The 72,089-nt window shown below is 36.4% G+C and overlaps 3 protein-coding genes and 1 pseudogene across 3 annotated transcripts; all 4 read right to left on the bottom strand.

The window, feature by feature from the left end:
* Positions 1-4,819: 4,819 nt before the first annotated feature.
* Positions 4,820-5,764, bottom strand: LOC118854054 (olfactory receptor 5D18-like). The gene has a single exon (XM_036764363.1). The coding sequence runs from the start codon at positions 5,762-5,764 to the stop codon at positions 4,820-4,822; it is 945 nt and encodes a 314-aa protein (XP_036620258.1).
* Positions 5,765-27,610: 21,846 nt separating this feature from the next.
* On the bottom strand, positions 27,611-28,547 carry LOC118852878 (annotated as a pseudogene).
* A 3,360-nt stretch (positions 28,548-31,907) lies between these two features.
* On the bottom strand, positions 31,908-32,855 carry LOC118855018 (olfactory receptor 5D18-like). Its single transcript, XM_036765155.1, has one exon. It carries the CDS (start codon positions 32,853-32,855, stop codon positions 31,908-31,910), a length of 948 nt encoding a protein of 315 aa, XP_036621050.1.
* A 33,658-nt stretch (positions 32,856-66,513) lies between these two features.
* Positions 66,514-67,452, bottom strand: LOC118854450 (olfactory receptor 4P4-like). The gene has a single exon (XM_036764809.1). The coding sequence runs from the start codon at positions 67,450-67,452 to the stop codon at positions 66,514-66,516; it is 939 nt and encodes a 312-aa protein (XP_036620704.1).
* Positions 67,453-72,089: the final 4,637 nt, after the last annotated feature.

Below are 72,089 nucleotides of genomic sequence, written 5' to 3'. Positions count from 1 at the left end.
TTACCTATCAGATTTATAGAAAAGCAAAGAATTCTTGACACAACAAGAGATAGAGAGCGTTACCAAATGCAAAATGGATAATTTTGATTAAGTTGAATTGAAATGTTTTTGTTTAAACAAAACCAATGCAACAAAGATTAGGAAGGTAGCACAAAATTGGAAGAAAATCTTTACAACCAGTTTATCTGATAAAGGCCTCATATCTAAAATATACAGGAAACTGAGTCAAATCTATAGGAATTCAAATGATTCCCCAGTTGAGTAATGGTCAAGGGATATGAACAGACAGTTTTCAGAGGAAGAAATTAAAGATATCAATAGGCATATGAAAAATTACTCGAAATCACTACTGGTTAGAGAAATGCATATCAAAACAACTCTTAGGTGCCACATCTCTCCTGTCAGATTGGCTAAAATGACAAAACGGGAAAATGTTAAATGCTGAAGAGGATGTGGGAAAATTATAACACTGTTACATTGCTGTTGGAGTTGTGAACTGATTCAGCCATTATGGAGAACAATTTGGACCTATGCCCAAAGGGCTACAAAAGTGTTCATACCCTTTAACCCAGCAACACCACTTCTAAGGTTGTATCCCAAAGAGATCACACAAGTGGGTAAAGGACCCATATGTACAAAAATATTTTTAGCGGCTCTTTTTGTAGTAGCTAAAAATTGGAAATCAAGGGGATGCCCATCAATTGGGGAATGGCTGAAGAAGTTGTGGTATATGAAGGTAATGGAATACTATTGTGCGATAAGAAATGGGGACGATACGGACTCATAGTAACATGGAAAAAACTGTGTGATATAATGCTGAGTGAGCAGAGCAGAACCAGGAGAATATTGTACACAACCACAGATATACAGATTCTGTGAGGACTAACCCTGGTAGACTTTGCTCTTCTCAGCAATACAAGGTGCAAAGACAACTCCAAAGGACTTATGATAGAGAAAGCTGTCTGCATCCAGAGAAAGAACTGTGGTGTCTTAATGCAGTTTGAGGCACACTGTTCACTCTCCTTTTTTTTTTCCTTTTTTTTTCCTTTGTTTGTTTTGTTTTTGTTTTTGTTTCTTCTTTCTCCTGATTCATTCCATTGGTCATAATTCTTCTTTACAACTTGACTATGGTGTAAATAACTTCAATGCAAAGTTATATATAGAAGATATATCGGATCCCATGCCACCTTGGGGAGGGATGGGAGGAAGTGCAGAAGAAAATCTGGAACTCAAAATTATGTACAACTGAGCATTGTAAACTAAAAATAAAAAATCTTCATTATAAAAAAAGGAAAATATATTGACATAATCTTAATGTGAGCTTAATTATATCAAAATGGATGAAAACAGTATATATTTTCTGAATGATATGTATCACAACATATATGTTTAAAATTTTCGTACATGAATCTTTGTTAGAATGACACCACTAAATAATAATAAAAATCTGACTGACAGGCCATTTCACTGCAGTAAAAATGAAATCATATTAAATGCTAATATAATATTACTGTTACAATAATATGAACATTTATCCTGACTAAATATAAAATAATCTTTTTGTCATTATCACTTGTATGAAGAAGTGTCTTGCATTTATATAGCATGTAAGAATACTTATTTGAAGTGTATCATATGCTTTTAGTCCATATTTTTATTATATGGTGATATTTAATTACCTAAATTAATAGATAAATTTATAGATTAAGGGAATCTTGCTTTATATCTACAGTATAAATATTCACCAATAAAATCTGTCTTAAATATGAAAAAGCTCTATTTGAAATTAAAAAAACCTTGCATAACAACTCTAATTTACTTTTTAGATTTACTCCACATTATCCTCCTTCATGAACTCTATGGCCTAGACAAATTGGCCTCATTAGTATTCCTTACATATATAACTTCATTTCTCATCTCAGAGCCTTTCTATATGTTGTCCTGAAATGCCATAATGAACTAACTTCCTTTTCAAGTTCACATCTGAAATCTGAAGAGCTCTAGTTTCCTTAGTCAGCTCAAGCTTCCCTCCACAAAATCACCTTTCACAAATGTAGAAGTTATGTTATGTTTATATGTGTGTATATATATACATATGTCATATATGTCTGTGTTCATATATACATTATATATAATATAATATACACATACACATATACATATGCAGATATATACAGAGAGAGAGAGAGAGAGAGAGAGAGAGAGAGAGAGAGAGAGAGAGAGAGAGACATATATGTTGTCTCCAAGATTTGTCTAATGTTGTTTCCAAGACAATAGGTAGTATCTGTGAAGTTAAGGAACGTCTCAATTTTTTGTAAACCCAATACCTACAAAAGAACCTGCTGTGTAATTGATCAGTAATAATTGATTTTTGATTATTTGATTAACTTGTGAGCCATTGAGATAAATAAAGACAGTTATCAGTGACCTTAAGCATGTTCTGTAGCATTCATTCCCAAGCCCACTTTTTTCCCCAGTATACTTTGGCATGTATTAGAGGCTCTCCTTCATGTATGTCACCCTGTAATGCCCTCTCTCCTACTTATTTATGTCATTCTCATAGTGAGGCACTCAGTTCAGATCTGACGATTGTACTCTATCAGAAAAGAATACAGAAGGATTCCTCCATTCAAATAGAGGGATGATATGCCTCTTTTAAATTATCTAATGTATAGTAAACTAATGCTCTGTGAAGTGATATCTAATAGAACTTGCAATTAGATATTCTCAATTCTTTTCTCCTTGTATGATGAAAAACATGTTAATCTTTCAATAGCTGCCTTCAAATCAAGAAACACTTTGTTTCATTAAATGGGTTTTTATTTGGATACTTTCTAAATTTATTGTTTTCTTTTTTTACCATGAAATTTAATGTTAACTGGTAATGAAAAGGTGTTGATTGCTTCAAAACTTTTCTTGTCATTGAGTCAATGTCACCCACTATATCCGAGGCCATTACCAGTCTTCTTGACTTTCATCTTGCCACTGGACTTCATTAACTCTGGGGGTGAGACTGAGGTTGACTGATTTTTGGTTCTGTCCTGGATCGACTTGCACAAAATAATGAAAATCAAAATGATGAGAAACAAGACAACATTGCATGCAGAAACAGAAATATTGTTTTAAGAACTTTGAGCAACTAAGTCATTTTATCTCTTATAAATACCCAAACTAAGTACAAAGGACATATGAAGGCAGACACTATCTACTTCCAGAGAAAGAATTGATGAAGGGAAGTATTTAAAGAATGATTTCACATAAATATATGTCTGTGTTTCTGTGTGCGTGTGTGTGTTGGTATGTATGTATTTAATGAAAGACAGCTCTAGGGTAGGGGGCAGTGTGAAAAAAAATCAAAAACTGAATTTACTTTGAACTTTAGTATATATTTAAAAGGAATAGCATATATTTGAAATTAAGTCTAATTAAATTAAATTAAATTTGGTATATATTTAAGAGGAACGACTGGACTTGTTCAGGTACATGATTGTGAGGGAAGACCACTAAGGTATAAGAAATGATGAGCTATAAGATGTTAGGAGGGTGGAACATGGAAAGAAGTACACAAAATAATGAAGAACAAAATAAACCAAACCTAAAGAACATTGCATACAGTAACTGCAATGTTGTTTTAAGAATGACTTTGAATAAATAAGCTATTTGTCCATTATAAACAAGTAAATTAAGTATAAAGAACATATGAAGAGAAACTATACTTGTACCCAGAGATAGATAGAAGTATGTATAACATGATTTTACACACACACACACACACACACACACACACACACACATATATACTTGTGTCTAATGGTAGCTGTCTCTACGTCTGTGGGGGAGAAATTAAAAGAAATTTACTTGATAATTTCTTTGTATATTTGAAAGGAATAACAAGTTGAAAGGAATAGTAATTTGAGCACAGTAGATTTGCAGTTTCATGCAAAATCTTTTCATAGTACTATGTTCTGGAAGTGCTTTATACTATGAACTAAAAAAAATAAAATAAAATAAAAGTGCTTTAAGAAAAAGAAGAGCAAGTTATACACAGAAGATTTGCAGTTCCATGTATAATCATCTTTTATTTTATTATGCTATGTTATGTAAGTGGTTCTATTATTCCATCAATGAAAAATAAAGTAAATAAAAACATAAATTGGAAACTAATTTTTGCAATAGATTTACTCATGTTGAAAGGCAGGAAAGCCAAGCATCTTTGTCTCCACACTACAAATGAATCAATCCACCAACACTTATAAAGGATTTATTATGTTATGAGAACTGTACTAAACATTTGTAAGACTAAATTTTGCTTCATAAGAATTCGATCAGCACATTGAGTTCCTTAAGGAATTGGTGACTACTATTCTCTTCCAACATTCAATATGGTCACTATTTAAGGTTTTTGTTTCTGACATATCTTAAATAACCACCTGCTCACTGTCTAGTTCATGCCTTAGATTTCTGTTTCTTTCTTTACTATGAAATAGTGGAAATGTGAGCAAATAGGAATTCAATCTTGCAGAATCAATAGAATTATTTTTACAATAAGGAGCTTTAATGAAAGTTTCTGAGGTTGCTGCTACATTAAGGCATATATTGTAATGTTTTTTTTTTTCAGGAAGTGATTTTTCTCAATCGAAATAACCTTTCTTCATTTACTTAAAAATTGTCCTGACTATTTTTTGGATGGTTGTAGAAACTGAAAGTGTGACCAACAGAAAAGGGAGTAACTGAAAAGGACTCAAAGAATTCCTTAAAAATCACAATAAATTGCATCATAATAGTTTAGCCAATAATCATAGAATCCATAGAAATGACCTTAATGAGAAATGATTTTGAGATCCATTAATTTCCTAAAGGTTTGCTTTACCTCATGGTTCCTTAGACTATATATTAAGGGATTTAGCATAGGAATCACTACAGCATAAAAAACAGATCCTACTTTGACTAAAAGCCATGAGTTTTGGGAATTAGGAATACAATAGAGAAAGAGGATGGTGCCATAGAAGATGGTTACAGCCATCAAGTGGGAGGCACAAGTGGAGAAAGCTTTAGATCTCCCACTAGCTGAATGCATTTTGAGGATTGTGACAAAAATAATAAGATAAGATGTAAGGATAATGGTGAGGGTGCAAAATGCACTGAGATTTGCAATGATAGAAAATATTAACTCAGTGAAGTGTATATCAGAGCAGGAAGCAGATAGGAAGACAGAATATTCACATACAAAGTTATTAATGATTTTGGTCTCACAAAATGACAGTACAAGAATTGAGTAAGTAAGTACAACTGAAGAAGCTGTGCCCCAGGAATATGCCACAGTCACTAGCAGGGTACAGAATTTTGGGGACACGGAAACTGTATATAGCAATGGATAGCATATAGCAACAAAGCGGTCATAGGCCATCACTGCCAACATGACACTCTCTGTCACCGCAGAGGTGACACCAAAGAAAAACTGTGTGATGCAGACTTTGATGGAGACACTTCTGTCTTCTACAACTAAGTTTTCTAGTAGTTTTGGTATAACTACAGTGGAGTAACAGAAATCCACAAAGGACAAGTGCTTGAGGAAAAAGTACATGGGGGTGTGAAGTTTGGGATTGATCTTGATGACCACAATCATGCCCACATTCCCCACCACAGCGACTGCATAGACAGTAAGGAACAGTAGAAAGAGGGGCACCTGCAGCTCTGGATAATCAGAGAATCCTAAGAGGATGAAGATGACCACACTACTTTGATTCTTGTCAGGGCTGACCATGATTCCTGTTGGAGAGAATTAGAAGTGTATCATGAGAAGTAAAACACAAAAACAAAATTGAGGAAGGGTGGAGGATGAATTAGAAAATTATTATTGTTATAATTATTATGGAGATAATAGCATTAATTTCAAAGTTAGCAATTACTCTCAAGTCTTATGTATTTGGGTTGAGAGAAAATCAAGGGGTATGGAAGAAGCCAAAATAAGAGTGAAATAGAGAATGGTCTGAATGTATGGATGACTATAAATTCAAAGAATCTTGTTTAATCTCCACTTCAATAAATGATCATTCTGGAATATATAACTCAATCAGAATGCTTAAATGAATGACAACCAATCACTGTCATGGCCACATATTTCACTTTGCTACACATCAAAATTTAAGTTCAAAGGTGGACCTTCTCCCTCCACTTTGGTATTCATTGTGTCATCTTGAACTAGTCACTTATACCCATTCAATCTAGTTCAGTTCCCTGGAACCCAACAAAAGAAGCCTCACCTTTCTTTCACATAACAACTTTTTAAAATTTGAAAATATATGTAACTCATAATCTGTAACTATTTTTCTCCTCTTTTCTTGTAAGGTCATTTTTCACAAGACAAGCTGACAGTAAAAGGCATGTCTTTCTCTAATAGCAAATTTCAGATATATTCTTTGGGACAATTTCACTAGCAAGAATCCAATGAATGATTTTTATAAAGAGCATATTTCAGTAGTTTTTCTGGTAGAGCAACTCAATTGAAATAATGTATTCATTAACATATTAATTCACATTTAGACTTAATATGCTGTAGAGGCAGGTAAGTGATGGGTTGTTAAGTATGAAAGCAGGAAGACCTGAGTTCAAATCCAGCCTCAGATACTATGTGACCTTGAGGAAATTATTTCACCTCTATTTTCCCCAGTTTCCTCATTTTTAAAATGGGGAAAATAATAGCAACTACCTCTTAAAGTTGTTGGGAAGACCAAATGGGATAATATCTTTAAAGTTCTTAAGACAGCACTAGGCATACAGTCAGTGCTATGATAATGTTAGTTATTAATTGTTTAAATGCCTTCAATCCCAACCATTTTCCTTAATGACTGTACAATCTTAAATGACCTATTTTTTTTCCTGATATTTATAAGAATGAGAATAATAACTAACACTTATATAGCACTTTCTTTATGTCAAGTACTATGCTATTTCCATTACAATTATTATCGAAATGATCCTCAAAATAACCTGAAGAAGTAGGTACTATTATTATCCGATGTTTACAGATGGAGAAACTGATATTAATAGAAGTTAAATGCTTTACCTAGAGGTACATAGCTAGTATGTGTCTTGAGGCCAGATTTGAACTCAGGTCTCCCAGACTCCAGGCCTTGATCTCTATACACTGCACTGGAAAGTATCAGGTTGGACTAGAAAATAAATTCCTTTTCCAGGACTAACACTATATATTCAATCTTTTAAAATCATTTCCAAATTTATGCACTACTATCTCATGGTTCTTCCGACTCTTTGTAAGTTGTCTGAAAAAATAATACCCAGATAAACAGGGAAGTGCCGTATTAGTTGAGTTTGAGATCCAATCATGTGAAATTGTTTCTTTATAACTTGTGACTATAATGGAAGGAAAGCCATCATGAAGTTACTGAGAAATAGAAAAAGCCTAAAATACATTGTTTTAGGGATCTGATGCATTACCTTTCCTTCCATGGAGTAAACAGAACTTCAGAATGTAGTAATTATCTTACAACCAGGAAACAACAACTGAAAAAGAGTAAACAAAAATTAATATAAATAAACAAACAAATAAACAAAGAGACAGCAAAACAAACAGACTGAGACAGAGGAGAAAGACAGAGAGAGAAGTCAAAGGTGGTGGGGGCCTAGGTCATTGAGAGTTAGACATGACTGGGACATGTGGATTAGGAAATAGGTGAGGGAGGAAGAGATGGCAGTTCCCATTTCAATTTGTATTTTTTGTATGAATAATCATCTTCTTGTGCAGATATCCACTTCCTTGACATGAATTATAAATCCACTAATGTCAATCAAGTGCTTATTACAGCTTTGGTTTTTCTACATATCAAAAGAAGATACATATCCTTGGTAAAAATAAATATTAAGAATAAGAAAGAGAACTGTCCTTGAAACCTTCAGGTCACCACACCAATTGAGTCAGTCTTCCGTTTTTACTAAACTTTAATTATTCAGAAGATCTGCCTGAGGTCAAGCCTAATTTCCTCCGTAATTTCCTCCCCACTACCCCTGGTATATACCACTCTTCTCATGATTCTCCCCTTCCCATCCACATCTCATTTCAGGATTTATTGCATCTCTCATGCTTGTGCATTCTGGTGGGACTGTAGCCTTCTAATGCAGTAATGTATCTCAATCAATCAAACCATTGCTTTATTATGAAATATTTACTTTGATTTCTGGCTTGTGTTTCTTTAGGTTTTATAATTGTATATTGCTCTGAACATTTCTGAAAAGAAAGCTTTAAAATAATTATCAGTTTTAGAATATAATCTCAATACATGCATTTCTACCTTCATGCCTTTGTACATAGCATTTTCCCCAAAGGGTAATGCCATCTTTTTTGATCCTTACTAATTAAGTCTAACCTGTCACACATAGCTTTCACCATATAAGTTTTTGCTGACAATTCTACTCCCCACCCCGCACATACATTCTTTATTCCTCTCTATTTCTATAGCCTTGATACCAATTGCCAGTGGAGTTTTAACAATAGCCACATGTTATTGGTATTGGTCTTTGTATGTGCCTATATCATCTTTCCACACATACTGAAAAGCTCTTGTGGGGAGAGACTCTGTCTGAAACCTCCTAATATTCATGAATATTAGGTTCCATGCACAAAAATGGTGACTAAAAAGTGAACAATGGTGACAGAGATGATGAGGATAACCTGAGATAAGCCCTCCCTCTCCTCCTTTTATGGGAGTTCCTTTCTGATTTATCTTTCAGGGAACTTATGAAAGGAATATTCTAAGTACCAGTCAGTATACTAGTAAAAAAGAATGCACAGGAGGAAATTAGCAGACATAAGCCCTCACCAGAATATAGACTCTCCTGGATGTTTCATTTCCTTGGGCTATAGTGTAGATGGTGTATATCATGACATAGTAATTTCATAATTAGATCCCTCCCTGATCTCTTCCTAATGATCAGCCTCAGAATTAATCCACTGATAGACATTATTACCAGAAAACCACAGTCTTTTTCATTGACTGGACAAGGAGGATGTGGGTCTCTCTATTCTACTGCAAAGCGCAAAATCCTCTTCTTTTACATGAAACCCAAGTATGGTACTTACAGAGAACATCTTACATTTGCCTCCAAGTCCTTTGGAACCCAGGACCTAGAGGCTCTCTGCTGACCCTGCATGTGTTATCTCTAAAGAAGTAATTCAAGAAAAATGCCTCTGCTATGTCACTTTCAGAGAATATAATTTTCTAGAAATTCAATTGTTCTTGCATTTAGAATTATTTCCCACCTTAACAAGTGTTAACATACACTTTACATAGAAGCACAAAATATGTAATTAGATACCAATTATGATGTAATGGAATAACTTACTCTCAGAAGTACCAGCTATGGTGGCTATCAATCCTCAGGCCTCTCAGCCCAGGACAGAAATCTGTCGGTGCTCAGTGAGACACCAGGGCAGAGCCTGCATCCCTGGGAGTAGCTACCCTTGAGGCCTCCAGCACATAGTCTAAAGGTTTGAACCTTGCCTTCTTGAACTTCTGGGAGCCATGATGACCGAGTACAACAGCTATCATCCCTCCCTTCTTCACCCAGATAATACTCTCTCAGAAGAAACCCTGAAAGAGAAGAGTCAGAAGTGGGGCATCAGTAGCCTTTCATTGATGGAAGTTGGGGAGATGGGCTCTCCTGTGGTGGCAGAAGGAGACTAGTGCAAGAAGAGAGGTGTCACAGCAGGCCCCACCTCAGCAGAACAGTGGGAGTTCCTGAAGGGGGGGGAAAGGGGAAGGGGGAGGGGGGAGCTAGCAAACATCAACACCTGGACTCCAGACACGCCTTTGTACATCCAGGGGAAGCGGCAGACACCAGCATAGATAATAGCTGAGAACATCCATGCTGTACAGCAGCCACGGCAGAAGATGAAACTTTAAGTAGCCAGATCACCCCTCCCCCACACCTCATGAAACCAGAAGCCACAGCACACAAAGCCAGGGAGCCCCAGAAGCAGAGATCCACTTTAGAAGCAAGGTGGGGAAAGACAAGAAAAAAACAGACTAGAGAGCCAAAGGCTATCGATTCCTAATATGGACACAGGGAAAATCAAAATACCGATTCAGAAGAGGACAGCATTGACACTATACCCACATCTGAAACCTCAAAAAGGTATGTGAAATGGTTTACAGCCCAAAAATTATTTCTGGAAGAACTCAAGGAGGACTTTAAAAACCAAATTAGAGAGGTAAAAGAAAAATGGAAAAAATGGAAAAAAAATCACTGATGAGATCAAATCTTTAAAAAGTAAAATTGACGAAACAGTTAAGGGGGTTCAGAATATAAGTGGAGAAAATGTCTCATTGAAAAGTAAAATAAAACATATGGAATAGGAAGTAGAGAAGCTAAATGAAGAAAACAATATATTAATAATTAGAAATGGGCAAGTAGAAGCTAATGATTCTATGAGACATCAAGAATCAGTAAAACAAAATCTAAAGAATGAAAAAAAATATTAGAAAACATGAAAATTGTACACAGTAACAGCAACATTGTGCAATGACTAACTTTGATTGACTTGTCTCCATTTAGCAATGCAAGGATCTAAGACAACTCCGAATGATTCATGATGGAAAATGCTATCCACATCTATAAAAAGAACTATGGAGTCTAAATGCAGATTTAAGCATACTATTTGCTCCCTCTCCCTCCTTTCCCCCCACCCCTTCTAATTTCTTCTTTCTCATGGTTTCTTCCATTGATTCTAATTCTTCTTTACACAGTGACCCACATGGAAATGTGTTTAATATGAATGTATATATATATATATATATATATATATATATATATATATATATATATATGGAGAGAGGCTGTATCAGATTCTGTGCCATATTGGGATGGGTGGAAGGGAGGAATGGGGAGATACCTTGGAACAAAAATCTTATGGAAGTGAATGGTGAAAATGAAAATAGATAAATTTTTAAAAATTAAAACAAAAATACGTGAATCATAAATTTTTCTACTTGTAATTTCTATCCATTGCTTTTTGTATTCCTCTCTGGGGTCAATCACTCTTCAGTGACTGCCATAGACTTTGCTTCAGGCACAATCTAAGCATGCTACATCTTTCTCAATAATTCTAGCATTTTTTATTATATACACTATCAAAAAGGAAGATCTTTATTGGAAATTTAAGAACCTTTGCATTACCCCTCAAACTTACTTTCTAGACTTACTATGAATTATTCCCCTCCATGAATGCTACGGCCTAGACAGATTTGGGCTTATTGCTATTTCTCACATATATCATTTCATTGCTCATCTCAGAGTCTTAGTATAGGTTGTCCTACAATGCCATAACAAACTCTCTTTTCAAGTTGTCATTTTAAGGGCACTATTTTCCTTAACAAGTCAGCTGAAATGCCACCTTCCCTCAATAAAATCATCTTTCACAAATCTAGAAGTTATGTTATAAATGCACTTATATTTTGACTCCAAGATGGCTCCAACGTTTTGAAGAGAACAGATAACATCAGTGAAGTCAAGGAATGTTTGAAGTTTTTGTTTGTTTGTTTTTGTAAACCTTATAGCTAACCAAGACTACAATCCAAATGATAAATAATAATTACTTGTTGGTTGTTTGCTTGACTAACTTTTAGCCATTTAGATACATAGACAGTTATCAACGACCTTAAATCTGTTCTCTAGCAATCCCAAGCCCAGTTCTTTCACCAATACACCTTTAGTATTGTGGTGATAAGGTGACTGGAGATCTTTCCCACCCATTCAATAGGGCTCAGGTGGGGCCAGTTAAGAGAAGCAGGCTCATGCCTTTGTGATGCCAATCAGTGATTAAAGATCTTTCCCATACTCTTTTGCCTATTGGGAGTGAAGCCCTGGGGCTGTTTAAAAAAAAATATACAGCCAGAAGGTAGATATTGAGAATGGAGAATTCAGAAGTCAGAAGAAAAGTTAGACTTCAGAACTGACCCCAAGGAGAATGAGTAAGAACTGTGAGTCCACAGAGCTGCAGGAGAGAGTGCTGAGGGGAGAGTGGAGACCAGAGAGCTGCAGACAAGAGGACTCAGGTGGGAGTGGACACAGGCAAGCCAACAGTTAGGATTCATGAGTGATGACTTGGCTCTTTGCTGTAATACTGTGTTTTAATCTCCTTGTTGATACATTGACATGGGCTTACAGCTTCTGGAATATAATTACTACTATATCAAATTGGAATTAGGGGTTCTGGTATTTGATTCTTTGGTACCTAAATAAATGTTATACTTCCTCTTCCTTCCACCTACAATGTTTTTCATGCTTTGTGATTCTGAACTATACAAGCATGTTCATGGTCATCCTCCAGGTCATGAATCTTGCCTTACTGGCATAAGCATGTATTAGGTGCTTTTCTTCATGTATATCACCCTGTTATGCACTCTATCCCACTAATTTATGTTAATTTCATAAGGGGAATTCAGACCTGAAGATCGTACTCTATCAAATAAAAGTACAGAAGAATTCCCCCATTCAAAGAGAGGTATGCTCTGCCTCTTTTCAATTATCTTATATATAGTAAAGTAGTGTTATGAGAAGTGATATTTAAAAGAACTTGAAATTAGATATTCTCAATTTTTTCCCCTTGCATGATGAAAAACAAATGTTAATCTTTTGAGTAGTCCATGCCTTGCTCAGCCTCAGTCCAGGGGCCGTTGTCCTTTCTTGTCTCAGGGGAATTCGGGGTTCTATTCATTTGTCTGGTCTTCTGTGTCCAGTAGTTCATACAGCAGAGACTCATCTAATATATCTCTTTGTGCAGTCATAGGCCATTATATTGTGTAATATCAAGTAAGGTGGGACTGTATTACTGTTTTGAAATGATTAATTAAGGGCATTTGATTGAGCCTTACCAGGTGCAAAGTCCCAGGCCCAAACCCCGATCTACTAGGTGCTTAAGCCTATGTGGGAGTGAACCCCTCAGGGTCCTAAGGGGAGTTGCTAAGACCAGAGCCAATAGTAGGAGCCTAAGTTCTGGTCGCTCAGATGACGCTTGATGATGGCTAAAGAGGGTATAAAAAGCTAGAATAGAGCTATTTGTGAGGGCTTTCACTCTTGGAGGCTTGTTCCAGTGGAGACTGGGCAGCTGTAGTTAAGAGCCCTCCAGGTTACAAACCAGAATGTTTGACTTTGTTAAACTCTGGTAACTATGCATTGATATTTGTATCAGACAAGTTCTGTATGCTGGTGTTTCTAATTTATATTTGCTCTTAAGTTCAGGGTGCTGGCTTTTTCCTCTGAGTTCAATGAATGATATTTGTATGCTGGATTAAAATAAGATTGTTAACCCCATAATGTTGTTTTTCTTAGTAAAGCAGATCAAAAGAACCTGTGTTGGTAGCTTTCTGTGTGCTGGTTGTTGGTCGCTCTTACACTCCTTCAGCAGCCACTAGCAGATTGTTGCAACACATTAGTATACCATAGTTTATTCATCCATTTCCAGGTCAGTGGATATATGACAAGAGCATGGAGTCTGTTCCAAATTGGGAAATTACTGAAGAAGTTCAACTACAGGGCATATTATCATCAGTATTCCCAGTGAACATTCTTATGTGTCCCAACTATGGACAAGCCTCTGGAAGTGATTGTAGGTTAGAGACACAGCTTAACATGCAACTACAACATAGTCTCTCATTATCTTTCTCAGGAAAAAAAGTTTCAGGCATACAACATTTAGCAGAAGAGTGTTCTCACTGGAGAGAGAGGCTTATTTAATGTGAGATGATTTAAAACACTCTTATATAAGAAAGACTCTGTAGGAGGGAGAGCACAGGAATTTGGTTTATATGACCACAGCTTCAAGAAGAATGCAGTTTTTAAGATGACAGAGAGAAACTCTGTGAAATAATTCCAGGGAGAAATAAAGCCCAAACAACCTCCTACAAAGTTAATTCAGAATTTATTCATCATCAGGAAATACACAGGACAGAGAACCCTTTTGAGTGTAATGACTGTTAGAAAGGACTGATTCAAACCATATCTGAACCTCAGAAAATTCATACTAAAGAGATACCTTATGAGGAGCTCATCTGACATTAAACATCAGAGAATCTACAGTGAAATTAAATGCTAAAAATCTAATGAGTGTGGAGAAACCGTTATACCTGAATACTTACTTACTTTGAATACTTACTCACTTTGAACACCAGAGAATTGACGGTGGAGAGAAACTCTGTGAAGGTAATGGATGTGGGAAAGCCTTCTTTCTATCAAATCAAAACTCATTAGATATCAGAATTTACAGTGGAGCCCCATGAATATAATTAATGTGGGAAGGTCTTCAAGAAGCGTTGAGCATGCCTGGATCAGAAAATTCAAGGTAAATTGACTTTCTGTGTAATTAATACGGGAAAACCTTCATGGAGCACATTTTGACTGCACTTAAGTCATATTTGAGAAGTATCCTATGAATGGAAAGAATGCTGGGAAATCTTCAGGTAAATCTTTGATGCCATTAAATGTCAGAGTGGAAAGAAACCCTTATGAATGTAAATAGTACGTTTAAGGCTTCAACTAGAGCTTGGACCTCATTAAGCATCAGAAAATTCAAACCTGATATTTGAACTTTTGAATGCAATCAGTATAGAAATGAGACCTACAGATTTGCGGCATCTCAAAGTTTCCAGACTAGCACTAGATTTTATAAAACTTTGAAATTAAAGACCCTGATATTCCCATGGCAAAACATTAGAACCTGCAAGTTTCTTTCTTAAATCAACTGCTCTCCCTAAGCACTCTTACTACAGTGAGCCCTGTAGAAACTGCCTTCCCTGCATAGTGTCAAGTAGATGACCTCCAACATATGAAACAACCTTTTCAAACCTCTTGAAGAAGCCATAGCCCTGTGAGCTTAGCTTTTACCTGTTGACTACCTCTCTTTTTGGACTGACCTGCCTCATTCTTTTTCCCAACAACAAGAAAAACAAAACACCAAGTTTGGACCAGTGCTCCACCCACATCCACAGAGGCTCCTCCTAGCTCAAGGCAAGGGGTTTTGCCTCAAGTATTTGATGGGATGGGGAAGGGTATCACAATATTGGGAAAACTTTTGCTTCAGTATATTTGATTATCGACTTTGTGCTATTGCTGTTTGGGTTTTGGTTAGTGCCTATCTATGTCTGCCTCTTGTGATTTTTGTGAAATGGGAAAGTTTTAGAAGATTGTTTAGATGCCTGTTGCATCAGTTTTGTGTTCAATCCTGTATTTTGGCACTGGCTTGTGCAGACCTTCCTTAATGTAGATCTAAGCCCTCATCTTTTACTAAGAAAAGATATTTTACTTTCTTGGGACGTTTTCTTAATGATCAGAAACTAGAGGGCAGAGATCGAGGAAGGAAGGAGACCTTTGAGTTTGGAAAGCTTACTGGCACTGGATTGATAACGTGGATGTATTTAATGCTGGAATTTCAGGACAATCACAGTTGAACCCACAGATGTACAGATGGGGCACACCCTAGTTTGAGAACCCTAGATTGAGTTAGTAGCTGTATGAGAGATATATACATGTATATGTGTGCGTGTGTATACCCATACACACACACACACACACACACACACATATATATATATATACACACACTTAGATATGTATATATATACGCACATATGTATACACACAAATATGTGTATACACACATACGTATATATACACACGTGTGTATGTGTATATAGATAGCTGTAGATATAGATATAGATATAGATATAGATATAGATGATATAGATATAGATATATCACCAGTCTCTCTCTGAACTTTTCATATCTGACCTGTGGGACCAGATAAAATTTACAGAGGCTAGAAACACTTGTGTGTGTTAAGTCTATATATGTGTATGTATGTGTGTATGTATATGCCTACATATGTATACACATACATATATATGACAATACAGACAGTTATAGGTTCTATAATGTGTTTGTGTGTATATGTTTGTTTATATACACGTGTGTATGCATATTTGTATGCTTGTATGTGGGTGCATACATATCCACACATATATACACATTCATGCATACAAACACATATAAACCCTGTAGACATAGCCCTGTTCATTGGTGAAAACCGTCTCTGCAGGACCAAATATGTTAACTGTCTGGGCAGTGCACCACCTTGAAAGCACAGCTCCAGGATGCGTGGACCATATTCACATGTTCTCGAGGATTGAATGCTAGATCACTACTCTCTCAAAATTTGACTTTACCTTAAAATTGCTACCTGAATTTTTAGCGCTGACCTTACTGTTCATGGAACTGTATCTATCCTGTGTTTTTTAATAGATCCTCTCTGGGTGTGCTGTCATTATCATGATGTAGGGCTTTCTAATTCTTACTTCCGGGCTACCACCCAGTGTTGGACTCCTGTGCAGCTAGAAAAGTAGAAGTCAGATAAACTCTCAAAGACATACAGCAGAAGGAGACTGCTAAGTGCTGAGTCCAGTGCACATGCTAACGCCCTGGAAGTATTTTAGACCTTCAAGCCTCTTCAAGTTATGTGCCCAAGATCTCAGTTATAAGAAGTTAGGGTAGTCCACCAAGTAGGAGTTTCAAAGACATGAGTGGGAATAACCTGGTTCAGGTTCAGGTTTCAGAGACTAATAAATCAGTACCTCCAAACTGGAAGCCAAATACAATCCTTGATGGAATTCTCTCCCTAGATTGTATTGGCCCATCACTCTTAGCTTAGCGTTGCATCTAGACAGGGCCAGACTAATATCTATGCTTGAACAACTCCCACCTTACCTAAGCATAGAAAAACCTGTGGCTGGTCAATTTGGGTATGTATTGTGGTGGCATCTGCCATTATATTTAAACCATTCTGTAAAAATACTGTGTTCCATAAGCAGAGGAAACCCCTATCATGGGAGTCTATGCTTGCTAAGTCCTCTGTAAGTAAAGCTCCCATACATCACTTGCAGTTGTTAGTAAGATTCTGTATGCTAGGCTGGCAGTCCTGATGACTTTGAGTAATGGAAGACTTGATGTTACTCAAGGTTGTGGATTGGCATTCCATGCCCCTTGCCCTCAAATGGAGACAAGAAATTGTAAGGTTGAATAAAAAGAAATAAAAAATAAAAACCTTTGTATGTAACCATGGGGTCCAGGCTAGGTAGGGTGGTTACTAGGGAGGGTTTGAGTGGACCAGAAGTCAGAGTGAAAGTGAAAATCAGATTTAGAGTCAGCAAATGGAAATATTACAAGATGGGAAATTGTAAATAGCAATTCTTCAGAGAACTGAAAAGATGCCGGGCAGTGGTGGAAATGAAATGCAGATAAATATTAGAATTGAAGAGATTAAGGAACTTTGAGGACAGAGTGTTAGAGGGCCATCAGTATGGATTCAGCAGTCACTGAGGATAAAGAGGAAGACAACCATTTGTGGATATCATTGAGCAGGATTGGCAAATATCCTGGAAATCAATAGATGATATTTTCATAGTATGAACTTGAAAAGAAGTTGCTGAGTGTAGTTTTCTGTGACTAATAGAAGTATTTGGGTTTGCTTTTTAATTGCCCTTCAGTATTTTTGAAATTTTATTTTAGCAAAATGTTTTTCTGAACATTTCTCTGAACTTAGATATTTTCATTATATTAAATGTAGGCTTTGACATCTCAGATTTGTCACATATCTTGTTTATTATTGTGATTTACTTTCCTAATATTACAAAAATAAAGTTTATTAAGCCATGCATTTAAAGATGGGAAAAAAATGTTAATCTTTCTATTGCTGCCTTCAAATCAAGAAACCCTCTTTTTCTTTACATGGATTTTGTTTGGATACTTTCTAAATTTGTTTTTTTTTCTTATAATGAAAGTTAATGGTGACTGGTATTGAAAAGGTGTTGATTGCTTTAAATTATACACACACACATATACATATTCATACATATAAACATAGTATATATACATGCTATGTAAACATACTATATATACATAATATATACATACACACATATATATACATACATACACATATACATATACATATATATGAGTGTGGTGTGTGTGTGTCTGGGTGGATGGAAAAGAAAGGATTTACTTGACATTTTTGTGGCATATTTTAAAGAAATCATAAGTTGCACACATTAGATTTGTAGTTTCATGTGTGATCATCTTATTATTGTACTATCTTATTGAGATGTTTTATACCAGAAATTAAAGAAGAAAAATTATCTATTTATCTATCTAGATTTTCACCTTCTCTTTCAATCTCATCCATCTCTTTTATGCATTTCTGGTGTCTTCAATGGATTTGAAGACTCAGTGGTCCTGTCACATACGTAGAGATTCAGGATTGGTTATCATAGATTTAGGACTTAAAGACTTATCAGCCATCTCTTTTAGTTCCTCATTTAATAGAAAAAGAGAGGTTAAATGAGTTGTCTAAAATCAAACTGATATTAAACAGGAGAGTTTTGATTCTGACATAGTTCTTCTGTTTCCATCTTTCTACTGCACTGTGTCTCTTCTTCAAAAACAATAAACTGCAGAATGGAAATATTTCTGTTTCAAATTATGGTCTAAACTAAATAGTCTATTAGAGCCCTCAGCCTATCATTCAAGTCTTTCCATAAATGCTCTCATGAACTCTTAGTTTCTATCCCAATTGTAACAGGTAGCACTACATTCAACCCAAATTGTATATTTTTAATGTACTGTCAACACAATGCATATTTTTGGCTCCACACTTCTGCTCTCACTGTATCCCTTGCCTCTGTGACCTCTTTCTGCTATTATAATTGTAGAAATATTAAATTTTCCTTAAGTATCAAGTAAATCTTCCAATTTTCAAACTATTCCTTGAACATTCTCTGTCTACCATCCACCCTCTCCTCTCAAAAGAGCTGTATCAGAACTTGTGCAAGACACATATGACTCTCAAGTTTTCAGTGCTAGTAATGATCTCTGTGTGCAAATGTCCACCTCCCTGATGTGAATTACTGGCCCCCCCTGATGTCAGTGAATATGTTTGTTACATCTTTGGTCTTTCTACATGTTGAAACAAGATGCACATCCTTGGTAAAAACAAATATTAAGACGAGAAAGAGAAATGTCCTTAAAACCTTCAGGTCACCACACCTACTGAGTCAGTCTCGTTTCACTTTTAATAAGCTTTAATTATTCAGAGGATCTACCTGAGATTAAGCCTAAATTCCCTTCTTTATAATTTCCACAGCACTACTCCTGGCATTATCCTGCTCTACTCAAGACAGTCATGATTCTTCCCTTCCCATCCAAACCGCATTTCAGATTTTATTTCATCCCTCACATTTGTCTACTCCCGTGGGATTGCAATCTTCTAATGCAGCGATGTATCTCAATCAACCAAACCATTGTTCTGTTATCAAATATTTATGTTGATTTCAGGCTTATATTTGTTTAGGTTCTATAATCACATCTTGGTCTGAACATTTTTGAAAAGGAACCTCTAAAATAAGTTTCATCTTTAGAATATAATCTCAATAATGATAGTTAAGGGTCAAAGAGAGTGATCAATGTTTTTTTAATTAAATGATGGATTTTCATGCTTGGTCTGGAACTTTCATTCTATAATTACAAGGGTTTCAGATATGTAAACCACCTCGACTGATACATCTTCAAACATCTTTTGCAATTCCTAACTTCATATAATTCCTTAGGAATAGAATTAACTCACCTTTTTGGCCCATTTTCACTCAGCTAGCATGTTTCACAGTCATAATGTCAACCCAGGTTGTCCTTATTCCTAACCTAACATTATATAGACCATATTAAGATTCTTCTCTACCATTCTTTACTAATTCCAGTATGTATATTTTTCCTTTTATCTTTTCCAGACACATAACTTGGCTTATTTCCAACATTATCTTCCAACAATTTTCTGAAGTGGAGCACAGTTGGTGCCAAATTGTTCTGCTCATTATTCTCTAAAGATAATATATGCATTCCTGCCTTCATGCCTTTGTATATGTCATTTTCCCCAAAGGGTGAGGCCTTCTCTTTTGAGCCCTACTAATTAAGTCTAGCCTTTCAAGCATAACTTTCTCAAGTTATATTTTGCTGATGATCCTACTCTCCCCCCCACACATACACACATTCTTAATAGATCTCAATTTCTGTAACCTTGATAATACCTGCCAGCAGAACCTTAGCAATAGCTGCATGGTATCATTATTGGTCTTTCTATGTACCTATGTCATCTTCCCCCATGTACTGAAGAGCTCTAATATATGTGGACATTAATTCTGTGCACCAAAATAGTGGCCAAAAAGTGAATTATGATGTAAATATGATGAAGATTATCTAAGTCCTCCCACTCCCCCTTATTTGGCAGTTCCTTTCTGATTTATCTTTCTGGCAACTTATGAAATGAATATTCTAATTTCTAGTCAATAAGTCAGGAAAAAAGGAGTGAACAGGAAGAAATTAGCAGACATATGTACTCACCAGAACAAAGACTCTCCTGGATGTTTTGGTTCCTTGATCTATACTATAGATGGTGTATCTTTTAAATTAGTAATTTCATAATTATATCCCTTCCTGTTGATTAAGTCCAGAATTAATCAGCTGATATTCATTATTACCATACAATCAGTCTTTTTCATTGACCTGACAAAGAGGATGTCATTCTCTTCATTTTACAGCAAATCTCAGAGTCTGAAACATGTCCTCTTACTTTATCAGAAGCCCAAATATGGTACTTATGCTGAAGATCTTATATTTGCCTCCAAGTCCCTTGGGACCCAGGCCCTAGAGACTGTCTACTGACCCTGCATGTGTTGTCTCTAAAGAATTCAAGAAAAAAAAAATTCCTCTGCTATGTCATTTTCAGAGAATATAATTTTCTAAAAACTAAATTGATCTCTCAGTTACAAATTTTTTCCACCTTCAGAAACATTAGCATACAATGTCCATAAAATTATAAAATGCATAATTAGGTGTACATTACCATGTAATGGAATAATTTACCCTCAGAGATTTTGAAATAAGGTTTGGCCAGGATAAACTGAATTGCTTCTTGAGAGAACTTGATAAATATTTCTTGACTTCATCTTGCACAGGATAGTTAAGACATTTTAAAAAGTGTGTTCAAGATGCAGAACTTCTCCCTTACTCTAGCACCTGGCATAACCACCTGATACATAGTATGACTCCACTTGGTGAACTGCGTTCTGTCAACCCAAGGGCAAGAATCTCTACTCTGGGGATGCTTCTTCTGAAATTACTGGACACAAGCTCTCCTAAGCTCGTAATGTCATTCCCATCACTAGACACACTTTCTACATGAAATGTCTTGCATACTTCCATCATTTCCTAGATGCTTAAGGCTAATAATAACCCTAGTGCCAAACCACTTTGATGATTAAAGAAACCTCCTCTCACTTTTACCCTCCCCAGTAGAACAATAAGCAGCTTTGTGACATTTCTAGTCACTCCACTCGGTAACAAACATTTAATAATCACCTACAATGTTGCAAGAATTTCACTTAATATTTGGGATACAAAGAGGAGTTCAGATTTTAATAAAGGACATGATAATCAAAAAAATAATGTATGTATCAAGTATATCCATAGGAAACATTTCCAGATGACATAACTTTTTTTCTTATTTTAATAATATTTTATTTTTTTCAGTATTACATGTTAAAAAGAATTTTAACATTTGTTTAAAGTTTTGAGTTAAATTCTATCCCTCTCTCCAATCCCTCCCTTCCCTAATCATGTAAAACATTTACATAGTAGTCATTTTGTTTGAGAAGATTCAAAGGGGAGAGAGAGAGAGAGAGAGAGAGAGAGAGAGAGAGAGAGAGAGAGAGAGAGAGAGAGAGAGAGAGAAAGGAAGGAAGGAAGAAAAAGAAAGAAAGAAAGAAAGAAAGAAAGAAAGAAAGAAAGAAAGAAAGAAAGAAAGAAAGAAAGAAAGAAAGAAAGAAAGAAGGAAAGAAAGAAGGAAGGAAGGAAGGAAGGAAGGAAGGAAGAAAAAATAGAATGTTTCAGTTTGTATTCAGACAGTTCAGACAATATCGGTTCTTTCTCTGGAGGCAGATAGTATGCTTCATCATGAGTCCTTTGGGATTGTCTTAGATCCTTGTATTGCCTAGAATAGCTAAGTTATTCACATTTTATCATACAATGTTGTGTTACTGTGTAGAATGTTCTCTTGTTTCTACTCATTTCACTTTGTATCAGTTCATGCAAGTCTTTCCAGGTTTTTCTATCACACTGCTTGTCAGTTCTTAGAGCACATTAATATTCCATCACAATCATATACTACAGCTTGTTGAACAATTCCCCAATTGATGGGCATCCCCTCAATTTCCAATTCTTAGCCACCACAAAAAGTGCTGCTACAAATATTTTTTGATACAACTAGTTCCTTTCCTGCCTTTTAAAATAATCTCTTTAGGATACAGAACTAGTAGTAGTATTACTGGATTAAAGGGGATGAACAATTTTTGCAGCCCTATGGGCATTGTACCCAAGTGCTCTCCAAAATTGTTGGATCATGGAGCATTAGTGTCCCAGTTTTCCCACATGCCCTCCAATGTTGGTCATTTTCCCATTTTTTCATTTTAGCCAATCTGATAAGTATGAGATGGTACTAAAAACTGGTTTTAATTACATTTCTCTAATCAATTGTCATTTAGAACATTTTTATAAGACTATAGATATATGTGATTTCTTCACAGAAAACAGCTGTTCATATCCCTTGACAATTTATCACTTGGGGAATGATTTGTATTCTTATTGATTTGACTCAGTACTCTATACCTCTGAGAAATGAGTCCTTTATCAGATACTTGCTACAAAAATTTTCCCCAGTTTTCTGCTTTTCCTTAAATTTTGTTTCCCTTGTTATTTTTTTGTGCCAATTGTTTTTTTATTTTATATAATCAAAATGTTTTATTTTGCATTTTGTAAAGCTCTCTATATATTGTTTGGTCCTAATTGTTTCCCTTATCCATAGATCTGACAGATAAACTATTCCATGCTCACCTAACTTGCTCATGGTATCACCCTTCTATTTTTAAATAAGGTATACCTCAACCAAATCTTAGGACTGCCCCAAAATTACAACAAAGTGATCTGATAATATGGATAGCTATGTGGAAAGGGAGGGATGCAGTAGTGAAGAGCTCATCACAAGATTTTCTAGAAAAGAGAGCAGGAAAAATTGAAAGGAAAAATTGGTGGAATGTGGTGTATATTCCCTGCACCTAATCAACAGCACAACGCAATGAAAATGGCACAAATTGTAAGAAACACAAGTGTAGCAGATTTCCAGGATGAAGGAATAATAGGCTACCAAAGCTAAGCCCAGCCTCTTTGCATAATCATAATTTAGCAAAAGAAACAATAATTAGTCTAAAGGAATAAAAACAAATCAGTTAAATGAGGGAACTGATTAAATTTTCTATAATTATGCCAAAATAAACAGTAAATTTCCGAGTTGAACAAAACAGCTAAGAGACTTACTGATATTTTCAGATCAGCCAATTAGAATTCTAATACCCCACTTTCTTGGGTTTCTCACAAAGGAAGCCCTACACAATAAAGCATTTATGAAATAGTTGAAACTTGCTCATTTTTTTGAATTCCATATTTTATTATTTAATACTTTTTAAAAATTTTTCAGCATTTATTTCCACAAGATTTTGAGTTACAAATTTTCTCCCCATTTCTACCCTCCCCACCACTCCAAGATGGCATGTATTCTGATTGCCCCATTCCCCAGTCAGCAATCCCTTTGGTCACCCCACTACCCTGCCCCCATCCCCTTACACTTACTTTCTTGTAGGGAAGATAGATTTCTATGCCCCATTGCCTGTATATCTTATTTCCCAGTTTCATACAAAAACAACTTTTTTGAGCATCTGTTTTCAAAACTTTGAGTTCCAAATACTCTCCCCTCTTCCCTCCCCACCCACTGTCCTTAAAAAGGTGAGCAATTCAACATAGGCCACACATATATCATTATGTAAAACACCTCCACAATACTCATGTTGTGAAAGACTAACTATATTTCCCTCTATCCTATCCTGTCCCCCTTTATTCATTTTTCTACCTTGACCCAAGCCCCTTTCTAAAGTGTTTACTTTTGATTACTTCTTCCCCCTATCTCCCCTCCCTTTCTTTGTCCCCTCTTTTTTATCCAATTCCCCCTACTTACCTGTGGGGTAAGATACCCGATGAGTGTGTATGTTATTCCCTCCTCAAGTCAAATCCAATGAGAGCAAGATGCACTCATTCCCCCTATTCTGCCCCATCTTCCTTTCCAATATAACTACTTTTTCTTGCCATTTTTATGTGAGATAATTTGCTCCATTCTATCTCTCCCTTTCTCCCTCTCTCAATATATTCCTCTCTCATCCCTTAATTTCATTTTATTTTTTTAGATATTATCCCTTCATATTCAGCTCACCCTGTGCCCTCTTTCTATATACATGTATATTCCCTTCAACTACCATAATACTGAGAAAGGAGTCATGAATTACACACATGATCTTTCCATGTAGGAATGTAAACAAAACAGTTCCACTTTAGTAATTCCCTTATGATTTTTCTTTCTTCTTTACCTTTTCATGCTTCTCTTGATTCTTGTGTTTGAAAGTCAAGTTTTTAGGGCAGCTAGGTGCCACAGTGAGTAGAGTGCTGGCCCTGGAGTCAGGAGGACCTGAGTTCAAATCCAGCCTCAGACACTTGAAACACTCCCTAGCTATGTAACCTTGGGCAAGTCACTTAACCCCAATTGCCTTGCCATCCCCCTCAAAAAAAAAAGTCAAATTTTCTATTCAGCTCTGGTCTTTTCACTGAGAAAGCTTTAAAGTCCTCTATTTTATTGAAAATCCATATTTTGCCTTGGAGAATCATACTTAGTTTTGCTGGGTATGTGATTGTTGGTTTTAATCCTAACTCCTTTGTCTTCTGGAATATCATATTCCAAGGCCTTTGATCACAGTATCAAAGCAGAAGCTGATTAGAAAATGTCTCATGTTTAGAAGGCAGTGCTTCTTATGGGGTACTTGGGGCCAGCCCTAAGATCATGTCTCTGGAAGCCTCCTCATTTTTCAGTAGGCCGCCATCCTTTGAGAATATTTTATCTTATTGCAGAATGCATTCTCTTATCAGAGCAGACAGAGGGGTGCCTGGCCCAAGAATCTTTGTCCCCCACTAGATTCCCAAGGTCCATACCTCTGACAACTCCCTCAATGTCTAGTATACTCCCTGTACTTTTCCATCCATAGCTCCCAAAGACACCAGGACCTGTAGATTACCTAACTAGTATCCCTGGCCTTCTTTCCCATGCACCTTTTCCATGTTAGTCAAGAATCATGCTCACTTTCTGTAGGGTTCCCAAAGGACCCTTGCCTGCTTTTGCTAAAGCATTACAATAAACTTTTTGCCCCTTGAATAAGAGAAGGCTTAAGTGTGTGAATTCATCCCAAGACAATCTGCCTTGGCATTCTTGGGGACCAAGCACCCCCCAAACCTTGTCACGTCTACTGATCTTTAATGGAAGGTAGAAGAATTAAAGGCAGAGGTGAGGAAGTTGTACATTTCAGAAAAGAGGGAAGCAACCAATATTATGAGAGAATATTGCATTTCTGTCGGGTAGTTTACCATTGTATTGAATTACATCAACCACTTGGTGTGTTTGAGTGTTTAGTGATCAGTATTCTTGATCATCAATGGTCACTTCTTAGAATCTTATTTTCTACCAGAATTTCTCTCCACTCCACGACATTCCCACAACTACTAGATATAGGTTAGGAAGATCTGAAGAGAGTACACCAGGGAAAACCAGATATTTCAGAATAGGAAATTAGTAGCATTAACGTATTTTGCATGTTATTTTAGGGAGATAAGCTTTAGGGTGATGGGATGGAGGCCAATCCATTCTATGAATAAAGGGTAAGGGACTTTAAGCTCATATTTTACTTTTTTAGCTTTAACATCCTTGTTTCACTTAAGCATAGATTCAAAACAGTATGAAAAATAAGATGTAACTAAGAGTTTAAACAAAGAAGAGTATACATATAAGAGCTTCTGAATGTATTTATTGTTCATTAAAGGGAATGGAACCATCGATCCCAGCAGAATATTTAAGAAACAGATGTTCCTGTTGTTCCTTATTTTTCGCTTTTCCTGTTGTTGTAGGTTTTTTTTTATAATGGGGTTGGTGATGATGATGATGATGATGATAGTGGTGTTAGTGGTGATGAGGGTAATAATAGTTTAATAAGAAATCAATTTTTGTCCATTAACATCCTGAGTGTTTCCTTCATGTCATTGTTCCTCAGACTATGTATTACTGGGTTCAATCTGGTTATGACCATTGTATACAAAACAGAGCCCATTTTGATGGTGAACCAGCATATTTCACTATGGGGTATACTGTAGAGGAAAAGGACTATTCCATAGAAGTTTCCAACAGCTGTCAGGTGAGAGGCTCAACAGGAGAAAACTTCATGCCTTGCCCTAACTGAATGCATCTTAATGACAGTTGCAAAAATAAAAACATAAGAAGTGAATATGACCACAAGGGTGGAAATAAAGGAAAAAATGCAGCCAATGCTCTGAAGAGACATATATTTACCTAAAAGACAACATGGAAGTAATTATGTACCTTTCAAGTATGTGTGTGAATATATACACATATGCATACACATGCATTTATATATTCACAAACATGAAGATATCCATACATATACACATATATATGCACATGTATATACACACATGTGCATGTGTATATCGTATATATGCATGTGTACATACATGTGCATGTGTATATACACACACATGTGTGTATATATGCATGTGTGTGTGAATGTGTGTGTGTAGTTGTTGTTCAGTCATTTCAGTAATATTCAACACTTCCCTACCACATTTGAGGTGTTGTTGGCAAAGATACTGGAGTGGTTTGCCATTTCCTTTTCTAACTTGTTTTATGAATGAGGAAACTAATGCAGAGTTAAATGACTTCTCCAGAATCACACAGATAGAAATTGTTTTTAGTCATATTTGAACTCAGAAAGAAGAGTCTTCCTGATTGCAGGGCCATCACTCTATCCACTGTGCCACCTAGCTGTCACTTATGTACACACACACACACACACATACACATACACACACACACACACTGTAATATGTAGTATAAATCAAAGATAATCACAGAAGGCACAAGTAATGAAGGAGCATGAAAAAAAAATAGTCAAAGATAGGGTGGGAGAGAGAGAGAAAGAGACTGAGAGAAATAGAGAGAGACAGAGAGGGAGACAACGACAAAAAAAGAGACAGAGAGAAAGACAGAGAGATTGACAAGTAAATAGATTGGGCAATGACTCAGTTTACCTGTTGCTTTCTCTCTGTTTCAATGGCTATGCCTGTCTCTCTGTCTCTTTCTTTCTTTTTCTGTCTCTGTCTCTGTATCTTTCTGTCTCTCTTTTTGAAAGGTAAAATTCCATTGGTTTATAGAGATTCCCTGATAGTTAAACTCTTTCTCACAATGCAAAATAGCCGTTGTCCAAACTTAGAGGGTTTCACAGATTGTGGAGTCACCAGGTAGTTAATCTTGGACTCCCCAAAGCAACAAATAATTCTAGAAAGAAAATATTTTGGTTTCCATTAGTTTACTTGTAGCTTCTTTTATATCTTTGCTCCTCAGACTTTATATTAGAGGGTTCAGCATCAGAATGAGCACTGTGTAAAACACAGAAGTCACTTTGACTATGAGCCATGAGATTTTAGAACTGGGGACACAATAGAGAAAGATAAGGGTCCCAGAGAAACTGGAGGTGACAATCAGGTGAGAGCCAAAGTGGATAAGACTTTCTTCCTCCTATTGGCCGACTGTATCTTTATGATGGAGACAAAAACTAAAGTAGAGGACATGAGGATGGTTATGAGGGTGTTGAGGACATTAAAATTAGCAAGGATGAAAAGTATCATTTCACTTAAACATCTGTCTGAACAGGAGGCAGAGAGGATGACAGAATACTCATAGAGGAAATTATTAATGATGTTAGACCCATATAAAGAAAGTCTAATGAGAGAGTAGGTAAATATGAGGAAAGAAGGTGTTCCCCATACGTATGCCCCAGTCACCAGCAGTGTACTTCGTTTCCAGGACATGGTAACCATGTAAAAAGGGGACCACAAATGGCCACAAACTGATTATAGGCGATCACTGCCAACAAGAAAGTTTCTGTCAACACACTGGTAGCAGTAAAAAAGTACTGGGTGATGCAGTTTTCAAAAGAAATCCTTCTGTCTTCCACAATTAGGTTTTCTAAGAGCTTGGGTGTAACTCCAGTGGAGTAACAGAAATCCACAAAAGATAAGTGACTGAGGAAAAAGTAGATGGGGGTGTGGAGTTTGGGGTGGATCCTGATGATCATAATCATGCCCAGATTTCCCAACACTGTGACCACATAGATCACCAGAAATGGAAGGAAGAGGGGGACTTGGAGATCTGGGTAGTCAGAAAATCCTAACAGGATGAACATGATGGCAGCACTCTGATTTCAGTCTACCATGTTTCCTGTTGAAGCAAATGGGAACATTTCAGGCTTGAAAGTTTTCGATGGCTATATACTACAATCCTAATGTTGAAAAACATCCCTCTATGAGAGATAGATAATTGATTACCTAGACTTTTGTTTAGAGACCTTCAACAAAGGGTAAATGACTAGATTCCAGAAAAACTATTTTACTTGGTTATCTGCATAAGGTGAGGTTTAAATATATATTGATTCTAAATTTTCTGAGTTGTAACTTTTACCCATTGCTTTTTGTCTTCCTTTCTGTGGCCAATCACTCTCCAGGGGCTACCATAGAATTTGCTTCAATCAAAATCTAAACTTGACAAATCTTATTCAATACTTCTAATGATTCTTTCTTATCCTTAGGATCAAAAAGCAAGAACTCCATTTGAAATTGAACAACTTTTACATTACCAATTAATCCTACTTTATGGGTTTACTATAAATTATTCCCCTTCCTGAACTTTATGGCCTAGAAAAATTGATGTTATTACTATTGCCCATGTGTATCACTTCATTGAAGCTCATCTCACTCTTTTCTATAGGTTGCCCTGCCCTGCCACAATGCACTTTCTTTTCATGTTCACATCTTCTAGTTTCCTTTAAACGGCACCTCAAATGCCACCTTCCCTCCACGAAGTCATTTTCACGTATCTAGTAATTATGTTAAACATCTATGTTGTCTAGGATTCATCTATCTTACTTTCCAATATCATTTTAAATAAAAACAAATGATGTTTTTTCTAAAACTTTTATAAATTGTAAAGTAATGTAAAATGTAATGTAATGTAAAATTATAAAATGTAAAGTAATCTATATAATTCTTATTAATCAATATATTTGGGCACATTTTGCAATTTTTCCTACACTAATAATTTACATGTGTGTGAGGAATTCTGAGTGTGTAAATTTTATTCATTGTAGTCATAAAACATATATATCACAGGCCAAACTATGTTTTTTTTTGCCTGTTATATCTTATTGTCCCTCATAAACTTAGGAATATTTTTTAAAATAGTGGAGAGATTAAAAGTTAGTCTAGTGTGAGTCTTTTTTCCCCATGAACCATCTTTGGGTTTTTATGGTTACTATTTCCTTTTCATGCTGTTAATTAGCACAATTATTTGTATTTGTGTTTGTATCGTATTAGCTATTTCTATTAAATGTTATATTCTGAAGGTATTTTATAGAGGCTACTTGATTTGTATCTATCTCTGTAAAATAACTTGCATTTATCTCCTTATTTCTACTCACACAGTCACCAACTTTGTTCAAGTCCACGTCATTTCTCATCTAATTTGCTGGAATAGACAGCTATTTTGTCATCTTTATTCTAGCCTCCCCTCAATCCAATCCATCTTCTGTGCAAGCTGCCAAAGTGATTTTCCTGAAAGCATAAGTCTGATTATGTAATCCTCCAGTTAATTCTACTCCAATTTCTCCCTTTTGCCTCTAGAATCAAATAAAAACTACTATGCCCTCCCCTCCTCTCCCTTTTCCTCTCCTCCTCTCTTCTTCTCCCCATCACATCCCTTCCTCTCTCTTTTTTTCTGTTCTTTTCCCTCCCTTCCTCATTCTTCCCTTATGTTCTCATCATTTGAATCATAAGGGATGAGAAGTATGAAGACAATGATATCATACTGAATGAAATCATTTCATTGTGGCTGGAAAGAAACATGCCAAGAAATAATATGACATCAAGAAGAAGAAATTCCTGTGAAATGGGGCAGTTTTGAAGAAAATTCTGAAATTTCCTACATTTTTAGCTGATTGTCACTTGCAAAAAAGAAGTTTATATTTGGTTTACTAAAATAATGCTGGTACTGGGAGTTAACTAAATTGCCAAATGAAATCACCTTTTTATTCTATGCCTCACTGCCTACCATAATCTCTCTGGTCACTCATGAGGAGGAACTTTGTTTTCTTTCTAGGCTACACTGCTACCATCAGGAGGAAGTCAGCTTAGAAAGTTTCCAATCCCTGAGTGGGAATGCCTCACTGTTGTACCACTCCAATAAGCAGTCACATTGATTAAGGCAGTCTTACAAATGACTTTAAAGAAGACCAAGTCATTACCAGGAGAAAGGAATTCAAAGGAATTCACACATATATACACATGTATACAGATAGACATATATGTCTACCTATCTATTTATCTATCAGAGGAAAGTTTTCATGTAAAAGACAGGATTTTAGTTCTGGTAGCCAAAACTACAGGAAAGAAATGCAGTAGTTCCATGGGGTACTTGAGGAAAAAAAATAAAATCATACTAATATAAAGGTATTTTAATTTTGTAAAAAATAGTGTGTAATTATCTCAGAGAAACAAAAGCTTTTTGAAGTCCTTGGTTTTTAAGACTATGAAGGGGTCCTGAGATAAAAGTTTTGAGAACTCCAGGAAAAAGAGAAAGAAAAATGTGATTTTTCTTTAAATAAAGGAGTTGTATTTCTAAGATTTCATTGTTCATATCAAAAGAGGAATATGAAAGGCACCTCTTTCTTTGTTACCACACTGTCAATCCACAGTATTAATTTATAAGAGTATGTTAGATTCCAATGACATGAGTACTCCTTATTCACTGCTATGGTATTTAGTCAACTATATGTCTATTTCAACACTTTCAATGTTTGATGCTCAAATGTGTGTCTCTTAGTGCTAACTACTAGCCAGTCTCCTCCTACCCACATTTCCCCTCATTTTTGATACTTTTGTCACCATACATTAGTGATAAGGGAAGGTTGCAGGAAAGAAAATAGATATACAATTCTGTGAAGTGAGTAAATTTATTTTGTCACCAAATTATAGAAGATCACTTTTGGTATGAGGCTGGATTTGCCCCATTAAGTTATGTATAAGAGTTTTGTTGGTTTTTTTTTTTGGGGGGGGGTATTTGATTGTTTTTGTTTTGTCTTTCTTTTTCTGAAGTAATCATTTTCACTTTAAACAATGTGGCTTCTTCATTTTTATATAGGCTCACAAATCTATTATGGATGCCTGTAGTAACCAAATGTTAGAAATTAGAAGAGTACTACATTACTATGAAATAATGAATATATTAAGCAAATATCCCAAATATTTCTCCCCGATTATGGCAACCAGAAGATGAATAATTAGGACCAATAATTTTAGTGAGAGAATATTTAGTTGTTCTTCTTTTATCAGTGAGCCATGTCTGACTCTTTTTCACTGCATTTAGAGTTTTCTAGGAAAAGATATTGGAGTAGTTTGCCATCTCCTTTTCCAGCTTATTTTACAATTGAGGAAACTGAGGCAAAAATGCTAAGTGACTTCTCCAGAGTCACATGGCTACTGTCTAAGAACTAAAAGCTTCCAGACTCCAGGGCCAATACTATCTAGCCACTGCCCCATCTAGCTGGCACTTCTATTAATTTCCTGATTGTTTGTTTCACATCTTTATTCCTCAAACTGTATATTAAGGGGTTCAGCATGGGGATTACAATTGTATATAACACAGTGTTTATTCTTACTAGAAGCCATGAGCTTTTGGAACTGGGCACACAGTAGAGGAAGAAGATGATTCCAAAGAAGATGGTAACACCTGTCAGGTGGGAGCCACAAGTAGAGAAGGCTTTATATCTACCACTAACTGAATGCATCTTCAGGACAGTAACAAAAATAAAAAGATAAGATGTAAGTACAATAATGAGGGTGAAAAATGTGTTAAAATTAGCAAGGATAAACAAGATTGTCTCTGTAACATGCTTATCAGAGATGGAGGCAGAAAGGATAGCAGAATACTCACAGAGAAAATTATTAATGATGTTGATCCCAGAAAATGACAATATAAGGAGAGAGTAGGTGAATACATTAGAAGAAATTATGCCCCATGTATATACTGCTGTCAGCAATAGGGCACAGCGTTTCTGGGACATGACAACTACATATAGCAAGGGATTACAAATTGCCACAAAGCGGTCGTAGGCCATCACTGCTAGTAAGAATGCCTCTGTAACCACAAAGATGGCAGCAAAAGAATATTGGGTAATGCAGGGAGCAAAGGAAATGCTTCTGTCTTCCACAAGCAAGATTTGTAACAATTTGGGTGTAACTACAGTAGCGTAACAGAAGTCTAAAAAAGACAAATGACTAAGGAATAGGTACATGGGGGTATGAAGTTTGGGGTTAATCCTGATGATCACAATCATGCCCAAGTTTCCTACTACAGTAATCATATAGGTCACCAGGAATATGAAGAATAAAGGGATCTGGAGCTCTGGGTAATCAGAGAATCCCAAAAGGATGAAGATGACATCACTCTCATTTCGGTCAGCATTCCCCATGGTTCCTACTGGAGAAAATCACAGAATGCCAGCACTTTAGTACAGTTGGAAGAGCTCTCAATGGCCACAGTCCAAAATTGAAAAATAATATTACTATAACATCAGTCTATCAGTAGACAGTCCAATAAACATTTTTAAGGTATTCCCTATATGACAGGTACTGTGCTAAGAACTGAGGACACAAAGAAAGCCAAAAGACAATGGGAAGGGAGAGACAACATGCAATCAATTATGTATAAATAAGCTATATCCAGAATAAATTGGACCACAAGAAAATCCCCAAAGAGAAGACCTTGGAATTGATTGGGATTGATGGAGACTTCCTATAGAATGTGGATTTATAGCAGGGGCTTGAAGGAAACCAGGAGTCAAAGATGACAATTTATGACCTAGTTTTTGTTTGAAGACTTGAAGGTAGGAGGGGACTCGCTTTTTCTGGAAGCATCCCATTTGTCTTGGATAGGTTAATTGGGATGAACCCAAATACATATTAAGCGCATTTTTCTCTATGTATTTCTACTTATCACTTCATGTATTCTTTTCTGGAACTAATGCCTCTCCCAAAGCTGCCATACAATTTTCCTAAAGCAGACATCTGAACTTGTGTCGCCCCAACCTCCAAAGATTCTATTGTATTTGAACACTAATTCAAAGTTCTTCTTTTGGTATTTATATTCCTAATAAGACTCTAATATAAATTAGTATTATATACAATATTCCTCTTCATGAACTCTATTGTCCAATTAAACTTGCTTCTTATTGTCCTTTGGAAGAGGAATTCCATCTCATTTCACTAATATTGCTCTGCACATGACTAAAATGCATTTATTTTATATTATTTTCTGTTACAATGTACTTGAATGCTGTCTCCCCTAATAGAAGACAAACTCATTTAATTCAAGGACTGTTTTATTTTTTTGTTTTCTTGTTTGGATCTATGTATACCTAATACCCAGCCCAGCCAGTAATGGACAGTAGTTTATCCTTGAATTAATTTTTATTGATTAATTGAATATCTTGATTTGTTTTCAAATTATCCTCCCCACTTTTGTCTATATCTCTAAAAAAAAGCATATTCGGTTATTTCACTTAGTCATCAGTAGACATAATTTTGACTTGTTTTCTTATCCAGGTCATGATATGATAGATTTTCTGTTAGTTGATAACCTTTATAAAAAATGACATCCCAAATGCATAGTCCTACTAGAGAAGAATGCAATATGGCTATGCCTGTCTTGGGCAGCTCTTTGGTGCAATAGAGAGAGGGCCAGGTAGGGCTCAGAAAGATTCATCTTCCTGAATTCAATACTGGCTTTAGACACTTAATACCTGTGTGAAACTTGGCAAGTTAATTAACCTGTTTTTCTCATGTTTCTCATCTGTAAAATGCATTCGAGAATGAAATGACAAAATACTCCAATATCTTTTCCAATAAAGCTTCAAATGGGGTCTTGAAGAATCAGACATGACTAAACCTGAATGTGCCTCCTTATAGAGGGATATAGTAACTCTCTTTATCAAGCTTGATACCAATATAATTTTACTTTTCTGAATATATATATAGTATATATAATTGTATATATACATATGTATATACACAGACATACACACACACATATATACACAATTCCCATTTCTGTATATTATATATATACACATATACATATATACATGCGCACATATATATGTGTGTGTGTATGTATACAATACAAAAGTGCATAAACACATATAAGTATATATACATATAGGCATGTCTACATATATACATACTCATATATTCACACACATATCCATATATCCATATCTATACACACATAAACACACACATAAATACACACACACATATATATGTATATGTGTGTGTACATATATATATATATATATGTACACACACACACATGTAAACACACATCCCATTAAACTTTGGGTTCAGTAAAATCTCCTGAGCTTTCTTCTTTTAGATAAACTTATACCTAGTTATGTACATTTTTTCTTATATTTGTGAAACTGATTTGTGAAATCCAAGGGTAAGTATATTTATTCTTATTAAATTCTACCCAAAAAGTTGTAGACTAAACCTGTAGCATATGAAAAATATTTTTGAATACTGACTATCTGATCTTAATATGCCATTATTTTCTAAATGCTTTATGGATAAAATATTTGTCCAAAAATTTAGTACAGTGCCTAGGACATAGCATGTAATAAATTCTTATTTATATTATCTGCAAACTTGATAATTAGACTCTCTATTTATTGTGTCCAAGTCATTGCTGAATGCATTCAACACCCTAACATGAAGCAAAGAGTATTTGGACATTGCGCGGGAGATCTCTTTTTAAATTGCTAAGAAATCACTATTAACTGCTCTTTGGGTCTTACATTCAGGCCCTTCTGAATTCACCATATTTATTATTATCTTAATCTTATCTCTCTACCTTCTACATTAAGAAGATGAACTATTTTATCAAATGTTTTGGTAAATTCTATCTAAACTTTAGGTGTTTTTTTTTTTTTAATTTACCAGTTTTGGCCCATCATTCACCAACTGTTTCTGGATTTGGAAACTCTCTTTGCCAATGCAGATAAGTAACTCTTCTGGAACTTATACTCCTGGAAAGTTTCATTGGGACAATGTGAGATTGAATGACTTATCTATGTTCATAGCTGTTATATTCTAGGAGTAGCACTTAAACCTGATTCTTTGATCCACTGTACCACATTGTATCTCAACGTTTAAGGGACCCTGTTTCAAAAAATGAAATAAAATAAAAAAACCAATAAGGTAAATTTAAAATGAATTTTTTTCTTTGAAATAATGCTGAATGCATATGATCATGAGTATAGTTTCTTTACACTTGTTAATTTTCCTTTAATATCACAGTCTATTTTATAACTGGGAACCAAAAATGAGTTCAGTGGCCTGGATTTTGCCATCATTTTCTTCCTTTTGTTGAAAATTTTGCTTTTAGGCTTTCTGTCGTACTTTAGTTTCTCACCTATTATCTCATATTTTAAAGTTTCTGTAGAATAAATTTTCAGCTGCATTCACTGATTCTTTCAGATTCTATACATATAGTTCTAGACTATGTAACTTACGTGATCAAGGCACACTAGAAATTTTTTTATCAATAGCCTTTTAGATTTATTTGGTTTCTCATAAAAAATCCAAAAACTCAGGCTTTATTGGAATACTAGAAGAATAATTATAGTTAAACACATCTCTCAGAATTCTAATCTACAGCAATTAGTGGTACTATGCTTTCTTTGATTGTCCTATTTTTCCCCAAATAAGTTTTTTATGTTGTTTTCAGCTTTGCATATAAGCTTTAACTTATCTTGAGATTCTGCATTTCTGATACTTCTCAAAAGATTCTGCTATACCTTTGCTTTAATCTTTCTACTTACTTTTTTTTTCCTTCTAATTTAAGAATTTTGATGATCTCCTTGTGCATCCACATGGCTCTTTTAATCACTTTTTTTCTCATCGCTTTTCATTTCAAAAATCATATTCTTCCTGGTCCAACATTGTCAACAGATTTTTATTGCTTGGGATACTGCCTGCTCTTCATCTGATTCATCTGAGCCTTTTGCAATCTCCTTTGCCCAAAACATATATTTCTGTCAGCCTCTTCAGTTTTCTTTTCCTTCTTTATCACAAACTATCACCATGTTAAAATTGCCCACTTTTTCCATCCCATGTTCCTTCATAAAGATAAAAAAAGATTTAGAATGTAGTTTCCCATTTTTGGTTTATCTAATTTTTAAAGAGAAATAATCATTAAGATACATGAAGGATTTGTACCTACTCCATTCTTTGGCACAGAGAGGTTCAACTGATTTTTGGATAGTTGGATTTATGCATTAATAAATTATTATATCTCTGTAAACAGCCTGTAATGTTTTCCCCAAACTCCTCATCTCTCACATCTTTTGATTGGATTCATATTTAAATCTGATAACAATATTAACTCTTCTTCCACCACTGATATCCACTTAGATATTCTCTATCATGCTCTCATGTAATTTCTTGACTTCTTTGTACTAGTATATTTCTTACACTCCAATGTTATTCCACCCTTTATTTACCTATTCTGTATTTTTGAAAAAGAATATTCCATTTCTAAGTCTCATCTGATGAAGATTAAGTGAGATCCAGGAGATCAATATCTTGTTTGCCTTATGGTCCCAAGAGGTTTACTCTAAAGAAAACAATTTACTTCAGCATAGAATCACAAATGGCAAGGTATAATCCAATATGAACAGAAATTTCTTAATCTGCAAATGCCATTGGGCAAGACACTTTGGCAAAATTTCAGGAGAGGACCCTAATTATAACTGAAGTTTGTATTTGGCATCTTCCCCATACACTTTCTTTTTTGGTATGACACATCCTCTAGGACCAATCACACTGTTTTGGAGTCCTCTTATTAATCTCCCTATCTCTTATGTCCATATATATTTAAGATCTTTTACAATGTGCCATTTTTTCCTGACTGCAGGAGAAGGTATTCTGTAATTCAGTAACACATGTTTGTGTGGATAGTTTCATAGCTTCTCTAATTAGCATTTACAATTTAAAATAAAAACCAAAACTCTGAAAAGAAAGACCAATGAATGAATCATGACTGGCAATATTTTAAATAATAGATCAATTTGAAGGAAGGAGGTAGATTTTTCCATTAAAAACACACACTCACATACAAACATATGGTAGTTCTGCCATTTCATTACCTAAGTGAACTTGGCCAAATTGGTCTGGCTCTGAAGAACATCATTCAGTTCAAATATGGATGGATTTGTAGGAAACACCAATGCATTTAGGGCACTCCATTAGTGGCCTTGTAATAAACTTAGGTATGACACAGCATTGTTCTCAAGGACTTTCCACTAAGGAAAAAAACACATAGAATATGTGTGCATGGTGGAAGGGGGTTATAGATAAGCAAGTATAAATGTACAATTCATTGCATCTTTCAGGAGTATACTGGTACATTTTTAATAACTGGCTCTCCAAAAGAAACATTATATATATACATATATATATATGTGTGTGTGTGTGTGTATGTATATATATATATATGTATGTATATGTATGTATGTATATATGACACATTTTTAGTTAAGTTTGAATTATAAAGCTTCTCCATTGCTTTTCTAAGTCTAGATTATCAAGAAAACAAACAAAAAATAAGCTTTGATTTATAACATCTAATTTCCATGGTTTAAATGTTCACACTGTAAATTTAATAAATCAGCTCTTATAAACAGATGCCAGCTAGCTCAGCACACTCATAGATAAGTGATAGCATTGAAAGTGTCAAGAAGAAATGCAGGAAAACTTAAATGAGAGACATTTAGGGAAAGGGGAATTACTTATACCTAGGGGACTTACAATGAAGGGTAGAGGATTCAAGGAAAATTAAACAGATGAAGTAAGTTTCGAAGAAATGGAGAAATAAAACATACATGACATAGGGAAACCATTTATTATTTTGGTATACGAAGAAGGAACTTTGGAATTGTATGAGGGTGTGGGACTGAAGTAAATTTAGGATTTAATGCTGAATGAGGGAGAGATATATTTTACTTTATTCAATACCCAGAGAGAGACCAATGATTCTCTTGCAATACAAAAGGATATCATTAACAGAATAGTACATTAGAAAGATTATGATAATAAAATAATTGTGATAGTGTAAATGGAAATTGCAGCTAGGTGGGCACAGTGGATAGAGTACTGGGCCTAGATTCAGGAAGACCCGAGTTCAAATTTGTCCTCAGATACTTACTGGCTGTGTGAGCATGGGCAAGCCACTTAACCCTATTTTCCTCAGTTTCCTCATCTATAAAATGAGATGGAGAAGGAAATCACAGACCACTTCAATATTATTGTGATGAAAACCCCAAATGGAGTCAAGAGGAGTCAGCCCCAATTGAAACAACTAAGCAACCACAAGAACAAATGGAAATAAGAATAAAACTTAAAGAAGACATGAGGAAAGTCAGCCCTTGCTTTTTCTTTGAAGCATTTGGGGATTATAGGTTTTGAATTTTCTATATATTGCCAGACTTTTCAATATATTGAATAATTTTACAGAATTGTTACTGTTTTGTTTCTGATATTTTTAAAATTCTTACTCATAAGAGTTTGTGCAGAAGGAGGGAGAACATTTTAGTACATACATGTCCGATAAAAATCAATTAAATTGTTTTATTTTAAATTTAAGAATACTTGAAGAACAATGTAACAGTATGAAGGCCTGTTTGGAAAAAAATACATAGATTGGAGTACTAAAAACCCATTCATAAGCTATGCCAATAGTCTAGACAAGAACAGATGCTGATATCTTTAAATAGTACCAGTTCTATGGAGAGAGACAGAGTAAGAGAGAGAGAGAGAGAGAGAGAGAGAGAGAGAGAGAGAGAGAGAGAGAGAGAGAGAGAGAGAGAGAGAGCCATGTAACCTGAATCCTCTCCAAATTCAAATTTTCCTTACATGGCTGTCTTTTCTAGATTTCTACAAAAGAAGGGATGCAATGAACAATGGGTCTCTGTAAATGAAAAAAATATGAGTGAGACAATGGAAAGGATGTAGAGCAAAATAAGGATGTGAACAATAACATGGTCAATTCAAAGAAGCAAGTCAAAAGGAACCCTTAAATGTACTGCCTCCCTCTGCTAACTCCAAAAGCAAGACTGAAAGACACCTATACAATCTTGAAATACATAATCTATAAGGACCATTTCAGCACCGACGTATCTTCTATTAGCTAAGATCCTTTGCAGGTTAATATTCTCTTATCTTTTTTCTAAGATTCCTTCTTACTTTGATGTCCTTTATTCTATTCTGTAAGATTCTTGCCACCGCTAGCATTCTATAGTTCAGATTCTCCCTCAATTGTGCCTTCTGTACTATACTCTAAGATTCATTCCAAATGTTTCACTCTGTACTTGAAAGGCAAAATTCTATTTTTGAAGTCTGTTATAATTTTGACCTCTTATATTTAGAGGTCCATTTGTGTTTCAAATTCTTAAGTTTGAATGCTCTATCAAACTCCATTATTTTGTGTTCTGTTTTCCAAGGTCTTCCCAGCTCTGATATTCTAGGTTCTTAGTCTTAGGATACCTTGCAGTGATAAAGCCAATGATTCTATTTACTTATATGATAAAAGATCAACAACAAGAAGGTAGCAATCTTTTAAAACAAACCTCCACAAAAACTCACTGTGCAGGCTTTATTATCTCTGATGTCTACAAGGGAAAACACGTAGATCAAACCGAGCCCTGCCACCAATCATTGCTCCCCTGCTATAAATTAGAAATATGAACCTATGATAGAAAATCACAGAAAGCAGTAGGTAACAGCAGTTACAGTTATGATAACTCTCCACCCATCCTGGAATATCCTCCCTCCTGACCTCCACTTAAATCCTACTCTACCTCACAGGAGTCATATTTACACATCCTGCCTTTCAGTAATGAGTTACTCTTTCCAAGCTCAAAATAACTCTCGTCTATCGCAATCTCTGAGATCTTACTTTATGTTGGTTAATATGGAATTTGATTGTTTATACAGTTTCCTACTTTCTTAAATTAAGAATAAGCCTTTGGATGATAGGTGCTATGTTCATTGACTTTGTATCTTAGAGCTCGATACAGTCATATATACCCAATAAATGCTCAATAAATTTACCCTGATGATAATTTTTTCTAAAGTTGCCTATTTCAATTTATTCCTCACTCCTTTTCCCCAGAAATTCTGTTTAGTGATAGGGGTCTTATAGATAATAAATACTCCTAAGTGACTTCAGTTATTGAGGGATGTCTTGTGTCTAGTCCCTGGTAATGAGATGAAAAAGGGAGAGAATAGCCAAATGCATTGACTTACCACAATGTGGACACCTCTGTTTGTATGCTATTATTTCTTAGAGCTGAGATGTTAGCAGTAATGGGCTTGGTAGAAAAAGTGTTTCCATGATTGCAGAACAATAACAACAGTAACAAATTTATCAGATCATGTTCAGTACAGTCGCAGAAACACACAGCCTAATCACATTGCAATTACAGTAATTTTCATAGCATGATATAATATAGGAAAAGAAAATATTTTCTATTTTCTAGCATATCCCTGAGAAGGCAAAAATGGAGGAAATAAGACACTATACCCTGTCCAGAGCCTATCTTTGGGAAAGATGTTGGTAATCTTACTTTTTTTTTTTCCTCTAAGACCCTTGGAAATGAGACTGTGGAGTGTCTCGAATGTGTATTTCCCACTGGGATACAAAACAAGGGAAGCTTGTGTCTCCTATGACACCTCAAAGAAGGAGTTCCTTGAAATCTCTGTGGAAGCTCCTATTCAGATGATAATTTTCCCTTGATCTTAATTACTTGGAAAATAACAATGTAGAATGTTACTAGGATGGTGTAATAGGTGGTAATTATACATTTTTCACTCATTAGTTAAGGTAGAAACTACCTCTGTCCACAAACATGATATGGACAACACTGGCAGTGGGAAGTAGAATCACTTTTTTGTTCCATGCTCTGACAGGGAAACTCTTAGACAACTCTTGAATGTATGATGCACACATGGGGCTCAGGAAGTCTTGGAAAAGTAGGTTCTGTTGTAATATAGGCCTAGCATGAAAGTGATGCTCAGGAGGCCCTAGTCTCATAATTCTACCCTTAGCAACATACACAGATTCTTCAGGAAATCTGTGCTGAAAGGGCCTTTTCCCAGAGTCATGAAACTTGTTCACAGGAGGTACTTCCTCCATGTGTCTATCTCCCATTACCAAGAGTGAACCACATCCTAGTTCACAAATGCATGCATATACACGAGTCAGGAATGAGACAGGCACAGCCTGCAAAAGGCCAAATCAAGTGATCAAATACATTTCAAACTAAAATAACAATAATAGCCTTTATAACTACATTTATTTCTACAGATCTGTAGAGACAGTTAACCACTGTGCTATATTTTTTCTTAGAATAAAAAAAATGAAGGCATTGACAAAATTTACCTCTAAGACATATATCTATGAGCCTATTATAGGGTATCCCTCTGCATTGTGATGTATCATCTCTATGTGATGAAGTTCTCATTTATGGAAACAGTACTTGTGAGAGATAGGGAAGCTGCCTTACATGTGGGATTTGCTCCCCATTTTTGTTTTGCTAGCATTGGGATTCAAATCATCTGTTGGAGGCAAAAAGAACAGTTTGTCGTGATTGATGAAGTCGGAGAAATTTTCTCTGCATCATGGGACAGCTAACTTAAAGAGAGAAACCATGACAGCCCCAAATTTGATTCTACAAAGACTAGGGACAGAACAATAAGAGTACCTGCCCCACCTCCAGAAGAAAAAGTTAAAAGCTAAGACAATAGAGATAAAAACATCAGAGATGAGAGCCTCTGCTCTCTGGCATCTCTGCCAGACGGGTAGCTTGTGAAAATCCCACTGGTTAGAGAAGTGGCAAAACAGAAAAAGCCAATACTCCTTGCTAAACTCTTTTTTTTCTCTTTGATGTATGTCCTCCAGGCAGCTAGGTGGTACAGTGCTAGGCCTGGAGTCATGAAGACTCCTCTTTCTAAGTTCAAATCTGGCCTCAGACACTTGTTAGCTGTTTGACTCTGGGGAAGTCACTTAACCCTGTTTTCCTCACTTTCCTCATCTGTAAAATTGGCTAAAGAAGGAAAAGAGCAAGAGTAAGAGAGAGCCTGAGACTATATATATATACATATATATATATATATATGTATATATATGTGTGTGTGTGTGTGTGTGTGTATATATATATATATATATATAGAGAGAGAGAGAGAGAGAGAGAGAGAGAGAGAGAGAACAAATGATGAGGGAAAAAACGTCATAATCACTTGGAAGGGATATTAAAGGTCATCTAGTTTAACCTTTTGTAATTCAATCATGTCTGGCTCTTCATGGCCCCACGGACCATAAGAAATCAATATTACCCGTGGGGTTTTTATGGCAAAGATCCTGGAGTGGTTTGCCATTTCCTTTTCAAATGGATTAAGATAAACAGAGGTTAAGTAACTTACCCAGAATCACACAATTAGTAAGTGTATGAGTCCAAATTTGAAATCAGGTCTTCCTATTTCCAGGTCTGACATTCTATCCATTAAATCACTTAGATGACTCCAGGTTAACGTATACCACAAAAGATGTCCTACCATGCGTCATCTGCTTGTAGATTTCTATTGAAGGTAAGTATATAACTTAAAAATGAAGATTATTCCATCTTTGGGTAACATTAAGGTAGGGAGGTTTTTCCCTCCCCCTAACTCACTTACACTGAACCCAAATGATCAGACTCCCAGGGAGAAACATCCACACGTTCCTGGTCCCCCTCTTCTGAATGGTCTTCAGCCTTACCATACTGTGATGCATTTTTTTGGCTCTCTAAAAGTTAAAACAAACAAATTTAAAAACACCCTACAGTTCTCATTTTTGTGCATTTATTTTCATCATCATCATGAAGATACAGCTGACCATAAAAGAAAATATAACTAAATATCATGAGGTGGAGCCATTTTCTTCTTTTACGCTATACTCATTCTAAAATCAAAAAGACACTGAAACACTAATATTAATACTACTACTACTACCACCACCACTACCACTACAACAACAACTACTACTACTACTACTACTACTACTACTACTACCACTACTACTACTACCACTACTACTACTACCACTACTACTACTATGGTTTCTGGAGTATTCAAGGGTGTAAGGACTTGTTGAGCCCTTTTCATGTATGACTCCAAGAAGTTTTACCATGTGCCACACCCTGGTTAACTGTCTCAGCAGATGGACTAAACCAGGTTGAGGGTGATTAATAGGAATTAAACCTTCAGTGAGCTAGTCAGGGTATCTGCCCCAAGCATGTTAAGACTTCCTCCAGTGGAATGAGTGGATGAGAACAATTTGTCCTGACCTTTATCTTGTCACTAGACTTTGATGACTCTGGAAGAAAGAGTGAGGCTTACAGCTTTATGCAGCTCTGCCTCACTTAAATCCAATTCCCTCAATGAGTCAAGATAGCAAATACGTAACAGTTTGTAGGTAGGGGTCCAAATATCACAGATTGGGGGCATGTAACAAAAAACAAGTAATGTAAAAAATCTGTAGACTTAGTTTCACCCCAAAAGGCTTCCCCCCACACTGATGGACAAGCAGTGCAGGGAACACTGGGCCAGTGGGTCAACATAACTTTCAACAGAAGGACATTAGAACCTAGAACCAGACTGCAACAACGTATGGCCCATGGGCCACTTATGGCATACCAAAGATTTCGGGGGTCTGTCACATGACCCACAGCAAACATATATCCTCAGTCTGTGTCTAGTGACTATAGAACTATCATGTGACAGCCACCCAAAATCCTTTCGTGGGCAGCAAGTGGCCAGTGCAAAGTACGTTTTACAGGCCTGACCTAGAACATCAGAGCTGGGTGGGACCTTAGAATATAGGATGTCAGAGCTGGACATAGAAGGTCACAGCTAGTATAGACTTAGCAAACAGTATGTCAGAGCTGGGAGGGACCACAGAATTGTTGTCTATAGAATATCAGAGTTGGGAGGAACTTGAAGGCCTGGGATGTTAGAGTTGGAAGAGAATGGAAAACATACAATATCAGCTCTAAAAAGGACTTATTTTACCTATAATGTTTGAGCTGGAAGAGACTTTAGACATTTTACTGTGAGAGAAGTCAGTCAGGCAATTAACATTTATTGCATGCCTACTGTGTTCCAGGCATTGGGTAAGTGCTGGAGATACAAATATGGTGGGACAAAGACAATATCTGCCCTCAAGGAGCTTGCAATCAAATGAGGAAATAAGAACACACCAAAGGAAGCTGAAAAGAGGGAGAAAGGGGAAGGTCCCGGCATGGGGACATGCAGTACAACGGAGTGCAGTTGAATTTTGTTTAAGAAGTAGATGGTCTGGGAACTCTCCTAATTTCTGCTCATTTCTTATCTCGGAGGATCTCTGTGCTCAGCCCTCTAATCAGAGGGATCTAGGGGGCAGATCATACTGATGAAGTATCATTAATAGGGCTAATATGATTTTGCAGAATACTGAGGTTCCTGGGGGCATGATAAAGAAGTATGAAAGAGGGCAGCTGGTTGAGAAATGAAAGGGCATGAGAGAATATTCATTTTGACAGTGTTATTTTACACAAGAGAAAACTGAGTCATTTTGCGTTTCATATAGGTACGTACTGAGGAGATCCAGTGCTGAGGAGATCCAGATTACTAGAGTGCTACTATTCCCAATTTACGTTAGCATTGAAATTTAAGGTTTATAAAGTGTTTGACATTACTTTCTTTTTATTTGATCCTCGCAAGAATCCTGTGGCTTCAGTACTCCAGGTGTTTCTATGGCCATGTGTCAGGTGAAGGAAATGAGGGTTCAAGAGCGAATGCCTTGCTAAAGTCTGATTTCTAGCCCAATGTTCTTTTCACCCTCCCTTATGACGAGGTTCTTTGGGACTGAGTTAATCTGATTAAATTAGAAAGAAGGTGGGCATTAATCTAATGCTTGCAAATCCATCTGTGCTTGCTTTATATTAATCACACCACCCACTGAAATTCAAAATAACCACATCTTTGTCATCGTAGGGCAGAATACAAGGCCTGTGTAAATCAGGAAATATTTTCTTTCCCTTCAGAAAGATTTTTTTTCCCCCGTGGAACTATCAACACTAATTTAGTTTTCACACATTGGCTAATTCTATTCTGCTCTTTAGATTTATTTCAAGCTCTGCTAAGGGGAATGCCCACCTGCTATCCTCCCTTTCAACTGGAAGACAATCTGCTGAGAAGAGTTGGCTTAAATCTTTCCACACCCATTCTTCATTTGGCAATAGGGAGTGCAATATAGTGATGACAGTGTAAATCCACAAGGTGGCAGTGTGACACTACAGTCTGCAACACTCTCCAAACTCTGGTTATAGAATGACAGCCAAAGATGAAAGGAAACTGTGATTATCTAATTTAACCTCATTTCCACTCTCTCTGAACCATAATTTTAGATATACTAAACAAAAAAAAACTAATCCCCAGAAGGTTGAAAAGACTTGCTTAATATAACAAAACTCCCAAAAGGAAATATGACTAGAGCCTGGGTCTCCTAAATTTAATTCAACTTAAGTTTCTTTGGAATGTAACTTAGAGTACTTCCTCCAAATAATTCTTTTTTAAAGGTTTTAAAAAGGAAAAAGAGCCACAAGACTGGAGGGGTCACAGCAGGAAGAGGTACCTATTTTTATGGATAGGGTTGGTGTTATATAAGATAAAAGGGATACTTGTCCCCACAAAATTGTGTTTCAGCTTCACTGTTGACTTAGAGCTCCTGGTGGCTGATTTTGGTGATTTTGAGAATCTAAGGCTCTTACTGTTAATTTCTTTTAGTTTAGTCCTACACAAGCCATTTATGAAGGAGGGACAAATTTATTTTTTGAATCTTTACTTCATTTTTCTATATTCTTCATTCACATATCACCATCCAGCTCAATATCCTACCAGGGGTGGGGAATCTGTGCCCTCAAGGCCACATGTAAGGCTTTAAGAGCAGCCTTTTCACTCAATTCAAACTTCACAGAACAAATAAAAAATAATAAAAGTATTTATTCCATAAAACTTAGACTCTGTCAAGAGGCCACACCCAAGGACCTAAAAGGCCACATGTGGTCTTGAGGCTGTAGGTTCCCCACCCCTGTGCCTAGACCATCCACTGTGCTATGTTGCTGTTCAGTCATCTTCCAACTGCGTCCAACTCTTCATGACTCTGCTTGTGGTTTTCTTGGCAAAGATGCTGCAATGGTTTGCCATTCCCTTCTCCAATTCATTTTACAGGTGAGTAAACTGAAGCAAATAGGTTTAAATTATTTGCCCAGGGTCAAATAGCGAATAAGTGTCTGAGGCTAGATTTAAAATCTGCATTTTCACTGAACCGTCTAGCTGCCCTGTGCTCACCTATCCCTTTGCCCAAAGATACTTTATCAGTTCTCTATAGTATATTTCATATATTTTTGTGTATACATACATATGTATGTATATGTGTTATAAAACCAAGGTAGATGTTCTCTTTAGGGAATTTAGATCTCTGTTTACCCCCAAAAGGAGGAAGATACTCAGAGAATGCAAAGACCAGTTCTTGATATCTAAATACCCCTTTTCCCCAAAGGTAAGAAAATCAGAAGGTGATACCTGTGAAATTAAAGATTTTTATTAAGCAGAGAAGAACATATGCATGGGATCGACTAGCCTAATGCTTAGCAGCTCACCAAACAAAAGAATGCAAGGAATCTAGGTAGAACAGTGGGAAATCCTAGAAAGGAACGAGTAATGGATCCTCGTTCTCAAAGGGAGGGGGAGATCCAGGAGGAATTCCAGGTGTCAGAGTTCTGGCCCACTGATACACAAATCAGAATGCATTCTTGGTGATAAGCAGTCCACAATTCAAGGCTTGAATACAGACAATGATAAAAGAGGATGTCTCCAAAAAAAACCCATAAAACAAGATGTGTCTAAAAACCGCATAACAAAAAGTTAGGGGAGTCTCTGAATATAAGGATGTCTCTTGAAGGTCCATAAACCACCAAATAGCACAAGGTCTGCTTCAAAGTTGGTATACACATTATTGGCTTCAGAGTCGCTGATTTGCTGCATGTCCAGATGGGTTTACTCTCAGTTATCACAAAGGATTGTTGTTTTGTCAAGCCACTCTGTATCTTAGCTAATGCAACCAGTCCTCATATAGCCCTTCTTAGTTACCTGGATAATTGGGGAGCTCAACCACAAATTCACTTGTTCAGTATCTATTTCTCTCCATATATCTTCGTACATACATGGGCATAGGTATATGTAGACATACCACTTATATAATGAACACTCCTCAATGCTTGTGATGCAAAGATAAAACAAATTTCATTCTCTGATCTTAAAGAGATTTGTTTGAAAAAATGTCTGTGTTGGGGAGAGTGGGAGATGATAAGAAAATCTCAGACCAAATGGTTTCTTCCAGTGGAGGTGATGAAATTGATTTTTTTTAAGAGGACATCAAAGAGAGACAATGAAGTATTGAAGTTCTCAAGAGAACTGGAAGGAAGGCTTTTTTTTGTTTGTTTCTACTTATTTTAATATTAGTTAACAGGTAGAGCCAAGAGGAAAGCAGCATTTACAACCTGGAGATACTGAAACAGATGCAGAACTGGACTTTTACCCCAAAATAACCTCTGACATTAAGTGGCATCCATGAGAGAGCATGATTTCTTGGGATCCTTGATGCTTTTTGATAACTCAGATAAGATACAGGTAACAGTGACATCTAAAGTGTCATATGTGCAAAAAAAGAGTCATAGAACATGTTTTTAAAGGATCAGTTAAAAGAATGGGTCATGGTTATCCTACTGAAAAGGAGAATGTCAGGTTAGGTGATAGCTGTCTTTCCAGTGGAAGTAGGGCTGTGACCTGGGATTCAACATGTTCTGATCTGTCAGATGTCAAAAATGGAGGGAGGAGGGAGTGGGCATATTTGAGCTACATTTGAAGAAGAACATTAGAATTCAAGCTATCCCAGAGTTGAATGGGCTAACTCAGGAGGTAGCAGTGGCATTCCTCTCACTGGATATCTTTAAACAAAGACTAAAAATCATAGATTTTATTATAGTATTCTTTCATTAATTCACTACTTTTTTGTTTGTTTTCTTTATTGGCTGGTTTAAAATGTTTACATTAGTTTTGTTGTACTAGTTGACTACTCATTTTCCTTTTGATTCTAAAATTCTTTTACTGTGAGATTCTGTGACATGTGACCAGAAAAGTTAGGTAACCAGAGCATGGCATAATAGGGAGACAACTTGAATTCTAAAATGTCATCCAAGAAATATAAAAGTTTTCAAAATCCTCAAGTGAATTGGGTATATCCTCTATGGAATATTTATGGAAGACCATGAAGAGTTATTGTTCAGAAGTTCAAGTGTGAAATAGTAGGAAGTACACTATGTGACTTTGACTAAGTCACTTATCTTCTCTGAGAACTAATTTCCTAACCAAAGGCACAAAGTGACCTTTGATTTCTATTCTGTCTCTAGTTAGATAATCCTATGGAGAAGGCAAGATTAGTGCTAATTAGTGAGCTCATGGGTCCAAGGATAAAATTGTGAAGGCCTCCTCATGTGTTCAGTGTTTATGGATAATGGCACAATATCAAATTTCATTACTCACAGGCTAGCTGTTTTTGCCACCTCATCATGGTGCCTTTTCTGTTTATTTTTGTCTATATCAACTCAAATAATTTGAAAATCTAAGTTCTTACCACCAGGAAAGCATGACCAGTGAGTATAGTACTGAATGTAGTTGGCCTGACAGAGTAAGTCACAGTCCCTTTGAGGTCTCATTTTTCTTTTTTGTTTTTCAATTATGAAATGAAGGTGTTGAACTAGATGACTTCCAACTCTAATTTTAAGAGCCTAAGCAGGGGTGGGGAACCTGTGGCCACAAGGCCACATGTGGCCCTTTGACTGAATCCAACTTCTCAGAAAAAATCCCCTTAATAAAAGGACCGATTCTGTAACACTTGGATTCATTCAAAAGTCCTCATCCAAGGAACTAGTAGGGCACATATGGGTGTGGCCACAAGTTCCCCATCCCTGGTAGAGCTTGTTAACTGTGAGACTTATATTGTCTTTCTAGCCTTCTTTTCTTTGTCTGTAAAATGGGAATTTTGCAGCATCTTATGGTATAATTGAGGAAAGAATTATATAAATAAAAAAATGCCATATAAACATGGCCTGTGTGGGAAGTAGCTTTTGTAATAACAGATATCAAATGTTTTATCCATTAGTAAAGGTTATTATGTAGAGTGGCAATCACCATGGGTCTTGAGCATGACTACATAAATACTAAAGTTCTTTCTAATTCTTTTTATAGCTCCTTCTCCTATGATTTTCACAATAATCCTAGGAGGCTAGGTACTTAAGTACAGGTGATGTTTATCAGTGTCTTATAGAGATGGAAGCTGAGGTTTTGGGGCCAAACAACTTGCCCATCATGGTACAGTTAGTAACCACCAGGGGTTGGATTAGGGCCTAGTTGTTCACAATTTTAAATACACTAAACTGAAGATCTGTCTTTGCTTCATCTTGGCTTTCCTTAATCCTCTTCATGAATAATGATATAAAGTAGGATGTTGGGTACCTAATTGTATTGCCTTTATGGAAAAAATTACACATCAAATATAAATCTGCTCTCATACTTTTCTTCTGAAACTTGAGTTTCAAACATGATTAACAGAGGCTGCTTTCATAACTACTAGCACTCAAGCCAATCGTGGTCATAAGTATGCTGGCTCTTGTAACAACTGCAAAAATTCTGAATACCAGTATATAGGGCCTAGTGACAGCTAGAGTTTTTCTCAGGTCCTTTATGGGCCTTCTACTCCTCTATCATTGTCTGTTAGAGCCTTGCTGCTCTAAGGCTTAACTCTGTGTTGGAGTCTCCTATAACATAAGTCTTGTGTCCTAGGGTACAAACAAGCCTATAGTCTGCTTGGGCATTTTGACCCTTACATAGCTGAAGTTTTCTGTGAGTAAGGTGACAACAGTGGGTCTTGACCACCAGCTGCCCTCTGGGAAGGAGAAAAGGACCATGGAGAAAAGTTCTCTTCATAATCAGATGTAATCCAGTTGACACAGGGAACTCCATGGCATGTTGGAAGTGCTTATTAATGAGAGGGAAGAACCTGTACCAACAGAAGTCAACACCTGTTTTTCACTTGACTCTAAAAAGTTGAGGAGAGCACTGACATACCAAGGTTCACATAGAACTTCAGCCACATTATGCCATACAGCCCCTTGTTCAGAACCTCAGTGGAAGAAATATTTGTTTTCAGAACATTTCATGCATTAAGCTGCTAGTTATCTATCTCAACCAGATAGAATGTAAATTCCTTGAAGAAACAGACCTTGCTTATTTTAGCATCATCTCCGTGACTGAACTAGGTCTAATTTGATAAATGGGATCTTAACTTTTTTTTTAATGAAGGCACTTTGTCTCCTCTAGTGTATAGGGACTAGTTTTTTTGAGATGACTGGAAGCTTGAGTCAACATAATGTCATAACTGTCCCTTTTCTCTTCACTTCCACTCCCCAAGGAAAAAAACTCTAAACTTGCCCAGAGCATGGGAGATAGGACTGGCGCAGTTTTAGGGGTGCAGGGACCCCAAAATGCCAAGGTTCAGGGTGAAGTTGTATGTAAAGAATTCTCACACTCAAACAGTCTTCCAGATAAGTGGCAAAAAGTTTACTACAACCCTAATATGGCAGGCAGATATCCTTATGGAACTTGCAACCTAACAGGAGTGATGCTAAAGCTTACATAGAAAAAGCTAGTGCGTTCTATGACAACTATGCTAATTAGGTGGTAACGTAGAGTTTCTGCAAACTTGGCATAGGCATCATTCACTTTTGGCATGGCCTGGGAAGGAAGAGGGGACTTTTAAGGGGTCTGTACATCTGTACGTCTCCTTCTATAACAAGATAGCCTTGGGAATTGATGTCTATAGCTTGACCTCTGGATTTTATATGGTAACTATGGGAATCAGTATATGATAGTTCTGCTGGTACAAGATAGTCCTGTTCATAAAAGGGAAATTCTACAGAGGTCAGCTTGTTCTTGGAACAGAGAGAGAAAGTTTGCCTCACTGAGGTCCACTCATGAGTTATTGCCAGAGATAAGGTCTTTGCACTGTATAGAGATATTGTCCTAGGACTGGAGTCCAAGCACAAGCACCCCATCAGAACCACTGCCCCTACCCCTCAGCATAGTAGGAAACATCTTAGTGTTGTGCTCAGTTAAAACCACTGCATTAAGAAAACAAACTGGAGAGCAATTACGAATCTTGAGGATGTTTATTTCTTTACCAAATAAAGAGTGGCTTAAAGGGAGCATGTCATCACTGCCTCCCTGAGATGTAGAAGTCTTATGTAGGAATATGCAGTTTATTCTGCTTGTGTTCCAAATAGAATCAGTGATTAGAAGCTAGAGAAAAGCAGATTTGAAGTCCTTGAGAAAGTAGAATTTATCAATTAGAGCTGCTTAAGAACAGGCTGCTGTTTGAATTCTTAAGCTGCCTATTATTGGGACCTAAGCAAAGCCCATTCATGAGGGCTATTGTACAAAAGTTTCTTATATTAGCTGGGAGGCTGGATTAGGTAATCCCTAAGGGATTTGTCTACTACTAGAAAAAATGACCTTGAGATAAGCATGCATTTTCATTGGGTGAGAGCGGATGTCGTAAATACCAGCAAAAATGGGTAAGTTGGGCATTCTTTAAATATAAGTGAGCTATTGAAATAGTAAGACTTAGACTAATTCACTTGGTTATGATTTTCTTATGCACAATATTTTTTAAAAATCTAGAAATACAGAAGCACCCATTATTTGTTAGGTACTATCCTAAACCCCTGACATAAAAAGGCAAAGTGAATTCCAAGCTTAACTTACATAAATATAGATTGCCAGCTTTGCACAGCTCCTATCATAGACATTTTCACTTGAGTATTCTAATCCAAGTAGAAATGCAGACAACCAGCTAGAAAGTATTTCAAACCTGAATTGACCGAAATGACATGAAGTGTTGTAAGATTATGAGCAAGTTTGTGGACTTTGGTAGAAACTTGAGCCATTTTTTCCTCAACTCAAAGATTTATTAACCACAACTCTGTGAGACAGATGGTTTTGAGTCTTTGATATGCCAGCTTGCTATCTGGGGGTGCCAAGACTGGAAGAGAATAAGATAACCTGAGCTTGTAGATGGTAAGACATATAGACTAAGGATTTTAGGACAGGAAGAAACTTGGCCTTTCCTCAGGCTTTTTAGTGTATCAGATGTTGTAGTACATAAAATATTTAGTATTTAAAGATTATTCATTTCACTTAAACTTCTGGAGTGTTCAGTCCTACTGAAGGTTAACCTGTTCTCCTTTGTCTTTTGTATATGATTCACTTCCATATTGGTAAAAGTCTTCCCAAACACGCCTTTACTAGGCTCTTAACATCCCTATTGGGTAGATGCTATAAACATTATCCCATTTTGTAGGCAAGAGAGTAGAGTTTCAAGGAATGAATTGACCACAGAATTTTAGAATAATTAGGTATGATGGAACTCTGAAGAACTAAAAATATAATTTTAAAAAGGGCAGCTAGGTGGCATTGTGTATAGAGCACCAGCCCTGGAGTCAGGAAGACCTGAGTTCAAATTTGACCTCAGATATGTAACACTCACTAGCTGTGTGACCCTAAGAAAGTCACTTAATCCTCACAAAAATCCTCAAAATTCTTCATATATGTATCTCAAAATTCATATGCATAGAACCTAAAGAACAATTGATTTTTAATTTTTTTATGCTATGTCATTTCAGTCCTGTTAGACTCTTCTTGACCCTATTTTGGGTTTTCTTCACAAAAATATTGGAATAATTTTCCATTTCCTTCTTCAGCTCATTGTACAGATGAGTAAATAGGCAAATAAGGTTTAATAACTTGCCCAGGGTCACACAGCTAGGAAGTATCTAAGGCCTGATTTGAATTCAGGAAGATGAATGAATCTTCCTGATTCTAGGCCCTACATTCTATCCACTATACCACCTAGCTGGCCTGATTCTCTATTTCTTTTATTAATATGTCATATTTAGATTGTACTAGCTATAAACAAAGTACAGATTCAATTTTTAGTAAAGATATAGTCATTTATTAATTTGACTAGTAATTCCATATGTAGTCTTTTAGGGCAGCTGGGTGGTATAGTGGATAGAGTGCTAGGCCTAGAGTCAAGAAGACCTGAGTTCAAATGCAGCCTCAGACACATATTACCTGTGTGACTCTGAGCAAGTCACTTAACTCTGTTTGTCTCCATTTCCTCATCTGTAAAATGGACTGGAGATGGAAATGGCAAAGCACTCTAGTGTCTTTGTCAAGAGAAACCCTAACGGTCTTGGCGATAGTTGGGAATTACTGAACAACACCAACAAAATCTAGTCTTTTATTTTGAAATCTATTAACTACTAATTATAATGATATACAGCTTTCTATCTTACTCCAATCCATGCCCAGCCTAATTCTGGGGTAGGAAGCAGGATAATATGCTGCATGAAGGTGATTACTACTGGTTCCTGATTTCAAGTGCTAATTAGGGAAATTACATGGCTAGAATGTTGTACAATCCAGTAGTCACTGATTATTGCTCTAAAGAAAAATAATCAATGTTATTTGCCATCTTTCACTTATGGCTCCAAAAAGGTTTACCATGTGCCACACACAGGTAAACTGTTTCAGCAGATGGGCTAAAACAGGTTGGGGGTGATTAACAGGAATTAAACCTGTCATTGAGTTAGGCAAGGTGTCTGCCCCAAGCATATTAAGACTTCCTCCAGTAAAATGGGTGGATGAGAACAATTTATCTTGACATTTGGTTTGCCACTGGCCTTTGATGACTCTGGAAGAGAGTGAGGCTGACAGCTTTGTGCAGCTCTGCTTACATTCAATTCACTCATGAGTCAAGATAGCAAATCCCTGACAATTTGAAGGTAGGGGTACAAACATCACAGATGGGGGGCATGTGACAAAGAACAAGTAATTCAAAAAGTTTCACAGTTGGTGTCACCCCAACTGAGCCTCCCCCAACACTGATTGGCAAGCAGTGCTGTGAACAATGGGTCACTGAATCCACATAATTTTCAGTAGCAGGACATTAGAACAGATCAGAGCTGACAGGCACCTTGGAACATAGATTGTCAGAGCTTGGAGGGATCTTTAAAACATGGAATATCAGAGCTTGGAGGGACTTAGAACATAGGATGTGAGAACTGGGATGGATCTTAAAACATAGAATGTCACAGCCCAGAAGGCTCACAGAATTGTTGCCTATAGAATGTCAGAGTTGGGAAGTACCCGAGTTGGAAGAGAACAGAAAACATAAAATGTTAGCTCTAAAAAGGACTTTTTTACCTATAATGTTTGAACTGGAAGGGACTTCAGACATTTGACTGTGAGAGTTAGAAGTCAGTCAGGCAACAAACATTGATTATATGCCTACTATGTGCTGGAGATAAAATATGAAAAAAGAAAGACAATATCAATACTCAAATAGCTTACAATCAAATGGGGAAGAAAACAACCATGCAAAAGGAAACTGCAAAGGAGGAGGAAAAGGGGAAGGTCCCAGCATGGGCACCACAGTACAAAGGATTGCAGTTGTGTGGGAATTTAATAGATGGTCTGGGAACCCTCCTTATTTCTGTCCAGGTTCTGGGAAGAACTCGGTGCTCTGCCCTCTCATCAGAGGGGGCTTGGAAGCAGATCATACTAATGAGGTATCAGTATACTAGGGCTGACATGATTTTGCAAAATGATGAGGTTCCTGAGGTCATGATAAAGTCCAAGGGAAGGCAGCTTGGTGAAAAATAAAGGGGCATTAGAGAACATTCATTTAGATACCATTATTTGATAGAGGAAGAAACTGAGTCATTTTGCATTTCATATAGTCAATTTACATTGCTATTTAAGGTTTATAAAGTGTATGTTTTTTTTTCCTTTTTTTTATTTCAGTACTCCAGGTATATCTGTGACCATTTGTCAGATGAAGAAAATGAGGTTTCAAAAGTCAAATGACTTGGTCGAGTCATCTGACTTCTATCTCAATGTTCTTTCCAGTCTCCCTCATGACAAGTTTTTTTTGGGACTGAGTTAATCTGATTAAACTAGAAAACTATGTGGGCTTTAATCTAACGCTTGAAAATCCATCTGTGCTTAATTTATCCTAAACACACCACACACTGAAACTCCAAAAAACCATATCTTTGTCTTTGTAGGGCAGAATATAAGGCATATGCATACCAGGCAATCTTACCTTTCCTTTCAGAAAGTCCCCTGCCCTGACCCGAGAAAGAACTATGCACACCAATTTAGTTTTCGCACATTGTCTAATTCTCTTCTGCTCTTTAGATTTATTTCAAGCTGTGTTCAAGTAAATGCCCACCTGCTTTACTATTTTTCAACTGGAGGACAGTCAGCTGAGAAGAGTGGGATTAAATCTCTTCACACCCACTCTTCCTTTGCCAATAATGGAGTGCAAAATAGTGATGACAGTGTTTTGTCCACGAGGTGGCGGTATGATACAACAGTCTACACACAAACGCTCCAAACTCTTATCAGAGAATGACATCTAAACATAGAGCTTTAGAGATCATCTAATTCAACCCCATTTCCCCTCTCCCTGAACCATAATTTTACATATAAAGAAACTAAGGCCCAGAAGATTGAAAGGACTCACTTAATATAACACAGTTTCAAAGAGGAAGTATTATGAGAGGAGCCCACATCTCCAAAATTCTATCTACCTTAGATTCTCTTGAATTAGCCTGAGAGCCCCTCCACATAATTATTTTTTAAAAAGCTTTAAAAACAGAAAATAGCCAGAAGATTTGAGAGGTCACAGTAGGAAGAGGTGTCCATTTTTATGAATAGGGCTGGTGTTATAGAATATAAGAAGGATTTTTTTTCTACAAAATTATATTTCAGCCTTTAACTTGACTTAGAGCTACTGGTAGCTGATTTTGATAATTTTGAGCCCTTAAAGAATCCTACTGTCAGTTTATTTTGCTTTAATCTTACACAAACCATTTATGAAGGATGAACAAATTTATAGTTTGAACCATCATCTGAGCTTTCCATACTCTTCTTTCTTTTATCACTTTCTACCTTCAATGTCCTAGACCATCTATTGAACTAACTATTGTATTGTTCAGTCAGTCTTCAGTTGTGTCTGACTCTTTGTGACCCCATTTGGGTTTTCTTGGCAGAGATACTAGAGTGGCTTGCCATTTCCTTTTCTAGCTCATTTTACAAATGAGGAAACTGAGGCATACAGGATTAAGTTACTTCCCCAGGGTCACACAGTAAGTATCTCAGGCCAGATTTGAACTCAAGAAGATGACTCTTCCTGACTCCAGGCCCAGCACTCTATTCACTGCACCACCTAGTTTTCCTGTACTAACTGTCCCTTTGCCCAAAGAGCCTTTATCAGAGGTCTTAATGTTATCTTTCATTTATTTTCCTGTACACACACATATACACATATATACATGCATACGCATACATGTGTATACATATGCAAACATGCATCACTTGGATAAAGTATATTCCTCAGTGCTTGAAATATAGAGATTAAAATGTTTCAATCTCTGACATTGAAATATCCAAATGAGGGGCAAGGGGGATAAATCAGTAAACCTCAAACTAAATATTTTCTTCAACAGTAGGTGACAAAACTGAACTGTTTTAGAGGCTAGCTAAGAGAGACAAGGAAGTATATAAATTCTTAAGAGCAGTGGAAGAGGGTTTTTTGTTTATTCCTTTGTTATTCTGATTTTTACTTATTTTTATATCGGTTAACTTGTGGAGCCAAGAGGAGCAGAACAGCTGCATCTTGGAGATGGTGAGAAACACAGCTGCATTTTTACCATAGAATACTCTTTAATAATAAGTGCCATGCATGAAAGCAAGATTGCTTAGGATCCTTGGTGCTACTTGGTTACTCAGAGCAAGTACAAGTTATGTCACAAGTACCATGTCCTAGTATAAAAAGGAACATAGAACAAGATTATCAAGAATTGAGGGAGGAGAGCCTGTATAGATCATGCCACCTTGGGTGGGGCAAGGGGGAGAGGGAAGGGAAGCAGAGAAAATTTAAAACTCAATAGCTTGTGGGATTGAATGTTGAAAACTAAAAATAAATTATTTTTTTTAAAAAAAGAAGTGATTAAAAGAATGAGTTATGTTTATCCTAATTAAAAGGAGAAACATAGGGTATGTAATAGTGTCTGAGAGTTTAGGTAAGGCTGTCACATGGGAGAAGGATTCAACATAATTTGATATTCAAGAGATGGTAGAAATGGAAGGGAAGGAAATGGGTACATTTAGGCTACACTTGATGAAAAGCATCAGAATTCAAGCCACCCCAGGTTTGAATGGCCTCACTCAGGTGGCAGTGATGGGATTCTTCTCACTGGAAATCTGCAAACAAAAACTGGTAAATGACATTAGTTTTATTGCAACATTTCTCATTCATTCATTCATTCAGATTTTTTTTTTAATTTCTTTATCTTATTTGTTCTGTTCTTGCTTCTTTTTATATGCTTGCGTTAATTCTGTTATACTAGTTTACTACTAATTTCCCTTTTGTGAAAATGACTTTGATTCTGCTATACTTTTGGCAGAAGTCCTATTACTAGAGAAAGACCCAAACAGACCAATCACCAAAGAGAACCATGAACCAAATGACCTTGCTCTTACCCCGATGCCTCTGGGTTTATCTTCTCAGTGAGCCCTGTGCCTGGAGCAACCCAGACCACGCTTAAGTAGCCTACACTGATCCTGGGATTGAAATCTGCACCAACCTTCCTCAGTCCATCCATTCCATCCATTCCATCCATTCCAAGAGTGCCCCCCTCCCCCAAAATGTTCCTTTGTTGCCCCTCTTAAAATACCGCTCTATAATCCTATACCAATGGGCCCTCTTGTACTTCAGTACTCGTAGTGTCCCAGTGCACATATCCCTGGTCCTGTTCATATGAAAGACACATTTCTGTTTGTTGTTATTGTTTTTCTTTTCTTTTTTTTTATTCCTGACTCTTTTGGTTTTCTTCATACTAAGTCTGTTAATATTTATAAGTTAATTTATTTTTAGTTTTCAATATTCACTTCCATAAGTTCTAAATTCCGTTCCCCTTCATCTCCTCCCCAAGATGGTATGTAATAGGCACTCCCTTTGAATTTCTATTAAACATATTTTCACATTAGTCATGCTGTATAGAAGAATTAGAACAAATGGGAGGAACCATGAGAAAGAAAAAAAAAACAGAAGAAAACAAACAAAAAAGGAAATAGTCTGCTTCAATCAATTCAGACTCCATATTTCCCTCTCTTGATGTGGATGGCATTTTCCATCATGAGAGTTCTGAAACTGTTTTAGATCCTTGCTTTTCTGAGAATAGCTAAGTCTATCAAAATCAGTCATTGCACAGTAGCTGTTACTATGTACAGTATTCTCCTGATTCTGCTTACTTAAGTCAGCATCAGTTCACTTCTTTCCCGGGTTTACTGAAGTCCTCCTGCTCATTATTTCTTTTTTTTTTAATAATTACTTATTTGTTTAATATTTTTAGTTTTTGGCATTTTCACAAGAGGTTGAATTACAAATTTTCTCCCAATTTCTACCCTCCCCTCCACTCCAAGATGGCATATATTCTGATTGCTCCATTCCACAGTCAACCCTCCCTTCTGTCACCCCAGTCCCCCCCACTCCCCTTTGTCTTACTTTCTTGTAGGGCAAGATAGATTTTTATGCCCCATTGCCTGTATATCTTACTTCCTAGGTCCATGGAAAAAAAACTTTTTTTGAACATCTGCTTTTAAAACTTTGAGTTCCAAATTCTCTCCCCTCTTCTCTCCCCACCCAACCTCCCAAAGGAGGCAAGCAATTCAACATAGGCTACGTGTGTATCATTGTGCAAAACCCTTCCACAATACACCTGTCCTACCCCCCTTTATCCAGTTTTCTTCCTTGACCCTGTCCCTTTTCAAAACCGTTTGCTTTTGATTACCTCCTTCCCCTATCTGCCCTCCCTTCTATCATCTCCCCATTTATCTCCTTCTTCCTTCTTTCCTGTGAGTAAGATACCCAACTGAGTGCGTATGTTATTCCCTCCTTAGGTCAAATCCTATGAGAGCAAGATTCACTCATTCCCCATCCCCTGCCCCCTCTTCCCTCCCAAAAAATTGCTTTTTCTTGCCACTTATGTGAGACAATTTACTCTGTTCTATCTCTCCCTTTCTCCCTCTCTCAATATACTCCTCTCTTATCCCTTAATTTGATTTTATTTTTTAAGGTATCATCCCTTCATATTCAACTCACCCTGTGCCCTCTGTCTATATATATATTTGTGTGTGTGTGTGTGTGTGTGTGTGTGTGTGTGTACATATGTATGTATATTCCCTTCGGCTACCCTAATACTGAGGTCTCATGAATTATACACATCATCTTTCCATGTAGGAAAGTAAACAAAATAGTTTAACTTTACTAAGTCCCTTATGATTTCTCTTTCTTGCTTACCTTCTCTTGCTTCTCTTGCTTCTTGAGTTTGAAAGTCAGATTTTCTATTCAGCTCTGGTCTTTTCACTGAGAAAGCTTGAAAGTCTTCTATTTTGTTGAAAATCCATATTTTGCCTTGGAGCATGATACTCAATTTTGCTGGGTTGGTTTTAATCCTAATTCCATTGACCTCTGGAATATCATATTCCAAGCCCTTTGATCCCTTAAGGTAGAAGCTGCTAGATCTTGAGTTATTCTGATTGTGTTTCTACAATACTCAAGTTATTTCTTTCTGGCTGCTTGTAGTATTTTCTCCTTGATCTGGGAGGTCTGGCATTTGGCAGCAATATTCCTAGGAGTTTTCTTTTTGGGATCTTTTTGAGGAAGCAATGGATGGATTCTTTCAATTTCTATTTTACCTTCTGGCTCTAGAATATCAGGGCAGTTCTCTTTGATAATTTCTTGAAAGTTGATATCTAGGCTGTTTTTTTGATCATGGCTTGCTTTCAGGTAGGCCAATAATTTTTAAATTATCTCTCCTGGATCTATTTTCCATGTCAGTGGTTTTTCCAATGAACTATTTCACATTGTCTTCCATTTTTTCATTCCTTTGCTTCTGTTTTGTAATATCTTGATTTCTCATAAAGTCACTAGCTTCCACTTTCTCCAGTCTAATTTTTAAGGTAGTATTTTCTTCAGTGGTCTTTTGGACCTACTTTTACATGTGGCTAATTCTGCCTTTCAAGGCATTCTTCTCCTCATTGGCTTTTTGGAGCTCTTTTGCCATTTGAGTTAGTCTATTTTTTAAGGTGTTGTTTTCTTCAGTATATTTTTCAGTATTTTTTTGGGTCTCCTTTAGCAAGCCATTGACTTGTTTTTCATGGTTTTCTTGCATCACTCTCATTTCTCTTCCCAATTTTTCCTCTACTTCTCTTACTTGCTTTTTCAAATCTTTTTTGAGGTCTTCCATGGCCTGAGACTAGTTCATGTTCTTCTTGGAGGCCTTTGATGTAGGCTCTTTGACTTTGTTGACATCTTTTCACTGTGTGTTTTGGTCTTCTTTGTCACCAAAGAAAGGTTTCAAAGTCTGACTGTGAATCTGAGTCTGTTTTTGCTGCCTGGTCATGTTCCAGCCAAGTACTTGACCGTTGAATTTTTTCATTGGGGTATGACTGCTTGTAGAGTAGATAGTATTTTGTCCCAAGCTTGAGGGGCTTCGCTCTTGTTTTCAGAGCTTTTTCTACACAGCAAGCTCTGCCACACTAGCTCTCCTCCTCCTACCAGAACCAACTCAGACCTCGACTCAGATCTTAAGCAGGCTCTGCACTGCAGCTCAGATCCCCCAATTAATTCCTCCCACCAGGTGGGCCTTTGGCCAGAAGCAGCTGCAGCTGTAGTTTTGTCCTCAGAGCTGCACCACCTCTGCTGCCCCACGGCAGTCGAATGGCAAACTCCTTTCACTCTATCCCAGCAGCTTTTCCCATTAACTTTCTCTGTTGTCTTTAGTGCTTGTGGTTTGGGAAATCTGGTAACTGCCACAGCTCACTGATTCAGGGCACTAGGGCTTGTTCTGCCTTCTCCCAGTCTGGTTGGTCTGGGCACAACCCACTCTGTGCTCTGCTCCTCTCTGCTCCAAGCTCCAGGCGATAGACTTTACCTAGCAACCATCCAGGCTGTCCTGGGCTGGAGCCCTGATTCCCTCTGCTATTCCGTGGTTCTGCAGCTCTAGAATTTGTTCAGAACCATTTTTATAGGTTTTTGGAGGGACCTGAGGGGGGAGCTTATGCAAGTTCCTGCTTTCCAGCCACCATCTTGTCTCTGCCCACCCTGTTCATCATTACTTATAGCACGATAGTATCCTATTACATTGATACACCAAAACTTATGAGTCTGTGACTTTCCACACTAAATTTTTGTTACTGTGTGATTTTTGTGACATATGGATGAAAAAATTAATCAGAACATGGGATAACAGGGAGACAACCTGAGGACTAAAAGGTACCCAAGGAATATTAAAAGACATCAAAATCCTCTAGTGAATTAAGTCTGTATTCTAAGGAATATTTACGGAAGGTTATGAATAGTAATTGTGCTAAATGGCAAGTGTTTTATAGTGGAAGGTGCACTGTGAGATTTTGACTAAGTCAATTAACTTCCCTGAGACCTAATCAAAGGCATACAGTAATCTCTGAGTTCCATTATGTCTCTAATTATATAATTTATGGAGGAGGAAGATTAATATCAGCAAGCTCACAGATTCAAGAATTTTGTGCTACTGAAGGATAAAATTTGAAGGCCTCCTCATCTCTTCAGTATTTACTGATATTGGAAGAATACCAAATTTTACTCACAGCCCAGCTGCTTTTCTCACATCATCATGATGATTTTATGGTTATTTTTATCCATACCAAAACTGACATAATTCAAAACTCTTAGAAGTTCTTATTTTCGTGTAAGCATGACCAGAGAGCAAACTTTATATAACTATTTTGCACTTTGTAAGCAACGGACATGAGGAACAATGGATTTTTTTTAAAAATTCTTGTTGACGTTTAGTCATTTCAATCATGTCTCAAACTTTCTGGCCTTGTTTTATTTTATTTTTTTCCAGCAACAATAAGGGAGTGGCTTGCCATTTCGCTCTCCAGCTCATTTAGACGAGGAGACTTCGGCAAGCAGGGGAAGTGAATTTCCCAGGGTCCCACAGCTGATACATTTCTGAGGCCAGATTTGAATTCAAGAAGATAAATGAGTCCTCCTGGTTCCAGGCCCACCATTCTATTATCCACTGTGCCACCTAGGTGCCCTGAATTTTTCTTTTTAGTAATATGTTCCATTTGGGTTGCACTAGATATAGACAAAATATAGATTCAGTTTATATTAAAGACATAAACATTCACTAATTGGATTAGTAATTCCATACAAGGTCTTTTTGGTTAGGTAGATGGTGTTGGGAATAGAGCACCAGACAAGGAGTCAAGAAGACCTGAGTTCAAATCTGGCCTCAGACACTTACTAGTTGTGTGCCTCTGGGCAAGTCACTTAATCCTGTTTACCTCAGTTTCCTCATCTGTAAAATGAAGTGGGGAAGCAATACATTCCAGTATCTTTACCAAGAAAACCCCAAATGGGGTCATGAAGAACCAGATATGATTGAACAAAATAATAACAAAACATAGTCTTTTATTTTAAAATTAAATCCTAATTATCATGATATTTAGCCTTCCATCTGATTCCAATTCATCCCTGCCTAATGTTGGGTTTGGAAATAGGATCTTATATTATGGAGAGGTAATCATGACTAGTGCCTCATTTCAAGTGCTGATTGAGGAAATTATATGCCTAGATTGTTTACAATCCAGTAGTCAAGCGACTAATATTCTAAGTTAGAGTATCAATATTACCTCCCATCTTTCAGAATCACTGGGTCATCATCACACTCTGTTTCTGAATCAAATCAACTGAGTTTTCCCAAAGAATTAGTATTATGTTATTCAGGAAAGCCAGGTAGCAGTTAGGGTACTAGGCCTGGAATCAAGAAGACTCATGTTGCCGAGGTCAAATCTGGCCTCAAAAACTAGTTGTGCAATCCTCATCAAGTCACTTATGCCTATTTACCTCAGTTTTCTCATCTGTTAAATGAGCTGGAGAAGGAAATGGGAAAGTACTCCAGTATTTCTGCCAAGAAACCCCAAATCAGGCACAACTGAAACAACTGAACAATATTGTATTATTTAATCTCCATTTAAGACTGATTTCCTTCATGAAATTTCCCTTGTTGAACACATGCACATGTATTCATTTATGTTTGTGTATATGCACACATACATATATACATAATGCATATATGTGTATTTACATATGTGTGTTTACGTATATATGAATGTATGTGCATACAGGTATGCATGTTTGTACATGTTGTATGTGTATGTTTGTACACACATACACACCTTTCTACGTAGTGGGTATGTATGTGTGGTGTGATCAGCAGATTTTTTTTTCTCTGTTAGGCTGTTTTTATAATAAGTCCTAGGTTTCACTAGGTATAGTTTAGTACAATTATCACGTTACTTATGGTTCTTTATGCTGGTTTATCCCTCTCAAAATTTACATTTTCTAAGTCATATTCACATATGCTACCTATCATTGCAAAAAGGAGCAGACCCAATACTTACTTCTAATTATTCAATACATTTCCATTTAAATTATATGAACTCATCAAACATTCATTAAGCTTTTTCCCCAAGAGTAAGGCACCAAGTTAGCTGACAGGTATACAGTCATTAAGTAAAGAAAAAGGGAAAACAATGATTTTCCTACATGTATCATTTTACTAATTGAAGTGGACTTCAACAATGTATAATTCAGTTTGATTCAATGAGCATACCTTAAGCGTATACTGGGTACTATCCAATGGTATGAGCGTTTAGCTACAAGGAATCTCTAAGGAAGGGGTTTGCATTCTGCCATTCACATGTCTGTCTAAATATGTAGACCACTGACATGTTTAATTTTACCTCTGTGTTCATGGTTTGCCTTTTGTGGTCCTATGCGATCTAATTTGAAAGACATGACAATATATGCCCTTAGATTAAAAAAAAAGATCTTATTTACATACATACTTCGCTCTTCTCAGCAACGAAAGGTGCAAGGACAACTCCAGGGGACTCACGATGGAGAATGCTATCTTCATCCAGAGAAAGAACTGTGAAGTTTGAATACAGATTGAGGCGCACTACATGCTCACCTTTTTTCTTCTCTTTTGTTTTTGTTTTTGGGTTTGTTTTTTTTTTTTTTTTGGTTCTGTCTCTTCTTTCTCATGATTCATTCCATTGGTCATAATTCTTCTCCACAACTTGACTAGTGTATAAATTAATTCAATGTGAAGTTATATGTGGTAGATATATGAGATTCCATGCTGCCTTGGGGAGGGAGGGGGGAGGAAGGGGAGAAAATCTAGAACTCAAAATTATGTAGAACCGTATGTGGTAAACTAAAAATAAATTTAAATAAAAATAAATAAAAAATTTTTAAAAATTTAAAAAAAGACTTAAAGATATCAAAAAAAATGCCCTCAACAAGCATTAACACCATCATTTGACAGATGACAAAACTAAGGCGCGGAAGGGGTCATCAATTCTCCTGAGGTCACACACCCAGTGAATGTCAGAAGTGGAATTCAAACCCAGGTACGTTTGCTTCTGCCTCTCCAGTTGTAAGTTGTGAATCTTTGAAATTACAGTACTACATTTTTTAATGCAAAGAAGCGAGGTAAAATACAAAGGGTAAGCCTGCCAGTCCATTTTAGTTCTCTGAAATAAACAAAGCTTTCACTGAAGAAAAAAATAAAAGGGAAATATTAATTTATTTCTCCCTGACTCCAAGACCAGTACATGATTCATCATATTAGAACTGAAGAGGGACGTAAAAATTCCACGAACATATTTGTTCTTCCTCTTGAAAGAACTTTTTCTCACACTTTTCTTACTTTCCCTTCCTTGTTTCCATCTTTTCTTTCTTTCTTCCTTTATTTTCTTTCTTACTTGCTTCTTTTCATTCTTTATCTCATTTTTCTTCTTTTCTCTTCCTTTTCCCTCTCATCTTCTTGGTTCTTTTGTCTCCTGTCTTCTGTTGACTAATGTCCAAACCTCCCTTCCCCTCCCCTCCCCTCCCTCCCTCCCTCCCATCCCTTCCTCTCCCCTCTCCTGTCCTCTCCTCTTCTCTCCTGTCCTCTACCCTTTGCTTCCTTTCTCTTCTCCTTGTCTTCTCTTTCCCCTTTTCTCCATTTTTGTCTACTTGCAATCTCTCTCTCTCTCTCTCTCTCTCTCTCTCTCTCTCTCTCTCTCTCTCTCTCTCTCTCTCTTTCTCTCTCCCTCCCTCCCGCCCTCCATCCCTCTGTCCTTTCTTCCCACCCTCCCTTAAGTTAGACTGAGGAAAATCTCTAGGATATAGTTTTCCCTTTGTCTCACTTTTCTATACTAGTTTTAAATTTAAAGTTGGTAAGTTGTTTCAAACAGATCTCAAAGAAAAAATCCCCAATCATAATGTTTATATAACGATATTGGAGGGAGAAAACATTATCTCACCCATGAAAACAGTTTCACAGTTTTCAAGATGTATTCTTTTCATTGGATTTAAAAAGTCTACTATTGGGGAAGAAGAAGGAGGAGAAGACTCCTCCTTCCTCTTGCTATGTATTTATGAACAAAGCTCTTCCTAACCTATTATCCAACACTGAACTATTTGGTCTGTCTGTCTTCACCTGGTCACTTTTTAGGACTGCTATGATCTTGGGCCACTCATGCTATCGATTTTTTTTCCATTTTGAAAAAGAACACTTTGTACTAACTACATGGTTCACTAGTCTTTTCCTAGACTAAATCCTATTGGCTTCAGAGAACAATTAAAAGGGCTTTGAATTATTGATTTATTTAAGTCATGAAAATTTGGTCAGAAGCAGCTTTTTTTTTTCAGAAAATGAGCTTTCTTCTTAAAAACTTATTTCTGCTCCATATATTCATCACTGCATATTTCATGTCTTCATTTTTCAGAGTATAGATGAAAGGATTGAGCATGGGAACAACGATTGTGTAAAAAAGGGCAAACACTTTATCCTCACTAAAGGTGGTTGCTGGTCTAATATAAATGAAGAGCACAGGGCCAAAGAACAAGATCACAACAGTAATATGGGAACCACACGTAGAAAGGGCTTTTCTGCGGCTCTCAGAAGAGTGTCCATGGAGGGCGTATAATATCATAGTGTATGAACCCATTACCACTATAAAAACTATGAAGGCAACCATTCCTGAACTGAAAATCACTAAAAGTCCCACCCTTTGAGTATCAATACAGGCAAGTTCCAATAAGGGATATACATCACAAAAATAGTGATTTATCTCGTTGGGGCCACAGAAGGGTAATAATATTATGACGATAAATTGAGAAAATGAATGCAGAATTGCCCAAGCAAAGGAAGCTAAGACCATCATATTGCATCTCTGCCTGCTCATGATCACCTGGTAATGCAGAGGTTTGCAGATGGCCACATACCGGTCATAAGCCATCCCTGTGAGAATAAAGATTTCTATTGCCCCAAACAAGTGTATTGTAAAAACTTGGATCAAGCAATTGTTGTAGGAAATGCTCTTCCTTTCAACCAGCAAGTCACTGATGAGCTTTGGTGTCACTGTGGAGGTGTAACAAACATCTACAAGTGATAAGTAAGCTAAAAAATAGTACATGGGTTGGTCAATGAGCTGACTGATCAGGATAGATATCATGATTATCAAATTTCCCATTAGAAGAGCCACATAACAAAATGAGAATAGGACAAAACACAGGATCTGAACTTCATTATTTTGAGAAAGTCCTAAAAGAACAAATTCAGTGATGTTATTCCTGTTTTCCATAGTTCATCATGAAGAACGGCCGGTAATAAAACCTGCGAGGATATAAGCAAAAAATAAATACAAGAAACAAAAATTGAGGACAATATACATTACAACCCATTCCCAGAACTTGGAGAAATGTAAAAGATTTAAGTATGTTAGAAAATGAAAATTCAGTACAAAACTGAACAATTGACCAAGTATGCCTCTATTTGGGTTTGTAGCAAGTAGCACTGATACCCATTTAGAATGTTACTACATAACAACACATCATTATATTTGACAGTGACCCCACAGGTCATTTCTCCAGCCTCTGCTAGAACATGAATTTTCACTGCAATATTTCTAATCTCACAATATTTTGAAGACCTCTAGCACTTCCTTACTCAGATGAAGTGCAAAATTATAAATTGTTATGTAATTAGGATCAAGGTCAATACAATTAAATAAATTATTTAATCTCTCTTAAAATATTTCTTACAGCTCAAAATATCCCTATGCCAGTCTTGTAGGGGAAACAAAAATATTAAATAAATATTTTAGGGAAATAGATCAACTTAGTCAAATATGAGAAAAATTTTAATGATACCAAATAAATGGCACATAAATATTTATGTATAAGAATATAGTTCACTAATCTTTAGTGCTTTGAAGTTTCCATATAATTTTCCCCCTAGCATTAGCTCTGTGAGATTATTGGAAATTTCATGTATATCATGGTTGAGGAAACAGTGGCTAAGAACACTTAAGCAGATATACTTTGTTTATACTATTGATCCATTTCTGAATCAATATTTAAAGCAATATGTCTCTGAACTGCAAGTCCATTATGTTATACTATCTCCAAGATATAAAAACATAACTTAGATTCTGTTGCATTTAAACATTATCATATCCTTTGGTGAGGTTGGTATCTTTTGTACAGGTTTAAGCATCATAAGGAATACTTCTAGGGAACCAAAATATGGAACTGGTGACCATGTACCTTTCCTAATGAGAATTACCATAGACAATTATATGCTGTTTCAAAGCATGTTCTACACATTAACTCACTTCAGCCTCACAATAGTCATGTAAAGTAGGTATTACAAAGATTATATTCCCATTTTTATATCACTTACTTTTTAATTACCTAGTTGTTTTGCATTATACAAACACAAATGTAATGCTTAAACTACAGGAAAAGTGAGTCTGAAGTAGTTTCAGTGACTTAAGAGGTATAAATGTCCCTTAGGTTTCTGTCCTGGCTCCTCTTCTCTTCTTCCTACTTCTTCATTTGATAATCTCATTAACTCCTATAGACTTGATTACCATTTCTGTCCTGATGATTCTCAAGTGTATATACCCTGTTCCACACTTTCTGCTAACCTTGAATCTCCAATATTCAGTTGCCTTTTAGACACCTCAAACTGGATGTCCAGTAGATGCTTTAGCTAAATACACAAAAATAGAACTTGTTATTTTTCACTGTAATCCCTATCACCCTCCCACTTTTACTATTTCTGTCAAAGGCAGCACCATCTTCCCAATGCCTTATGCTGGCAAGCTGAAAATCATCCTAGATTCTTCACTATCTCTCAGCTTCTCCCCACCCTCATCTGATCTGTTGACAAGGCCTTAAATTTCATCTTTGAAATACCTCTTGCATATCCCCCCTTCTCACCTCTGACACTGTCACCACTGTAGTGTAGGCCCTCATCACCTCCCACATGGACTACTACAATAGCCTACTGGTGGGTCTTCCTGGTCAAGACTCTCCCCATGCCAAGCCATTCTCCATTCAGCCATTAAAGTGATTTTTCTAAAGCACAGGTCCAACTATATCAGTCTCTTACTCAATAAACTCCACTGGCTCCCTATCATCTCCTGGATCAAATCTAACAGCAAACAAACAAAAACAGAACTGTTTTGTTTGGCTTTCTAAACCCTTCAAAACCTAGCCTTTTCCTACCTTTCTAGTCTTCCTACACTTCCTCCGCCTATATGCTCTTTGATCCAGTGTCATTGGTCTCTTTCCAGTTCCATGAACTATACACTTGATCTCTAGGCTATGGACATTTTGTCTAGCTGTCCCCAATACCCAAAATTTTCTCCCTTTTACACTGCCTACTGAATTCTCTACCTTGCTTTAAGTACTGAATAAAATCCTATATGTTACAGTAAGCCTTTTCCTCTTAATTCTAGTGCCTTCCTTACATTTATAATCCCTATCCCATTTATTATGAGGCTCATATAAGATTATGGATATAAAACAAGTGGCAAAATTTAGAGCACTCTGTTGTTGTCATCATCATCATCACCATCATCACCAACATCACCATTTTTTCCATGCTTGGGTAATTAAGACTCCAGTCTAGTGATTACTTCATTACTGCTCTCTTTCTAAACTCAAGTAGTGTTTAGAGAGCAATAAAGGGGTGTTTTGGTAAATGCTGTGATCTGGGGAAAATTACAAAGTATTTACATATACTTCCAAGTCATATCTGTATTATTAGAGCTTTCTTAAATCTAGGCAATCAACAAAACAATGTATCAAGTCCTGATTTGTACCCATTGCCGGTGTTTGATATATTGCATGCTCACAAGAAAGAGTGAATAATTTGCTCTTTGCAAGCTGGTTAGGAATTACCCCAGCACACTCCTTAGTGTAATCATCCCTCCAGTCACTTAAATTCACATACTCATCATCATACTCAATTCCTCACCCTCTTTCACTACACATGTCCAACCACTTGCCAAATTTTGTCATTCCTCCCTCTACTGTGTCTTTCACATCTCTCTCCTCTTTAGTCATACAGCCAATTAATACCATATTCTAAGTCCTAATAAGCCATAAACGTGACAAATTGCATATTTTCAAAATTGTTCTCCCTGCCTCAAAACATTCTCACTCATATATTCTTCCCTGAGAGACTTTCATAAAACAGAGGTCCGACCATATCTCACTCACTATAGCCAAATTTAGCAGCTTCTTATTTTAATATCAAATTTTATCAAATATATCAAATTTTAATAGGAAATTTTATAAAATATATCAAATATATTTAATATCAAATATATTTGTCTATTTTTTATTTAAAATATTTTGCTACCTCACCACAACCTAAACCTCATTACACATTACTCCCCTCCCATTACACTATAATACAGCCAAACTGAGGTATGTGATGCTTCCTAATCTGTTTCCCATGTCTCTGTCCTTTCTCCTTAATTGCTTGGAAATACACACAACTCTGAGCTCTGATTCTTAGAATTCCTTTTCTCTGTCCTTTTTTCTTTTCATATACTTATTCTTTCCAAGTATATTTTGGTATCCTCCTATGTCTCTCAAATGTCCTGTAGTCAATTTTGAATTATGCAAAATATATTCACACAGAATAGAGTTTATTGGAGAAGATAAACATATTTATTTTTCCTAAAAATTAACAGCTTTTCCTAGACATATAATCTGATCTGCTCCTTAAACTCCTGCTTTCAGACTTCCTCATCGGCGCCTGTGAAATTCAGTGCCCTGATTTCCAAGAGGATATTACATTATTATCTACAGTTAAGTAATAAAGATAATTCCTGGAAGTAGCTATAAATAGAAATTGTCCTTAATTGGACCTAGCAGCATCAGAGTCAGTAATAAGTTTGTAATCAGCGTCACAACGATGTTTTGTGAAAACTATTTTCCCATCATATTTTTCAGGACTAGCTGCTCTACCAAGTTATGGTTTTAGTATTTACAACATTAGCAAATTAGTCTTACCTAAGAAAAAGGTACATTTTCAAATAATGAATAAAAAATCTCTAAAGCGTAAAAAACAGAGTATACATTAACATCAATACATGATTTGTGATCTTTATAAATTAGTAGCTTAGTTACCATTTTACTCACAAACTCTGTTAATACTACCTTCAATATAAAAGACATACCTGATCGCTGGAAATTGGCATTACTTGACCCCTTGCTCCCATGCCTCAAAAATTATATTATCTTTACCATGTATATTTCTATATAAGTACATGCATTCTCCTTTGATAAGATATAAGCTACTTCAGGTGGAAGGCTAATAGCACTTGAGCTTGTGACAGTGGCTGGAATAGAGTACATATTATTAAATACTTTCTGATAGATAAACTACAGTTTATGATCATAGATTTAGAGCTGGAAAGGATTTCAAAGGCTTTATAGCCTGCTCATCTAATTTTTAAAAAGAAAAAAAATGGAATCAGAAAGTTCAAGATCTGGTCAAGTAAACATAAGTATAAAGGATAAGATGCAGGATTTGAATCCAGGTCCTCTGACTCTTAACTATCTTCTCTTTATTGCAATATTTTGCTGGAGTTCTAAAAGACAGAGGTAGGGTTGGAGGACTCAGGCAACTACTGTCAAAATCTATGTAATTTTATATAAATGAGTCATTTTTTTAACTTATGTAAACAGTTTTATGTTTATCATCAATATATATTGATGTTAACCCCATGGCAGTGGTTATACGGTGTAAAATAAAGACACAAGAGAAAAATCATTTTTTTTTGTTTTTTTGTTTCTGTGGGAAATATCACAAGAGGTGTCTAAATCTATAGGTACCAAATAATGATAGTGATTATAGGAATAACTTAGCAACAAGAACACATTTCGCAGAGCAGGAAACCATTCCAGTTTGGGGCAG

Source organism: Trichosurus vulpecula, chromosome 6 (assembly GCF_011100635.1).
Source record: "Trichosurus vulpecula isolate mTriVul1 chromosome 6, mTriVul1.pri, whole genome shotgun sequence".
NCBI lineage: Eukaryota > Metazoa > Chordata > Mammalia > Diprotodontia > Phalangeridae > Trichosurus > Trichosurus vulpecula.
The sequence above is the reverse complement of the archived record's forward strand: the minus strand, read 5'-3'. Positions and strand labels throughout refer to the sequence as shown.

Excerpts from the sequence above, each read along its gene's own strand:
- LOC118854054 (XM_036764363.1), bottom strand. The coding sequence starts at position 5,764 with ATGGTCAGCCCTGACAAGAATCAAAGTAGTGTGGTCATCTTCATCCTC.
- LOC118855018 (XM_036765155.1), bottom strand. The coding sequence starts at position 32,855 with ATGGGGAATGCTGACCGAAATGAGAGTGATGTCATCTTCATCCTTTTG.
- LOC118854450 (XM_036764809.1), bottom strand. The coding sequence starts at position 67,452 with ATGGAAAACAGGAATAACATCACTGAATTTGTTCTTTTAGGACTTTCT.